The sequence below is a fragment of the Solanum dulcamara genome, chromosome 8 (genome assembly GCF_947179165.1).
Source record: "Solanum dulcamara chromosome 8, daSolDulc1.2, whole genome shotgun sequence".
Classification (NCBI taxonomy): domain Eukaryota; kingdom Viridiplantae; phylum Streptophyta; class Magnoliopsida; order Solanales; family Solanaceae; genus Solanum; species Solanum dulcamara.
The window spans coordinates 36,716,907-36,788,995 of NC_077244.1; the positions used below are offsets into that span (position 1 = coordinate 36,716,907).

The window sequence follows — 72,089 nt, forward strand, 5'->3', positions numbered from 1 at the left end:
GTACTCCTACCACTCAAATCGATCCTCCACAAATACAACCTTCACAAAACCAGCCCAACTTAATAGTTCACAATTTTTATAGCACACAACTCAACAACAACACTTAAACAATTACAGATCCTCAACAACAAGCACAATATTCATCAATCACAAGTTCCACATAAAGAAACTCACAAGTTCATAATGATAAGCATATGCAATACAATTCCAAGTATGGTGATGCATGTCTGACCTAATGATACACGCCCACTTATCTCAATTTCAGGACCCATGGGTGACTTATCTGTCCATGCATCCATCGTAGCATGTTACACAACCCTTAATAATAGAATTTATCACAGCATGCAATACGTCCCTCAAATCATAATATTCATTGCGGCGTGCGACACATCCCTCTAAATGCTATATCCTATTTAATTTCTTACTCTTCCTTAGTTCACATAGCACTTGTTTCAACCTTATCTCAGAACCAATGGAAATAGACATGTTCACACAAATACTGAGAAGATGACCCTTTTCATAATAATGCAAAATTCACAACAATACAATCGTGATACAAAATAAACAATGAATCAATAAACCTTTCAAATCATTCGCAACACTTCACACATCAATATATAAGAAGTTGTTTTTATTACCCTTTTTTCATCATTAAGTTTATTCAATATGAACAAATCAACCCATCACCAAGTCTCAGTACTCCCCAACACATACAACAAGGAATTAAGACATTCTATACACTTAACAAGGGTTAAGAAATCCACTTGCCTCAAATAATTGAACAATCACTCCGGAACTTGAGCTTTCCCTTTTTGTTAGGCTTCCAAATCAATAAAATATAATCAAATAAATAAACACAATAAGATTTTCAAACTAACAACACTCATTTTACTATATGTCTAGCCTAGATCCAAAAACTCACCCAAATCTATAATCAATTTCCTAATATTGATGCCAATTAACATATCAACTCTCATATTTTCCAAATTTTAAGCCTAGGGTTGGTGATAATTCCTCCAAATAACATAAATCTAATGATTTTCATATAATACAATACATTTAATGTTCAATTCTATATAATAATAATATCAACACTTGAATCATAAAGTGATATCTTACAATAAAATTTCAACCACAAAAGAATACACACATAGAACTAACTTGTATATATCCTAAATCGCAAATATAAAACATATATGCTAAAATAAAACCTCTAATCCAATCACACCTACCATCATCTATCAATCATCATACCATGACTATCATATAATCATTGAAATCCTCAACTATTGATTGGCTATTTTAATTTGGCTCAAAATTTGAACAACTCTACAACGCAGTAACAACAATTGAATGATTCAATTACTTATATATAATATTTCCTTTCTAAGATCAGTGCACCACTTTATTCATATACCTAGTAATTTAATTACGTACTCACTGGATTGATATTTTTAAAGTTCTTACTTGAATGGTTGTTGCTCGTATGTCGATACCGCAGGTAGGTTTTTTTTCTTCCCCTTTCTTTTCTTTCCTAAATTAATTAAGTATTCAAAGTGAAAAACTTCTACTAACTTATTCTAATATATAATCCAAGTGACATAAGGTATTAAATAAATTATGGAGTTCGCCCATTAACAACTTAGTAAAATAAATATTTAAAATTTACCCGCTAATAAAATAACCTTAGTTAATCGAGAAATTCAAAATTCTCATTTACAATTTATGAAAAGGATCCTTTATGAAAGAGAGAGGACTAATTCTCAAAATGACCTAATCAGTCATTACATTATCCACCACTAAAAACCATTTTCATCATCGAACATAAAGTAAAACAAAGTACCCGAATCTGAAAAAAGCTGAGGGTATCTGGAACGCATGTCAGACTTTATCTAACAAGTTGCCTCTCCAACTGAATGATGCTTCCACTGCACCTTCATTGAAGAAATCTCTTAGGTTCTAAGCTTCCAAACTTTCCTATCCAAAATAGCTGTAGGCTCCTTCTCAATGATAAGTTTGGACCCAATATTACTGAATCGAGTAAAAGCACATGCAGCTCATCCAGAACATACTTTTGAAGCATGGATACATGAAAAATAGGATGTACAACTGACAAACTATGTGGCAAGGTCAACTTATAGGCCACTTCTCCATCTCGTCCCAAAATATTTAATAGGCTAATGAACTGAGCCAAGTATGATTGCCCTCATAAATTCTAGGGCTCGAACCCTCCTATCTGTATAACTATTCTGTCAACTCTGAGCCATCAAATGTATACCTGAATCCTATGGACCTGCTCTATGGTATCTCTAAGCAAGTCTGTATCTAATGAGTCCATCTCAACTGAATCAAACCAACCAATCAGAGATGTACACTACCTGCCATACAACGCCTCGAATGGTGCCATCTGAATACTAGAGTGATAACTATTATTGTAGGTAAACTCTTCCATGGGAAAGCTCTGATACCAATGAGCACCAAAGTCAATCACAAATGCTCAGAGTATGTCTTCCAACACCTAAATCATCTGCTCAGACTATCCGTCTATCTCATGATGAGCACTTATATCCAATCGAGTACCCAAACCATGTTGTAGGGACCTACAAAAGTGAGAAGTGAATAATGAACCCTAATCAAAGACAAAAGAAACAAGCACCCCTTATAGCTAAACTATGTGATTGATATAGAGTCGATCTAATTTCTCCGTCGTGTACTTCACCTGAACTAGGATGAAATAGGCATACATGGTTAATTTGTCAACAACTACCTAAATAGAATCGTAACCACACATGGTGGTGGGTAATCCCACAAAAAAGTCCATGGTAATATATTCCCATTTCCAAGTAGGAATTGGCATCCTTTATGACACACCTCTAGGTTGTTGATGCTTACACTTGACCTGTTGACAAGTCAAACACCTAGACACAAACTCTGAAATATCCCTCTTCATACTGCACCACTAATAATGTTGACTCAGATCGTGATACATCTTAGCTGCTCCCTAATGGATGGAATATCAAGAATAGTGAGCCTCATCCAGAATTAGTCTAGTCAAATCACCCACCCTTGGCACACAAATCCTACCACCAATCCTCAATACTCCATTTGAATCAAGTACCGCCTCCTTAGATTCACCTCTCAAAACTTTGTCTCAAATAATACACAACTTTATGTCCTCAAACTGCCTCTCCCTAATCTTCTCAACTAAGAAAGAATGTGCCTTCACAAAGGCAAGCACACTATCGTCCTTTGAAATCTGCAATCGAACAAAGCTATTAGATAGCCTCTGAACATATCTAGCCAACTGTTTCTCCTCAACTCGAATTACAACAAGACTCCCCATACTAGAGCACTTTCTACTCTAGGCATTCGCCACCACATTGGCCTTCCCAAGGTGATACAAGATAGTCATTTTGTAGTCTTTCCGCAACTCAAGCCATTTACACTGCCTCAAGTTCAAATCCCTCTGACTGAATATATACTGAAGAATCCTATCATCATGAAGACCTCACAATGCATACTTATATGTAATGAAACCACAGACTAAGCATGAAGACAAGGACCGCTAACTCCAAATCATGAGTAGGGTAGTTTTTCTCATGGGTCTTCAACTGCCTAGAAGCATAGACAATCAACTTCTCCTTATGTATTAAGACACCACCCAAACCAACTCATAAAACATCATAATATGCACTAAAGCCCACACCCTTCCTGTATAACATCAAAATAAGAACTGAAGTCAATAAGATCTTGAGTTTCTGAAATCTAACTCACACTCATCAGACTAATAAAAACCCATACTCTTCTAAGTCAACTTGGTCAATAGGGCTGCAATAGAAGAGCAACCCTGTATGAACCTCTAGTAATAATTGGCTAGCCCCATAAAACTACGAACCTTAGTAGGATAAGTAGGCTTTTTCTAACCTCTAACTGCCTCAATCATTATCGGATCCACTTTAATCCACTCCTTGGACACTTCCAAGAATGCTACAAAATCGTGAGAAAACTCAAACTTGGAGAACTTTGCATACAACTTCTCCTCCCTCAATTTTGAAGTACCAACTTCAAATGGCGAACATGATCAGACTCAATCTTGGAATACACCAAGATGTCATCAATGAATACTATCAAAAATTAGTCCAAGTACGGGTAAAACACCATGTTCATCAACTCCATAAATGTTGTAGGGGGTTAGTCAACCCAAAGGATATCACCAAGAACTCCTAGTGGCCATAATGGATTTGAAAAGTTAACTTAGAGATATCAAATTCCCTAATCTTCAACTGATGATAATCGGAACTCAAGTCTATCTTAGAAAATAACATCGGTTCGTAAAGTTGATCAAATAATTCATCATTGCGGGGAAGAGGATACATGTTCTTGATAGTCACCTTGTTGAGCTGTTTATAATCTATACACATCTTCATAGACATATCCTTCTTCTTCACAAATAGGACCGGTGCACCACAAAGTGACCCACTAGGGCAAATGAACACCTTGCTCAACAAATCCTGTAACTGATCCTTCAACTCTACCGGAGTCATAGGATATGAAGCATAGAAATAAGCTTAGTGCCTGGCTCCATATCAATAAAAAAATTGATATCTCTATTCGAAGGAACTCCTGGAAGGTCAGAAGGGAATATATCCATAAACTCTTGAACTATGGGAACATACTCCATGGAAGGTAGATCAATACTAGTGTCCCGAATGAAATCTAAATTAGATAAGAAATCCGTATCAATCAATCTCTGAGCATGGATGAAGGAAATAATCTTTTTAAGGTAAGAACCAATAATACCCTTCCACTCAATCTTCTAAACACCCGACATCGCTAAAGTCACGGTCTTAGCATAACAATCAATAAAAGCATGATAAGGAGAATCTATACCCAAAATAACATCAAAATCTACCATTCCCAATATGATCATGTCTACCCAAGAGTCGTACCCCACCCAAGAAACAAGACAAGATTTATAAACTTGACCACCACTAAGGGCTCACACACAGCTTTAGAAACATGAATAGGCATAGGCATGCGATCACATATCAAATCAAATCAAGAAACAAAATAGGTAGACAAATAGGAGAATGTAGATCTTGGATCAAGCAAAATAAATACAGATTGATAGCAGATTGGGATGATACTTGTAATAACTACATCAAAAGCCTCTACCTCGGGTCTCCTCAAGAAAGAATAACTAGGCCCCTCTAACACCACCAGTATGAATGACACCTCTACCTCTTCCATACTAAACTGCAAAAACACTACCAGAAGCTCTAACGCCTCTACTTGACTAAAATCTTCCTTAGCCTCTGGCCTATGATGCCGGTAGTCTAGTCTGAATTGAAGAATTGGGCTTGATCCTCCCTAATCCCTCTGAAAAGGACACTATCTTATCATGTGATCTCTATCTCCACAACTAAAGAAAAATCTCTAACTCAAGGACTGTTGTGCTTGAAGAACCAGTACAACTGCCTTGCCCCGTAGGTTGTTGCTGTGAATTATAAGAATCCAGACCCAAATTATAAGACCCACGATATGTTTGAACACCCTCAAATATTGGCATAGATGCATGATTAGGTCCCTGATAGTGAAAGGAACTACTCTCTCTCTATGATCCCCTACCTCCAGATGAGGCACCAAAAACCTAACCTAATGTACGAGCCCTCTTCGAGTTCCATAACTCCTCTCTCTCCATCAAATCCACCTCCTTGGCCGCACTCATAATGGACTGGAAGGAATCTCCCTCTTGAGATTCCCTAAACATAGCTGATCTGATAGACAAAGTCAACCACCTTAAAAATCTATGGATCCTCTTTTTTTGTCTCGAATAATGGCCAAAGCATTCCTAGACAACTGGAAAATAGGTCTCAGACTCTGTAATGGATAAGTTGTTTTTTCTTAGACTCTCAAACCTCAAGTGGCTCTCCTTTCTCATGTTCCAAGGGATGAAGCGGTCATGAAAGGCACTAGGAAATATCTCCCAAGTCACTGGAGGAGATCTAACTGAAAAAGACCCTAAATAAACACTCCACTACTCCCTCATAGGCCTGCAAAGCTAGAGTGTAGTATACCAAACTCCATATATATTAGCCAAGCCACCTGTTTTTAGGAACTCTCGGCGTATGGTTAGAAACTCATCAGCGTCCTCACTCTTCCCACCATAAAACTGGGGTGGTTCTATCTTCAGAATCTCTCATACATACGCTACTCATCCTCTGCCAGAATAATCAAAGGTGCACCTTGACCCTCAACTACTAGTGTAAGGTTACTCCCAACCGCAGGACCCACTAGTGGCTAACCCGCCTAATCCTAAACAACGGGACCTATCATTGCTCTTGATACCATTTTAGTCACGCCCCAAACTGAAGGGGCACAACTGGCACCTATTACCAAAATATAGGATCCTACTCTACTTAACACTTGCTAATGGCGCGTGGAATCCATACAAAGTCAAGAAAACAAACAATTATATCTTGGCTTAACGATAAGCCTTTGACAAACAAGGCCCCTGACAACAACTCTTCAAAGAAAATAACTATTCCTAAAAGTTTATATAAAGTAATAACTAGTTAGCTCACAAGCCTCTTTGGGTCGTTGAGGCCACCATGATATCTAGGAAAGCATAAATGTATGTGGGCTGTTAAAGACACCATGATTTCTATAGAAAAGATGAAAATAGGTACATTATTCAAATAGTGTATCAAATAGCTACCAAAATACAACCAACTAGCACACAAGGCCAGCATGGCCAATAACGTGGCTATCCAACCCAACACACTAGTCTACAAGTCTCAATGAATAAAGTAATTAGATGGGAGAGAGCCCCGACCTACATAAAATATATAAAAAGTACAAAAAAACCAAACCTCAGAGACTCTAGCAACCCCTAAAAAAGGGAGTCAACCAATCATCTGGATAGGCGGCAGTGCTAGTCGAGAGGTCTATTTGGACGTTGCTTAGGACCTGCAGGAATGAATATAGTTCCCCCAAGAAATGGAGAGTTAATACAAAGTAATGCATCAAGTAAGTAAGGAAACTGAAAGATGAAACAAAAGTATAAGTACTGAAAAAAGGGCAGGGGTGAAACATAAGTACAATATCTTATCTCCCTATAACAAGGCGATATAAGCACATAACAAGCAATGAACTAACCTGGCCCCTATAAGCCAAACAGGTAAAAATAATAACAATCACTATAAGTCCTAACGAGTGTAAACAATCGCTAAATACCCATATTAGCCCCTTACCTGGATCCTAATAATAATCTGATCTAAACTATCTAAATGTACCCGTGCCATGATTCAATTTAGATTTGAGGCTTCGTGGTGCAATGCACATATGTTGCCCCGTAGGTATAGCCTGCTCATCCTGTAGGTACGGTCTATTTGACACATAGCTCAGTCTACCCGATGTATAGGCTCGATCTTCCCAGCCCTTAGGCTTGGTATAACACTCAATCTGTATTCTCAAGAACCTTGCAGTGTTAGTGTCTATTGAGGCCAAAACAATAGTAATAGGTGATCATAATTGATCATAACACAATCATAACATGCTTTTCTAGGCCACTAGGAAAGGAGTAGAGTATCGGTAATAGACATTAATCATATGGTGGTACCCAACTCAATAGGGTAAGGCTACAAGTCATATAACAACTATAAATAGGCCATGACAAGCTTAGAACATCAGGATCATGCCAGAAGATAAAAAATAGCCTTAACCTACTTTTCAACCAAATCCCAAAAGCTATCTTTGTGCAGCTTGGACAACCAAAAGAAATGCAACAATGCAAAAATCAGCACGACTGCAAAATAAGCTATAACTAATCAATAAGGTGCTCATGCCACACTCTTGACCAGACAAGTCCAAAACATTGAATGATTCCTATAACAACAACAACCAGTAGCAGATAAATCCCATGAATACATTTCAACAACATCTCAAAGGAGCAACAAGGTCCCGAGGCAACCTAACTAGGAATTTTTTACAATGTTCAACCTAATAACCATCAAATGAGACCCGAATAAGAATCACACCAATCCCCCCATTACCTCTAACACCTGAAAATCATTAATACAAACCAATAATACCTCAAATATATAATACAAAGGGGTACCCACATCCACAATATCAAAAACACCACCATGTGGCTCAAAAATCAATAAAATGGATACTTAAATATCAAATTACAAAGGAGGATTGTAATTATAAGATTACCTCAACCAAAATATTTAAAATAATAATCTTAAGATTCTTCCTCCTGAAGCAACAACACATGGAGCCTAAATCAACAAGAAATATATACCACAATGATGAGCTCGCGACGTAGAGCAATTTTTGTTAAACTTTCGAGTTGAGAATCTAAGCACCCAAGGAGTATTTGAAAGGTTGGTTAGGTTTTTTCTATGTTTTTATCTGTTTTAATGGAAGATATAACTAAGAATGCATTCTTTTATAAAGGCCACTGACTTAGAGATAGGGGGACCCACCTCGAGGTGTTTGCTTGTGTAGTCTCGCAGAAATGTTCATATCTCACTATTCTGAAGTTGTCTTGACAAAGGGTTTAGTTCGTTGGAAACTGGATTCGTAGACCTTTGATTTTATAGTTCATGGATATTCTAACTCTTTATATATTAGGATAAAAGTACTGAGATATTTGATCCAAATATTGGGTGTACTGCCACTAACTCTGGATGTAACTCTAGTTCATAGACTTCTTGGCCTATCCGTTGCAAGATGCGATAAGGACGAATATACCTAGGGATCCCTAATATATAACCCTACATAATCTTCAACTGAAAATATGGTCTTGAGTGACAAAAAATGGGCTGATTTCGTCAGCCTATCAATAATGACCTAAATAGAATCAAACTTCTACGAGTGAGCCAAACTTGTAACGAAGTCCATATTTACTGCCTCTCACTTCCATAATGGAATGAGTATCTCTTGAGTCATCCCACTGGGTTTCTGGTGCTTGACCTGGTTTGGGCCCCCACTATAGTCTGGGAGCCCTGTGGTATGCCAGTCGCACCACCACCTTTAACGCTCTTGAGCATACTCAACACCCATAATAAGGTATCCTAAAGCAAAGGTGTGGTTGCATGCTCTAGAGGAACCTTTTCCTCTCTAACATTAATCTGAGGTTTTAGAAAGACCACTCTAGCATGACCTCTCACTGGTGCCACTCCACAAGCACGACCTTTAGATCTGACTCTACCCCTACCCCTAGTTGGGACCTCAACAACTGCCACGGGAGATAACTTCCCTTTACCAACAAAAATACTAGTTGTAGTCCTTGCCATCTATCAAAAGAATATGTGGCAACTCAGTACTAATAAAGGTAACCACACACGATGAAAAGAATGAACAAAAGAAAGTTTCCTAATAGTCTTCATAGCGTCTCAAAGATAAGTACATATATCTCTGTGATGATCCTCGATACTCTACTTAGACTCGGCTTGTATACATGTGAGACCTATAAAACTAGCTCTGATACTGTTATGACCTAAAAAAGAATGTGATGGCACTCATCTTATTCCACCATGACAAGTTAGTCCAAAACCTAGTTATAACGATAAAGTACAGAAGTAAAATAAGAATGACATGTTTAATGACAATTAATAACACAGATAACAAAACCAATTTAGTTAAACCCCCTAAACCTAGTTGTCATGTGCACAAGCCTCTAATGTATTATAATAGATTTGAAAGAAAAACACAAGTCTCAGATGATATTGTCTCTAAAGTAGAACAACATTATAAAGAGAAGTGAGAAGGTCCGCTGAGATAATAAACAACTACCTCATAAATCTGCACAAGAAGCCTTGAGCAAAAAGAGAAGAGAGAGTATCACGAAGATCCGAGCTCGTAACCTACACAAATATAGAATCAAGAGGTGAGGACCAAACAACACAGTACTTAACAAGTAAACTCGTAAACACAAGTCAAGTAATATAGTATATGGGTACTCCTACCACTCCAACCGAACCTTCACAACTATAGCTTGCACAAAACAATCCCAACCAAACAGTTCACAATTTACATAGCACACAACTCAACAACAACACTCAAATAATTACAGATCCTCAACAATAGGCATAATATTCATCAATCATAAGTTCTGCAAAAATACACTTACAAGTTCACAATGATAAGAATATGCTATACAATGAAATACAATGCCAAGTATGATGATGCATGTTTGACCTAATGATACACACCCATTATCTATCCATCCGGGACTCATAAGGGACTTATCAATCGATACATCCATCACAGTGTGCGACATAACCCTCGAATATAGAATCCATCGCTGCATGCGACACATCCCTTGAATCAAAATATCTATCACAACATGTGACACGTTCCTCGAAATAGTACATCCTCTCTGATTTCTTATTCTTTCTTAGTTCATATAACACTTATCACAACCTTGTCTCAAAACCATCCAAATAAACATATTCACACAAATAATTAGAAGATGAATATTTTCATAACAATACACAATTCACAACAACAAAATCATGATACAATATCAACAATAAATGAATAAACCTTTCAAATCATTCTCAACACATCACACATCAATACATAAGCAAGTTATCTTTTATTATCCCTTTTTAATTATTAAGATTATTTAATATGAATAAGTCAACCCATCACCAATTCCCATTACTCCCAACATATACAACAAGGAAGTATGAGATTATATACACTTAACAACAATCGAGAAATCATTTGCCTCAATTAATTGAATAATCACTCTAGGACTTGAGTCTTCCCATTTCATTGGGCTTTCAAATCAATGCAATCCAACCAGATAAATAATCACAATAAAATTTCAAACTAACAATATTCATATTACTATATGTCTAGACTAAACCCAAAAACTCGCCCAAATCTATAATCAGGTTCTGAATCTTGATGTCAATTCATATTTTAATTCTCATGTTTTCCAAATTTCAAGTATAGGATTAATTCTTAATTCCTTCAAATAACATAAATCTAATGATTTTATATAATACAATATATCTAATATTCAATTCTATATGATAATAGTTTCAAAACATGAATCATAAAGTGATATCTTACAATGAAATTTCAACCACAAAAAAATACACATACAAAACTAACCTCTTTAAAGTAATCCAATCACACCTACAAACCCCTTTAAAGTAATCCAATCACACCTACCATTATCTCTCAATCTGTCACGACCTAACCCCATGGGCTGCGATTGGGGTCTAATCTGGGCCCCCGTATACGTATCTAGTGGACATAACAATCAATATAAGAACTATACATAAGAACCCTAGTGGGTCAAATCATTTTCATGCCTGTAGCCTCTTTCATTTGTATCTTATCATGAAAGGGCATGCAAGCCGACAAGGTTGCCATAGTATCTTAATATTTACAATACATCATATAGATATAACTGAATAGAACTTACATGTATAACCCACATATATGTCTATAGAGCTCTAAGAATATTAATAGTAACATATGGCGGGACAGGTCCCCCGTCGTACCCCTGAATAAACAAATATATACATAGAAGGTTTGGTACTACAACTCGGCTCAGAATCAATAGAGCTTCTTCCAAACAGGCTGAGTGGAATCCTAAGTTAGCAGACTCCCAAAACTTGTGTCTGTACCTACGAGCATAAAATGCAGCCCCCCAAAGAAAGAAGGATCAATAGGACATATGTACTGACTATATAAGCATAACGTAACTGAGATAACAACTGACATAGGCATGCAGGAAATCAAGTATAGCATTTAATAGGGTACTGTACCTGCACCTTATAAAGTAAGGTCATGTATATCATTATCACGTACCGTATCCAGCCCGCTTGGGGACCCGACGTTACAAATGCATCAGTTTATCATCGTGGGCATATGCATACTATTAGCACTATAGGACGTATAGCCCAATCTATATAGATATGATAGGTTAGTGCTGAGGAACGTCTGTCCCGATCCCTACACATATAATATGTTAGTGCCGAGGAGCGTTCGACTTGATCCATATATATAATACGTTAGTGCCGAGGAACGTCCGGCCCGATCCCTACACATATAACACGTTAGTGCCGAGGAACATAAGGCCCAATTCCCATAAATATAATATTGCATATATGTGCACATAAAACTTGGTAACGTAACAACCATATCCCGAATATCACCATAAGATGTGTCAAAGAGTCTCTAGGTATAAGAGTTTACACATCCAGTCGTTACTCAGCCAATAGAAGGGTCGAGGAATAAGAATTTTACCACTTTAAGAATCCTAACCTCAAGAAGTGAGTACAAGTCATGATTTATACCCGAAACCTATAAATGGGATCACCTCTAACTCATACCATATATCGATTCACTTACATCCTATTGTTTCAAAAGAAAAAAGGGATAGGTTTCACGTGTACTACTTTTTGTCAGGTAGAAGTCTTACAAGTCCATAACTCAACTATCGTAGGAGTTCTAATATCGAGAAGTGAATAAGATTGACGAACCATATTCAGGGATCTATGAATGGAATTATTCCAACATTACATACACAATCCACTTAGGACTGAGATATGCCAACAAAAAAGAAAGATAGACTTTACGTACTCCTCACTTCCTAACGTATGGAAGGCTTGAGAGGTCCTAGTTCAATTATTGTTAGAGTGCTTTCATTAAGAAGTAAATAAGGGTCATGAATTACGCTTGGAATTTATGAGTAGATTTATCCTCAACCTCATATCATTCACTACTTAACTTGAAAACATGCCAAAAGAATAGAAAGAATAGGCTTTACATACATTACCTTTTATCATATAAAAAAAAACTTAAAAAGGAAATAGCTTGACTATTACAGGAGTTCCACCATCATGAAGTGGATAAGAATTATGAATTGTACTCGGAGCTTTACGAATGGAATAACTCCCAATTTTACATACATAATAGTTACCTCTAAGACATGCCAAAAGAGAAGAAAGGGTAGCTTCACATACCTCTTATTAATTGCCTTGAACCCGGCTTGTCTCGTCGTCCTCTAAACCTATTTAACATGAAGGTAATACTAGTATTAATAATCTTTGACTTTCTAGATTTTAATTCTGTCACCAACTATCCATAGACCTTATTCGCCTTCCTCGACTAGTCTCGACTAGTCTATTAGTAATTTAAGAAGTTAATGGAATTCGGGTAGCATCTCCTCTATAACATGCCCTATCCAAATTTCCAATTACGTCCCTAATCACTACAGCCAACAAACAATAACACCCTACAACATATATACAAGCAATTCATATCAACAGTACAAAATACAAACTCCAAACGACTCGCTCAAAATTATGATATCCAAAATAGGGTTTCTAGTCTCTATTTCATAAAACCTTTAACCGTAAGAAACGGAGGGTCGTGTGGCTGCAACCAGAAGTACCTACATGTATTTTAGAACACTTTTAGGCCTTGCAACACATCACCATATCTCCTATAGCCGCAGCACCACAAGTGCAACACCTTACCCGACTTCAATTTAACTATAATGACTCTAATTTCAATTGTTCCAAACGTCAAGCATATTTATAGAATTTTCATATTTACAGCCACCTACACGACATGTAATATACTTAATAAAAACATCATAAACTCCAAATTAAAAGGAAATACCTTACCTTATGTTAAACTCATTAAACTCACCAAAACTATCAAAACGTGAATTCTGGACAGCCTACTGTCTTATGTTGTCGCTTAGTTTCAAAGGGATAATTGAGGGAAACAGGATTTGCGACCTGAAGGAAAGTTATAGAAATATGTCTTAAGGTCGCATACAATTTCAAATCACCCCTACCGCAATTTTTTACAAAAATATATGCCAAAAATACAAACAGCAATCCGTGTAGGATTTCCTAAACAAAATTTGGGCAGCACCTCCCCCATACTTCATCACCCTTTTTCGAGCAGAGACAATCAAAGATGGGTTTTAGAGGCTAAATGAAAGTTATATCCCTATGAAATAGATTTCCAAAACATCTTGAATCACTTGAAATAAAGCCTTACACAAGGAGTTATACTTATTTTACTAACAGTAGTATCATTCAAAAATGGGTCTGTTAACAAGAACAAAAACCTCCACTTTTCCCTAACAATAAATTTTATGTTGTTAAAAACCATCATATCATCGTAGGATACCTTAAATAATTAATTTACGGAAAGAAATTGGGAAACTTACCTTGGAAGAACCCTAGCCGTAGCTCCCGTATTCTTGCTCTGTAGCTTTCTCTCAACTTTTTCTAAGGCTAAGATGCTGAAAATGATGTTGATCAGCAATACACATGTATATATATGTGTCCTTAAAAGGGGACACATGGCATACCCCAGGGGTGACACGTGGAAGCCCTCTAGGGTGCCACCTCACGCCATACAACCAATTATATGCTGCCACATGGCAGCGTGGGGTCCACCCTAAGTAGGTGGGTCACCTACTTAGCTCAAGTAGGTATGTCACCTACTTGTCACCTGCTTGCTTCATTTTTGTGGGGTCGTAATCTCATCTTACTTTAAGAGCCTATGTATTCCTTGCTACGTAAGCTCAACACATACTCCAATAGCTTAAGTACGTAAAACATCCAAGTTGATAGCTTACACAAGTAAGTCGAGTCCTACGACTCATTACTTGACCTCCAACTCATTTCAAATCCTTATAGACCTATTTCCAACCTTCACTCTTAAGGGGCGTCACGTCCTCCCTTCCGTAGAGTTATTTAATCATTTTATAGATAATTTGGGTCACGGGACAACTTTTAAGAAGCTTAAGAAGACGTTTCGAAGCACAAAGTTATGGGGTATAACATCCTTCCCCCTTTAGAACATTCGTCCTCGAATGTTAAGTAGCCTCATAAGGTCTTACAAGTGCTTCAAGATTTCTCTATATTGGTTGTCATCTAAAGGCCTCTTATTAACCCATATAGTCAATTTAAGAGGGTATATTACCCGTAGGCATAGAGAACAGGTGATATTTCTTTTCCCTTTCTTCTTTCCAGTTCTCTTTCCACACATCATATTGTACCCTTTACAAGAACATGTGTAGGAGATTAAAGTGGCTCGGAAGATGCCTTAATATTTCCATACTAGTCTGTACGTAAACCTATATCGTTTCTTACTTCCTTCATCTGTTGTTAGGGCTCCACTATAGCTTTTCTCCTTAGTACTGATTGTACCTTAAAGGTTTTACTTCAAACCGTCTTATAACTTCTCTTAATGTATTCGAATATAATAGTTACATGGCTATTACCGACTTCGTTTATCGAGTAATCACCTGGTTTTACTCTTGGCATACCGCTATTCATAGGTTGCATCAGTTGTTTTTCAAAGCTACATCCCCTATCTCAAAGGGTCTTATCATCTTTCATGGTAGAGTCACATATACACAATACTTCTTTATACCAACAATGCCATGCAAGGCCAACGTATACATACATCCATATCATCTCATATCATAACCATATAGGGCTTTCCAGGGGGTTACCCATCCTAGTACTACTCTTGCCCAATCACGCTTAACTTCAGAGTTCTAATGGAATCCGGTGCGTTAGTGCTGGTATGATCGCATCCATCCCTTGTGGGGTCTCATTTGAAGTTTAAGCGTTCCTATTTACAAATGATAGTGTCAGTTGATTTTCTCTTATGCTTATATTTATCTTGTACACTTCCCCCTTTTAGGGTGTATCCATGTCATTATCTATTTATTTCTAACTTTCCAAATGCATAGGAGTCCTTTCTAACCTATTTAGTATACTGCGTTATTTCCATATCTTCCTTTACATCCCCTATACTTTGGGTTACCCATGTACGAAACCTTAATACCATAATAAGGTGCTTAGAACCCTCAATTTACAGTACCAACTCTAGTCTTAAACACTAGGACTCGAGTAATATCCTTAATGTAGCAGTGTATTCAAAGCCATATTCCATTCATCCCAATCAGTAATTAGCTCGAGCTCATAATTGGTTCAAATTCTCCACTCGGGAGCACTTATACTTTGATGATCCGTGTTTCAAGCTTCGTCATAATACTAGCTTTATTCCAGTGGATACCACTTGACCTTTTATTCTGAACATTCCCAATAAATCTGTGTAAAACTTTCTTATTCATTCACTATTTTCCTTTCTGTCTTCCACTTAACTTATTTTGCTTTACACATTTCATTATACTAGCATGCACTCACAGTCTAGTTTGTCACACTTGCTTTCGCTTCTCTTACTTACCCTCAAGTTTTCTCCTATTTCACTATAAAGGAGATTTCTTGTACTTTCCTTTTTTGTTACGTATATATCACAATATCAATTCAGTCGGTACCTTAATATATCATTCTATCCAGATCTATCAGTCTTTCTTAAATCATCTTCTTAAGGTCATAATTCTTTTCCAACTTCGGTTTACCATATCAATATCGACCTCTTAGTTTCTAATGCCATCAATTCAGTAATTAATTTATTTCTTGAGGTCAGCCATACTTGTAGTTTATCTAAATTTCATCATTATTGTGGACACGACCTTTCAAGACATACTATAGCCCTGTATCTCATTCTCTTTCTATTTCTTGGAAATTTTGGACAGAGTTTCCTCTTTATTTCTTACTATCTCAAACCTGCACACAGAAAATACCAAAAGTGCTTCACAGGACCAGCTCGCATAAATATACATATATACATATCATATCACATCATATTGCAGCTTCATAGGGCGCCCAATATCAATAATAGTATAAAATGAGGGACTTACCTCACATGTCCAACTCGAACTGCGCCTGTTAGACCTTCCATCCATATTTCCTTTCACTTTTCAACTTATCTACTTTTTCCTTTCAATTTCCGACTTTACATGTCATTTATATTTCCATACCTTACCTGGCACACATCTATCGTGCCTTGGCTTACCTGCGTGCTTTGTAACTTTCCATATCGTCAGTCATTTCCTTCTATCGACGTCGTCTTTCATCTGAAATCAGAGGTTAGTATAAGGAGTTCCATTTCCTATGACTTGGCTTTATTGCACGACCTTAAATATGAAAAAAAGGAAATATCCTAATTGTCTTGTAGCCTCCTATTTATAGATGTGGCACGCAATACATCGATAATCAAGACTTTACTAGACACGGACTGTAGACACTCCGAGGACAAACTGCTCTAATACCACTTTAGTCATGACCCAACCCCGTGGGCCACGACTGGGGTCCAACCTGGGCCCCGTTTATGTATCTAGCGGATGTAATGATCAATATAAGAACTATACATTAGAACCCCAGTGGGTCATAACATTTTCATGCCTGTAGCCTCTTTTATTTGTATCTTATCATGAAAGGGTGTGCAAGCCGACAAGGCTGCCATAGTATCTTAATATTTACAATACATCATGTAGACATAACTGAATAGAACTTACATGTATAACCTACACATATGTCTACAAACCTCTAAGAATATTAATAGTAATATATGACGGGATAGGGCCCCCGCTGTACCCCTAAATAAACAAATATATACATAGGAGGTTTGGTATTACAACTCGGGTCCAAATCAATGGAGCTTCTTCCAAACTGGCTGAGTGGAATCCTAAGCTGGCAGACTCCCAAAACCTGTGTTTGTACCTGCGGGCATAAAATAAAGCCCCCCAAAGAAAGAGGGGTCAGTACGACATATGTACTGAGTATATAAGCATAACGTAACTGCGATAACAACTGACATAGACATGCAGGAAATCAAGTATAGTATTTAATAGGGTACTGTACCTGCACCTTACAAAGTAAGGTCATGTATATCATTATCACGTACCGTATCCAGCCCATTTAGGGACCCGACATTACAAATGCATCAATTTATCATCGTGGGCATATGCATACTATAGTACTATGGGACATATAGCCCGATCCATATAAATATGATAGGTTAGTGCCGAGGAACGTCCGGCCCGATCCCTACACATATAACACGTTAGTGCCGAGGAACGTAAGGCCCAATTCCCATAAATATAATATTGCATATATGTGCACATAAAACTTGGTAATGTAACAACCATATCCCGAATATCACCATAAGATGTGTCAAAGAGTCTCTAGGTATAAGAGTTTACACATCCAGTCGTTACTCAGCCAATAGAAGGGTCGAGGAATAGGAATTTCACCACTTTAAGAATCCTAACCTCAGGAAGTGAGTACAAATCATGATTTATACCCGAAACCTATAAATGGGATCATCTCTAACTCATACCATATATCGCTTCAGTTACATCCTACTGTTTCAAAAGAAGAAAGGGATAGGTTTCACGTGTACTACTTTTTGTCAGATAGAAGACTTACAAGTCCATAACACAAATATCGCAAGAGTTCTAATATCGAGAAGTGAATAAGATTGATAAACCATATTCAGGGATCTATGATGGAATTATTCCAACATTACATACACAATCCACTTAGGACTGAGATATGCCAACAAAAAAGAAAGATAGACTTTACGTACTCCTAACTTCCTAACGTATGGAAGGCTTGAGAGTTCCTAGTTCAATTACTGTTAGAGTGCTTTCATTAAGAAGTAAATAAGGGTCATGAATTACGCTTGGCATTTATGAGTAGATTTATCCTCAACCTCATATCATTCACTACTTAACTTGAAAACATGCCAAAAGAATAGAAAGAATAGGCTTTACATACATTACCTTTTATCATATAAAAAAACCTTAAAAAGGCAATAGCTTGACTATTACAGGAGTTCCACCATCATGAAGTGGATAAGAATTATGAACTGTACTCGGAGCTTTACGAATGGAATAACTCCTAATTTTACATACATAATAGTTACGTCGTCCTCTGAACCTATTTAACATGAAGGTAATACTAGTATTAATAATATTTGACTTTCCAGCTTTTAATTCTGTTACCAACTATCCATAGGAACCAATTCCTTATTCGCCTTCGTCGACTAGTCTCGACTAGTCAATTAGTAATTTAAGAAGTTAACAGAATTCAGGCAGCATCTCCTCTATAACATGCCCTATCCAAATTTCCAATTATGTCCCTAATAACTACATCCAACCAACAACAACACCCTGCAACATATATACAAGCAATTCACATCAACAGTACACAATACAAACTCCAAATGACTCACTCAAAATTACGATATCCAAAATAGGGTTTCTAGTCTCTATTTCATAAAACCTTTAATCGTACGAAGCGGGGGATCATGTGGCTGCAACCAGCAGCACTTACATGTATTTTAGAACATTTTTAGGCCCTGCACAACATCACCACACCACCTACAGCCGTAGCACCACAAGCGCAACACCTTACCGGACTTCAATTTAACTATAACGACTCCAATTTAAATTATTCCTAACGTCAAGCATATTTATAGAATTTTCATATTTACATACGCCTACACGACGTGTAATACACTTAATAACAACATCATAAACTCCAAATTAAAATAAAAGACCTTACCTTACGTTAAACTCATCAAACTCACCAAAACTATCAAAACATAAATTCTGGACAGCCTACTGTCTTATATTGTCGCTTAGTTTCAAAGGGGTAATTGAGGGAAACAGGATTTGTGGCCTCAAGAAAACTTATAGAAATGTGTCTTAAGGTTGCATAAAATTTCAAATCACCCTTACCGCAATTTTGTACAAAAATATGTACCCAAAATACAAACAACAATCCGTGTAGGATTTCCAAAATAAAATCTGGGCAGCATCTCCCCCATACTTCATCACTCCTTTTCAACCAGAGACAATCAAAACTGGGTTTTAGAGGCTAAATGAAGGTTATATTCCTATGAAATATATTTCCAAAACATCTTGAATCACTTGAAATGAAGCCTTACACAAGGAGTTATACTTTCTTTACTAACATCAGTATCATTCATAAACAAGTCTGTTAACAAGAACAAAAACCTACTCTTTTTCCTAACGATAAATTTTATATTGTTAAACACCATCATATCATCGTAGGATACCTTAAATAATTAATTCACAGAAAGAAATCGATGAACTTACCCTGGAAGAACCCTAGCCATAGTTCTCTTATTCTTGCTCTCTAGCTTTTCTCTCAACTTTTTCTAAGGCTAAGATGCTGAAAATGATGTTGATCAGCAATACACATATATATATTTGTGTCCTTATAAGGGGACATGTTGAAGCCCCCTAGGGTGCCACCTCACGCCATGCAACCAATCATACGCTGCCACATGGCAACGTGGGGTCTACCATAAGTAGGTGGGTTACCTACTTAGCCCAAGTAGGTATGTCACCTACTTGTCACCTGCTTGCTTTATTTTTGTGGGTTCGTAATCTCGTCTTACTTTAAGAGCCTATGTATTCTTTGTTACGTAAGCTCAACACTTACTCCAATATCTTAATTACGTAAAACATCCAAGTTGATATCTTACACAAGTAAGTTGAGTCCTACGACTCATTACTTGGCCTCCAACTCATTTCAAATCCTTATAGACCTATTTCCAACCTTCACTCTTAAGGGGCGTCACGTCCTCCCTTCCTTAGAGTTATTTAATCATGTTACAGATAATCTGGGTCATAGGACAACTTTCAAGAAGCTTAAGAAAATGTTCTGAAGCACAAAGGTACGGGGTATAATATAATCATTATCCGATGACTATCATATAGTCATTGCAATCATCAATTAATAATTGGCTATTGAAATTTGTCTCAAAATTTGATCAACCCTACAACTTAGCAACAACTATTGAATGATGCAATTGCTTATATATAATATTTCCTTTTTAAGATTATTGCACCACTTTTTCTTATACCTAGTAATTTAATTACATACTCACTAGGTTGAGATTTTTAAAGTTCTCACTTGAATGGTTGTTGCTCGTATGTCGATGCCATATGTAAGTTTTGTTTTGCTTCCACTAACTTATTCTAATATACAGGCCAAGTAACATAGGGTATTTAATAAATTATGAACTTGGCCCATTAACCACTACTAAAATTAATTTTTTAAAATTTACCCATTAATAAATAATCATAGTTAACCGGGTAATTCAAAATTCCATTTCACTTGGCCCATAGACAAAGTCTTCAAAAGTCCTACAATGATGTTAGGCGGAGATATTTAGAGTTTAAAGTGAATAATTGGGTATATTTAAAGGTTTCACCCATGAAGAGTGTTGTGCGATTTGGGAAGAAAGGATAGCTTAGTCCCTATTACATTGGTCCCTACTAGATTTTGAAGAGATTTGGTAATATAGCTTATGAGTTAGAGCTACCATCAGAATTAACAGTTGTTCATCCAATATTTCACATTTTTATGCTCAAAAAGTTATTAGGAGATATTTCACTCATTTTTCCTATAGAAAGCATTGGTGTAAAAGATAGTTTGTCCTATGATTCTGGTTCAGATTCTTGTCATCTTTGCAAGTTGAGGACCAAAGAGGTTGCATCAATCAAGAAACTATGGAGGAATCAAAGCTGAAAAAGGTATGAAAGAAAAATACCCTCATCTATTTGTTCCTCCTAGTGTTGATGTTTAAGGTAATGCTTCTTCCCCCATTTTAGATTCCATTTCATTTTGTGTGTTGAGTGTTTAGTTCTTACATTATATTGGTGCCTTGTGCAAATGCTTAATTTGATCATCATTCGAGGATGAATGATCCCAAGGGAGAAGATATTGTAACACCTAAAATATTCTAACTCAGACCAGTCCAGAAAGCTATGCAAAAGACTTCAAATTTGCTGAAGGATGACTTGTACGGACACCACCTATCGGCCGTAGAAATTTCCAAGGATAGTAGATAATCTCGTAGAGTTGAACTTTAAGAACTAAAAATTTGATCATGAAATACGGACCAAGTTTGTGGACCGTAGAAATTTTCATGAGTCGTAGACCTGATCCATAGACCAAGTCTTGAGACTTAAAATTTTCCAAGTGTATAGGAAGAATCATTGTACTAGTCATAGCCTGGTCTACGGACCATAAACTAGTCCATAGACTAAAGTTGTAAAAGTTATTTTTCAGCATCTCTTCTATGATTGAACAAGATGATCTATAGAATCTTATACGAGTTGTAGAAAGGGTTTGTAGACCTAAATTTAGAATCCTTAGAAGTTCAGTTTGGCTTCTACGAGAAGGTCTACAGTCTATGGAATGATGTACGGACCATAGATTGCCATCTGTAGACAGCTTCTGTCAGTCTTTAAGAAAGGTTAGTTTGATCTTTTTCCATCCTTTTCGAGCTAAATCTGATGGTTTACACCTTGTTAAGTCTCTTTGCAGTACTACTCAACCATTTTTCTCTCATAATAACTTTCAATACTTAGAGAAAGGTTTCAAGAGGAGAAAAGATAGGGTTTTGAGCGTGTTCTTCAAGAATATTGTTCTTCCAGGAATGTAAGGCTAGTCATAGTGTTGGACTAAATTCGTCCTCACGCCCTATATCTAAATTCAGTCAGTAAGATTTAAACTTAGGGTTTCAACCCATTCTTTTCTTGAAATTTGATTTTTCTATTATTCTTTATTATTGAATTTGAATCCCTATCATTGAACTTATGATTCTAGTTCTTGATTATTGCTCATGCTTATTTTTCACATGAACCCTATTTAGTTAAGAGTTGTTGGAAGTTTTTACATTGCTATATACTATGCATTGCTTTCAGTTAAAGTAAAGTTCAGGTATTTCTAAGCTATTAGTTGAAGAAGGGTTTTAAGGGTACTTGAGTGTTCCAAATGGATTACTTAATTTTGAAAGTGTATGACTACTTTTGAATGAATCTTTATCAGTTTTGAGAAAACAATTTTAGTCTATTAAAGTTCAGTTCAGTTCAGTTTAAGAGAGTATTTTGAGCATAGACTCTAAGTATCAGATTTTTAGTTTCGCCTAAATTTGGACCTTTTTAAAGTTATTGAGCATAATGCGTGTTTTGAGAGACGTACTGAGCACTAATTTGGGTACAAGTTAACATAAATCAATCTACATGACATGCACTGCCAATATACATAGGATCATGTTGTTAGTTCGGCGGCTCCTCACTTCAGTCCCAAAAGAGGACTTTTTAGATGGATCCATAAGTTAAGTTATTGTGCTATGCTTGGTATATGATGGCTTTGGAAATGTGAGCTAGATGTTGTATCATCGCGAGGCTCATAGTGATGGTTTTCAATTAGAAAAACTCTCCAAAAAGTAAAGTAACTATTTTCACAAGATACATATATATTACATTGTCTCAGTTATTAAGGTTTATATGTTTTACCTTACATTCATGACTTACATTTTAGTTAGTTATTATCACTGTTTCCTTTCAGTTCAGTCATTATTTCATTCAGTTGTATTACATACCATACATTTTATGTGCTGACGTCTTTCAACACTGCATCATTTTATGATGTATACGCAAGTACTCATGATCATAAATAGATAAATTGTTAGGATCATACTTTGTCAGCCCTTGGTGAGACATCCTTGATTTAGATGGATCCCTTTTAGGTATTGCTTTCTAGTATTTAGTAATTCTTTAAGATAGTCGTGGGTCCTGTCCTGACACCTATCTTTAGTGATTAGAGGCTTCATAGACAAAGATAGAATTTGAGTCAGTTTAGTCTTTTAGATAATGTTTTAACATTTTTTTAATTCAAAGTTGGACTACCATCAATTTAATAAATGCAAATAAAAAGAACAAATGTATTGCTTGGCCCCAAAAAAGGGCACAAGCCCAAGTAAACAAAATGCAAAAATATCAAGGAAAGAAATATTCTAAAGAAATGTCTAGAATGACCGATACTAAAGGAGAGATGTTTGAAGCCTCTGCTGCTGCAAGTCAGCTCCAGCTCCGGTGATGCAACAACAACCAAGAACTTACCAAGAACAATTGTGCTGAAGCTAAAATCAGGAAGTTTGGTTGATATTCACCTTAGCATTTCACATGTCTCACCAATGCCATGAATTTAGAACCTTTGAAGACTTCTTCAGCTCCCAAATTGACTTTGTCCAATGCTATTCCAGTTATACCTTCCTCTAAACCATACAGGCCATGAAATAAAAGACTTATGTTGACCTTTTCCTTGATTTATGCACATTTATCTCCATAGAGCTAATAACACTGCATTAACTCTTGGCTAAGGTCAACACCAGCCTCTGAAAACAACAATCAACAGAACCCCCCAAGCATTAAAATTGATGGTAAATTCTCTAAACGTTAGTCACTAATTAGATTGGAATTTGATGTTATGACTTGAGCCCTAACAATTCTGCTCTAATTACGCTTATATGAAACTCTTTTTCTTCCCCTTCTTGATCTTGATGTTAGGTATTCCTTGTTTATCCAACTGTAAAATAGATCTTGCTTGAATTGAAAATTCATTTTCGTTGTTGAAATGTTTAGCATGTGTTCCTGCAAAATTAACAGTTATGTTAGTTAAAAAATTAGCTAGTTTGTTCCCTTCTCTAAAAGTATGAATCACTGTCATATCCATATTGGTTATTGCCTCCTTAATCTGTCTAAAGTCCATTGATACAGCCCAAGGACCTTCCCAAATACATTCTAATATCTTCTTGATAGATAGTGAATTTGTTTCCATTATTAGAGGTACAATATCATGACTAATGCAATGTAACAAACCAACTTTAAAGGCTTTCATTTTAGCCTCACGTGCATAATAGAGATCTATTTTTGCAATAGCATACACCAATTCTCCTTGTCCATCTCTTACGCAAAAGGCCATAGAGCTTAGTCCACAGTTAAGTTGGCTAGAACCATCAATATTACATTTGTAGATTACCCCATCAAGACACCTCCACCTTACCACTGTGTTGCAGATAAGTGGTGTGTTTTTTCCAAAAATTTTACCATGTTAGGCCAACAGTTAGGCATTGCAGCTAACTAAGGATATCTAGATTTTGCCATAATATAAATATTTCTATTAATCTACAACACCATAACATATCTAGAAATTTTTCCCCATGCTTGATAACATTTCTCCTTTTCCATATTTGCCAAACGATAAGAGCAAGCATAACCCTACTCAAAGGATCCACTTTAGGTTCACAATCTTCCCACCACTTGTAAATAAACTATTTCAATTGAATGAAAGGGCCCTTCATCCTAATAGCTCCTGCAAACAACTTCCAAAGATACATAACATCAGGGCAAAGTAAGAATAAGTGGTTAATAGATTCCTGAGAGTTACTATTACAGCAGCAACACTCCATATTCTCAACAATCCTATTATGAATTAAAACTTCCCCTATGGGGATCCTTTTAAACCATAATCTCCATATTAGAAATGAGATTTTGAATGGGATGCCTTTTTCCCAAATAAACATAATATTTTTAATAGGATCTCTTCTGCTTCTGATAGAGTCCCAAGCACTCCTTATAGAAAACTTTCTATTACTGTTAGGCATCCACCACTGTTTGTCCCTTTCTTCTGAAACCTACATATTACCCATGATATCATTCACATGAGAACAAATATCTCTGCCAAGTAATCATATCATCAGGTTGTCATCCCATTTTCCATCCACCCTAAGCTAATTCAATTCTTCAAATTTATTAGGTATACTGTAATTTACTAGCATGATAAATTATAGGGTCCAAGTTGATTCCAATTGTCATACCATAAGCTAGCATGACCACATCTAGGTTCCCACCATATTTCTTGATCAAAACTTTTTCTAGTCATTAACATCATCTTTCAGACCTGTGAACCTCCCCTTTATTCCATCACTTGAGGTCTCGGTCTCTTGCAGTACTTATTCCATAGGAAATTAGACCATCAAGAGTGTAAGACCTCAGAAGTTAGAAAGTTGGAAGCAAAGAAAAATTTCCCAAAATATAGACTGACTTCAAGATTGATGAGTCTTTCTACAACTCATAGAAATTTCTATGACTCATAAGGATGAGTCGTAGAGAGACCCTTGAGCCTGTTCGGGGAATTCTTAGTCCAATTGATAAGTCGTAAAGCAGACTCGCAGCAAAAGATCAAAGGCTCAGATTTACAAGTTCTCAGAACCTGCAGGACGATAAGGTTCTACGACTTGTAATCCTTTTTATGATTCATAAGGACAACTTGTAGACAAAGATCAAAGATAGGGTTTTTAGAGTTTTTGGGAAGCCTGCAGGATTAGTCATTTCTACAACTCATCAAAATGTTTACGAATCGTAGAGTACCTTTCACAGGGTTGTCCAACCAGGATTAATGAGGGGTAGTTTGATACTTTTCCCTATGTTTATCCATGTATATGGATAGTTTTGGGACTAGATTCATTATGTAATTATTCTAAATACTCCTAAGTTTATTCTTTTTCCTCATTAACTCTAAGATCACTTCTAAGACTTCTCTTCCAAGGTTCCTCAAGAGATCTTCACCTTTCTCAAATTTTGGCTCGGGTTTCTTGAAGAACAAGTCTTCTTTCTCAATTTCAAGTTTGAATTCACTCAAGGTATATGTGGATTCATCCATGGGAGCTTCCACCCATGAAGTCCAAGGTTCTTCTCCAATTTATTTTTATGACTTCCAATTCAAAAGCCTTAATTTCTATGACTATGCACTGAGTTTTCTTACTTTTGATGAATTACATGATATTTGATTAAATTACCTATCTAATTGATGTTATTTTCATGAATTGTGTATGGGTTGATATTAGTATTATTATCATGTATGTTTTCAATCCTATTTCTATGTTTTTTAATTGAATTGACTATGTATTGAAGTTTTACCCTAAATTCAAGTATGAATTATGATTATGTATTTCAATTATGATCAAAATATGAATTTCATGTAAGCTATGTAAAAGGGTGACATGGGACGTTATGTTGGTGACCAAGGAACCTAATATCATGTATTATGCAAGTATGATTTATAATGTTGAAAGGCTATTACTCATATTGAAATTATGATATGAAAATGAGCCACTCTATGAGTTTTAAACCTATGAACAAGTTTATGATATATGTTAAGTATGATTACTATGTTAAGTATTCCATAGGATTTGACTTAGCAGCGAATGATGACTTGAGGTGGGGGATCGACCTACTGGTCCTCATATAAAGTCTTTTGTCTTATAACAATGTGCCACCGTAGGTTTGCAAATATGGTCTAGCTCATGGATCCACAAATAACATATGTTCATGACACCCACCTAGCGGGGTAGAGTCTACCATGGAAAATAGATTCCCCTTCTTCCATTGTAAGGAAAGACATCGGGATTCCATGTTATACCTTGCATGGTCTTATTGTCAGTTAAGGTTATATCCCATATATGTATATTCTCTTTATGTTTGTTTACAATTTCAACTATGTCTCCTAAATGCTTTGATCACTACAGTTTCTCATGACTTTACTTATCCTTTTTATTATTAATGTTAATTGATCATTGCATCCTAAAATTATATTTCATATCATGACCACATACTTAGTAAATTTAAATGTACTAAAGCATATTATTTCCTACATTTTCAAATAATATAGGGGTTGTGGCTCACATTCCTCCTACACGTGGCTAGTAGATTTCCCATCCAGTGAAGTTTTGGTGAGTCCTAATCTATCGAGGGTGAGTTATGGGTTATATTCATATTTAGGGTGATCTAGAGATATGTATTAACCCCCTCCTGTCTACATTAGTAGAGGCATTTGTTAGACAAAATGTTATAGAGTCTATGTAGTCGAGTTTACAATCTCCTTAATAATTCTTGTTTTAGACTCTTTCTTATGCTATATTCTGCTTTACTTTACCTTATATATGCTTACAATATGTCAAGAGGATTGGTTGGAGCCCTGGGGGGTTTTTATCACCGTGTTATGACTAGGCCCTAGGTCAAGTCGTGACAGAGAGTTTTTGGTTCTAAAATTTCACCAAAGCTTAGCAAAAACAGCTTTGGATACATCAAACAGGGACCTAAAATCAAGTCCCCCTTCATCATTCGATAGACAACAGTGCTTTTCCCTACCATCTTTTTTGAAATTCCATAGAAATTTTGCAAATATCCTATGAATATACTATATCACATAGTTTGGAGGGACTAAAAATGATAGCAAGTATACAAGCATACTTTGTAATACATGATTGATTAACACTACCTTCCCACCAAAACACAATAACTTACCCTTCCAGATTTACGTCTTATTTTGAATTTTCTTAGAAAGCTCATTAAAGTGTGATTCTTCATTTTTTTCATGACCAATAGGACACCCTAAATACATCATTGGAAAACTACCTTGCACAAAACCAGTGACCTCTATCACCCCCTTTATGCATCACCAACATTTCTGACCATGTAGAAATAACTCTTATCTTTGTTGATCTTCTGTCTTGACTGGTTTTCATACCTCCATAGTGTATTCATTATAAGTGTAAGTGACTTCTTCTCAGCAATAGCAAAGATTATTGTGTCATCTGCATAAACCAGATGGTTTGACCTCTCACTCCACTTAGGCATACCAAAGACCTTAAAGTCAGTATTGTCAAACAACTAATTTAGAGCCCTAGTAAGCACTTCAACAATAATGATGAAATGAGCAGGGGATAGTGGTTCCCCCTGCTTCACCCCTCGAGTAGAGTAAAAGAATGCATGAGTCTTCCCATTCACTAGAATAGAGTACCAGTTGTTGGCAATAAGTCTCCTTATCATATCAACCACTTCAGAATTGAATCCCATTTATTCCAACACTTTTATTGAGAAATTTCAGTCCTCTCTGTCATAAGCTTTAGTCGTGTCTAATTTAATAACAACATTGGCTAACTTTCCCTTCTTCCTAATATTTGTAATAATTTTCTAGGCCAATAATATATTTTCAGAAATACTTCTTTCCTTGAGAAAATCAGACTGATTCCTTGAAATAACTCCTGGTAAGAGACCTTCTAGTCTATTATGCATAGTTCTAGAAATTACCTTACTAATGAAGTTACTCAAACTAATAGGCCTTAAGTAAGAGAAGGTCTGAATCACTTCTTTTTAAGCAGTAAGACCAAAGTAGTATGAGTGATAAATTTGGGAAGAGAGTTACCCAAAAAGAAAGCTTGAATAATACTCACATTATCAGATCCTATAATGTCCCAGCAACTCTGAAAAAAAGTGTCCTTTAAAATCATCAGGACCGCAAACACTGTATTCATTAAGCTTAAATACCACTTTTTAAATTTCAGCTTCCTCAGATATTGCAGTCAAGTATTCATTATCTTCTACAGTCACCAATGTCTGAATATTCTGTAACAAAGAAAAATCACTATTTAGGTTATCCCTAGAGAATTGCTTTTGACAAAAAACTTATTGCTTTTGCTGCCACTTTATCTTCTCCGCCCATTGACCATATTCCTTCAATATTCTCTTCAGGCTCAATCTCCTCCTACTACATTTTACCAAGCCGTGAAAGTACTTAGTGTTCTTATATCCTTCCGAGTACCACTAAATACTAGCTTTTTGTCTCCAAAACTCTTCTTCATAGTGAAGATAAAGTTTATATTCAGCATGAGCTTGATTCATAACTGCTCTGTTAAAAGCATTTGGATTTTTCTCAACAGTTACTCCTTCATCTTACTATTTCTTCACTAATTAGCAGTTATTTGAAAATATCACCAAACTATTCCCTGCTCCATCTGGCCAAAGTCAACTTTATCTTCTTTAATTTCATCTTTAATTATACAAACACATCACCATTAAAACCTATCTTCCAGTAGTCCTTCACCACATCTCTAAAGTCTGCATGTAAGTCCAAAATTTCAAAAACCTAAATGGCTTTATAAAATTCTTTGCCTGGCCTCCACAGGTTAATAATAAAGTGCATGGGTCTTATCAAGTCCTTGCTAAATGTTGAAGATCTATGTTGCCCAGCAAATCCTGTAACTTCTGATTAATCATATTACTCTGTCTAAACTTTTAAATATATATTCTACATTAGTTCTTCCATTCCACCAAGTAATAGGGCTCCCTAAGAAGTTTATATCAAGTATATCACAACAGTTACTACATAATGCAAACTCCTCATATTCTTGAGTGAATACATGAAAACCTCCTATTTTCTCATCCTCCCCATTTGTTACATTAAAATCCCCACCCACCATCCAGGAATTTGGAAAGTTATCCCTAATGGAGTATAAATCATTCCAAAGCTCTATTCTCTCAACTGTAGAACATTTGGCATAAACAACAATAGCAAGAATTTGTTTTCCATCTTTTAATGTAAGTTGTAGTAATATGCTGATCAGAATCAGATACCACTCCCACTTGAATATGCTCCTTTACAAACACCCAAATATGATCATTAGAATTATAGTTCACATACCTCATTCCTAATCTTCTCTTGTATTTTTGTATTTTCCTAGTATCTTAAAATGGTTCCAACAAAGCATTAAGGCAAAATTTATGATGTTTGTGTAACATTTGAACTCTGTGAAATGCATTTTGAGTTCTCATAGATCTTATGTTCCAAAATATTGCTTTCATCATTATTTAACAATTGACTTCACCATTCTCTTAGCCTGAGTTCTTATTGGTTGTACATCAACCTCCTTTTTAGTTTTACCTGTTTAGCTTTCGATAAAACCATAGGAGACATTTCAGCCCATTTACATGTCTCCTCTGCATTATGAACATTATCCTCCTCCCCTTTATCTTCTACAAATTCAGCAGTACTAGACTCATTACTTTCCACCGCCTTCTCTTTAATAACTTGGTGTGTTATAATTGTATGTAAATTCTCCATAGGTACAGACTTTCCACTATATGCCACAACTGTTGATTGTGTTTTTGGGACTGATGTATCAGGACATAGTGCTACTACAAGATTTGGACCTGCAATTTGAACAGGGATTTGATATTCTGCTACTGCAAGTTCCTGCATGAGTACTCTTTAATCTTCTTCTTTTTGTGTTTTTTTAACCAAATTATTGATTTTTATTTCAAGTTGTTTTCTCCTGTATGTTACTGATTTCTGATCTCTTTTCTATAGGTACTATAATCAGCTGTTGATTCTCTTCATCTCTATCTTTCATTACTAGTTGTGCATTCTCCTCTTTGTGGTACAACATATCCTCCCCTATTTCCCCATTGTGTTATATTATATCTTTATTAGTGCTTGTTGTATCTGTAATATTGGTATCACTGTTTTATGCCCCTCTTATTTCTTCATGATGATTAACAAATGCATGCTTTATCTATTCTTTGGTAGATGAATACTGATGACCATTTTTTATTATGTCATGTTCCCTTTCCTCATTAGACTCATTGTTAACATCAGTAAGCTTCTCTGATTTCTCCTCTCCATTTTCAGGCAAAGCAGCAAAAGTATTAGTTGTAGTAATACTTTGTTCAGATTTGTTAACTTCTCTACTAGCTGGATCATGATTAAAATTTTTGACTCTCTTCCAGCTGATGGGATTCCAATAGCTTCTAACTATTCTTCTTCTTCTTCTTGTCTCTTCCTTGCATAATGTTTTAACATTTACTTCATATTATATTCAGTTATGTCCAGACATATGCTTGACATGTATTTAAAGTATTTACATGCTGATCTTTTAAAGTTTTTGCATTTTAGTTTAGTCTTCCTCTTAGTAGTCAACCAGACAAAAGATTCGCTTGGAATCAGTAATAATTTTCGAATGCCGACCATGTCTAGGGTGTAGACTTGGGGAGTGACATTCTCATTCAACCCAGTCTATTTAAAATATTTTTCATTATTTTTTTAAGTGTAAAATAATATGAATTTTGATCAAAATTTATTTCTCAACATATTGATATAAATAAAATTGTAATTTATTTAGTCTTTCTATAACTTTTAAATATTTAAACTAAAATTTTAAAATATTAGATTAATTTACTTTAAAAATTATTTAAATTGATTCTTGAGATGGAAAATATGACAAACTATTTCAATAGAGAGGGAGTAGCACAAGTATGTACAATTCTTTCATACGGAGATTGAGATATCCCTCAAAGTGAAGAAAAACCATGATTTTGTAACTACGGATGCATCGGTATGCCGTCGATAAACTCATTGAATCCTAGCAAAGCCTTAATGAATACACATTTCTTCGACCTCAAACCCTCACTCTCTGCACCAGTTTTGGAAGCCTTAAACAATTTTGGCTTCGAGTTTCGTACTCCTATTCAGGCCGCCACTATACCCTTATTCTATATATACAAGATGTCATTGTTGATATCATTACTGGCTCTCATAAAATACTAGCCTTTATCTTACCTCTAGTTGAGATACTCCGTCGCTCTTCCTCTAATCCCACACCTCGCAAGGTAAGCTTCCTTTTTCTTTTCCTCCATGTTAATATAACTGTGCTTATTCTCCTTTTGATTGAATTGATATGTGCAACCATAAATTTGATGGCTTCTACTGGAAATTTAGTTGGGATCTTTAGAGACATGTTTCGGTTCTTTCTTTTGTGAAAAGTATACAAGCAATAGTGTCGGCATTAGAGTTTAGATTTGTTAGGTAGGCAAATTTTGGGTTCAGAAGCAAGGCTTTGTCGTAACATATTTATTACATACAGAGAATGGAAACTAAGACGGATTTAGTTCATAAAGAATAGTGGAATTTAGTACTCCCAGTTAGAAGTCAGTTAGAAGTTTGCTAGCTGAATATAATATGGATGCTGGAGACCTAAAATGTTAAATATTTAGTGTCCTGTCATGAAAGAGTTGTTGTGCTGACATATATAAGCTGAAAGCAAGCAGTTGTGCTTATTTATATCAAGTTTCATATTAGTTCAAGAGGACATTCAAATTTGACTACAGAAGAAGTTACTTATACAAATATAAATTGTTCTGGGAATAAAAAGCCGCATGTCAATGGAACTGTTATCTACTTCACATGTTTAGAGAAGTGTAAAATATGCTGATTGACTATGTGAAAATGAGTCACTTAGTCGTTGTTGTCTTAAAAGACAACTATCTAACCTGGTTAGTACCAGCACGTTGGTTCATTTAGCGTATTTCTGTCTTGGAAAATTTCCAACTTAAAGGCTCTTAGGTATACCTTCTTGAACTTGATTCAGTAATAGTTGCCAGTTGGATGGTGCTATAAGATTAGTAAAAATGGATGTTGCTCTCTAATACTTTTATCCTATCGTGATTCAAATATAGAAAGACAACACTAATAGTTCTCGATGCTCCCCCTACCTCCCTGCATTTTTTTCCTTTTAAATAAAGCAATGTAACCTGATGAGGAATAGTATAGTAGGAAGGACCAGTTGCCTTCAACTCTAATAATAGTTACAATAGATAAGTAATGTCCTCCAATCTAGTTAAAGATCGAATAAGGTGTCCTGAAGATAGTTAATCGTCGAACACTTGATAACTAAAATAACACTAATTGCCTAACATGTTATACTTTATAAAAACAAATCTTTCATGCTTATGGCATGATTTTCTATCCAAATATACCCATTTGACAACCAATAAAGATCCTTGTGATATGCTTTTATTATCCTTTATGTTTTTCTCTTTAATTCTATTTTGTCCTCTCTTGTGTTTTGTAGTCTCGTTGGTGCCCTTGTAGGTAATGGGTATAATTATATCACCCACCCAGGAGTTATCATCACAAATATTTCACGTTGCTCAACCATTCATTTCCACATTAGCAAATGTCAGGCCTATGCTTCTTGTTGGGGGACTAGAATTAAAGGAAGATATCAGAAAGATAGAGGAGTAAGGAGAAATATTTTTGACCGAGACACCTGGGATGCTATATGACATAATGAAGCGCATGGATATACTGGATTTTTGGATCTTGAGGTTTCTACTTTCATGCTTCATTTAGTGGAAAATAAAGAGGTTTGTGCTCAAGTGATACAGGGATTTTTAAGTTGTTAACTATTTGTTTATTTTTAAATATAAACTTTGCTTGCAAATTTAGGAGTATCAGATTCTTTTGCTCGGGTGCTGCAGTATCTTTTTAGCTGCTAATATTTATTTACTCTTAAAATAAGGTTTGCTCGAGAATTACAAGTGTCAATTTTGAAAGATGATATTTATGTTTTAGTTATGATACTTTAAAAAAGAAAACAAAGTGACATACGCCCTATGTTAAAACAATTTAGTTGTACACTTTTGTACAAGATTTATGTAAAGCTTTCCACTTGTGCACTGGAGAAATGCTAAGTTCAACCTTATAAAAAGTTTAGTTTTATCTCCATAGTAGATCGTAAGTTTGTACTCAAGGTTGACCTTCATTATTGCCTATAATCACATTCTAACCTAAGTGGTGTCTGATTTCCTACATTTTTTAAAGAAAATTGTCTTTAATTTTCTACATGTTCCTACAAATAATCTATTTGTTGTCAATAAATGGAACACTGATATTGAATCCTCCCCCTTTCCCCAACCTTTCTTTTGCCCATGGTGTTTGGAATTTGATGATGATATTTGACATACTACATCTTAATCTTCACTCAGCAACAACAGTATCATTTGTACAGATCCTGATATTAGATGAGGCTGATAGGATATTAAGCATGGTATTCTAGAAGCAGATAAATTCAATCATTTCTCATTTACCTAATTTTGTAGAATGGGTCTCTTCTCTTCTACTCAAACTAAGGTAGTTGAAGAAATTTCAATGGTAGGATTGAGAAATTATGTCAGGGTTGAAGTTCGGACAGAAGAAAAACAGTGAAGCGGTTCTGCGTCTGGAAATTTGACTCCATCAAAAACTCCTTCAGGACTTCATATTGAGGTATGCTTCCAGTGTTCAGGGTGTTCATTTATTCCAGTTGAATTATTTATGTCAAGATGCATTTTACCATATTCTAGCATCTCTTTAATTTTTCAGTATATTGAATACGAAGCGAACAAGAAATTATCGCAGCTTGTACATCTCCGAATGAAGAACAAGTCAAAAAAACTATAACGTGAGTGAGCTAACTTTTCCAGATTCCTAAATTGTATATATATATATATATATATATATGCTCTTTTTTCTGTATACCTGCATATCTTGTAGGAATTTATTTTGATTTTCGGTATCTGATATTTTTTTACTTTTCCAGCTATTTCATAACTTGTGCTTGTGTTATTTATTGGGGAACTGTTCTTCCACATCTCTCTTGTCTGAAAAGTTTTTCGTTAATCTCTTTTCATGAAAAGATGAAGTAGGTACGTTTTTTGACATTTTAATAAAAAAGGCGTATTGTTTTATGAAATTTTTTTAAAACTTTCTATTATTTTATGAAGATTCTCTAGTAGCTCAATAAATTTACTGACTTAAAACTTATGTAAATTGCAAGGGAGAAAGCACTAGCATCATTTACATCTCTTTCCAGTGGTATTCTTTTATGCACAAATATAGCAGCATCCGGACTTGATATTACAGGTATTGATTATATAATACAGGTACTTTTTGGGGGTGGAGTGGGGGGTGGAGAGACTAGGGTGGGATTATTTCTATGTTACTATAGTATGTTCATCACTTTGCTTTACATCACTCCTTTATCAGCTGAATTTAAAAAAACAGAGACTGTACAACAGAATTAACAACTCTCGTAGCAGTCAAGTCAGTACTATGCATTGTTGACTGTTGCCTTCCACTATTCAATAGCATGATATTGTTACAAGCAAAAGTTACTTGGAGTATTTAAAGAATATGTTCATACAAAGGCACTATGTAGAGGAACGATCTAGTTGACATTTGTTTTCAAGAAGTGTTGAAAATTCATTTTGAGAAACTTCTTTAATTTTTCTGGAAATTTGATTTGGTCAAACACCAGAGAAGAGTTGTTTAGTGTTTGCAAAATTTGAAAATAATTTAGGTAATATTTTTCACTTGAATTTGAAATAAATGCCACCTTAAAATGCTTAGGTCTTTTGTGCACTCCCAGCTAGCCACACCAAAGACACTCAATTCTTTATGAATAAGTATACAGCTGGACGTTTGTGGTAGAAATATGGACCACCACTCTCCTAATAAATATGAACCGCCACTCTCCTAATAAAATATAGTTTTATAGTCAATTGTGCATGTAATTATGAGCATGATAATAAGCATCTGAAACTTGTATGGATGTATTATATTTTTATTTTGTTTCTTGTGCAGTACGACCCTTCTTAAGATGATAAAATATTTATACATAGAGTAGACCGCACAGCTAGCTTGGGCCGACAAAGAAGTGTTGTTGCTTTTCTATTGCCAAAGGTCAAGTCTTGCACCCCTATAGTGTATCAAATTTTTGGATGATGTTTTACCCAACCTACTTATTAATTATGATCTATCTTGATCTTTTTAGGAGGAGGCTTGTGTGGAGTTCTTACGTATAAAAAAACATATTCTTAGAAGAGGGAGAATGTGCCTATGAGGCTCCCTATATTATCGATGAAGTAAGAATTAAACCATGCCATCGTGCTATATTTATGTTTACCCTTGCTTACTAGTGGAAATGTTTTTATTTCTCTAGTTTGTTTAGTTTCCACTTTTTATATTGAGAAAAGTGTGTGTAAGTATTATAAATGCAACACAAATTGTGCTTGAATATTTCCAATAAAGTGCTCCCAGGCACATTTACCAATGACACTCTCTCTTCTACTTTCTAGGATTGCAGAACTTCTCTTTTTTCGGTAGACTTGCCGAAAATTGGTCATTATTCTTTCAACCTACTCAGTTTTTACATCCCATGATAACTGTTTAATTAAGTCAGAATGGGGTTGATTGGAAGATGCAAATAACCCTCCATATATAAGGAGATTCTCCACCTTCAGTCTTGAAGGCTCTTCAAATTCTTTAACATAAGTCTCTTCAAAGTCAGAATGATGGAAAACAAAATATACTTCAATTGCGGGGTTTTAAGACCTTTGATGTTACAAGGTGGTTCTCCGGAAACACAATATGGTACGAGTGGGTTGAGAGAAACTGGAAGATGATGAGAAGAACTACTATGAGTAGCAAATTCTTAGGATGGGTAAGTTTCATTCTCAATGAGGCATCAAGTTATAAAGATAGAAGGATAAGGAGATGGAGACTCACTAAACAAGATGTGAAGAACATTTGCAATAGAAAACAAAACTGATATGGAAGGTTTCTAAGCACTAAATCTATTAATAGTAGTGGAAGGTCATTCAGGGTGGAAGGAGTTAGCATTTAAGATTGATAGCTTTAGTAAAAGCTCCAAAAAGTTGTATGTGGAGGCTCCCCCGAGATTAACTGAAGCCAACTACCCCTATACTAAGGCTTTACGCAAAAATAGATGGCAGTCTGAGAGTCTGTATAAAGCAGATGTCACCATAAGGAAGAACAACATTATAATTTTTGATGTTGTCGAAGCTCAGGACAGCGAATTACTGAAAAGACGCTTAGTTGATCAAAGATATACCTACTCTCGTTGACCTAAGAAGGTGGTCGTCTTCAACCTGGAAATAGGTCTTTGGGATGAACATCTATGAGATATATGAGGGAGCATTTCTATTTGAATTCCTGAATAGATTCATGGCAGAAAAGACCCTTTAAGACTAGTGGTTCTGGAAAGAGAAAAGGCTACCACTTCAATGGTGGAATCCAAGTGTGGATTATTCTTCAAACTCGCATACTACTAGTAATACTTGGATTAAAGCGGTGGGAATCCCCATTCACATGTCGTCGCAAAAATATTTCCAAGAAATTGGAGATTTTTGGGGTGTATGGGAGGCCATAAAAGAAGAGTCTAGGCTTAAGAATCATCTCAAATGGGATGGAATCCTAGGTTAAAAATGATGGCAGGAACATACCAAAGGAGGTTACTATTGCTCATAGAGGTTTCATCGACCACATCCCTATTTGGCCAGAAAGTAAGCCTAGGGTTGAAGTCTTACTAGAAGTAGAGGAAGATCCAACCATTGCTACAGGTTCTGCAAAAAACCTAGACAAAGTCTTTAACTAGTGGACAAAAGAACCCATCCCTTGTGAAGTAGGTTAGAAAAGTCTACTCCTAAAAAGGGATAAACAACAAGTGGGGTGTTACACCCTACACTCTCAAGCTCGGAATGTCTCTTAAGTTCTTTAGACATTATCATGTAAGCCGGATAAGCTACGACACTATCAAATGACTCCAAGAAAAGGAGAATGTGTTACCCCATAGTAGAGAAGGTTGGAAATAGAGTCATAAGAATCCGGAAGGAATTGGAGGCCAAATAATGAGTCGTAGGACTCGATTTACCTATGTAAGCTACCAACTTAGACGTCTTATATACTTGAGTTTCTTAAGGACATACCAAGCTTACGTAGCATGGATTACATAGGCTCCTAAAATAAGACGAGATTACGAACCCACGAGGAAGGGGAAAAGATGACATGTGGAAGCCAATGGAAGAGCGACAAGTGGAAGCACCTCAAGCAAGCAGGTGACCCACCTACTTAGGGTCAAGTAGGTGACCCACCTACTTGGGAGGTGGGGCCCACAAGGACACGTGGCAGCCTAGGGGTAAGGCATGGATCCGTGGCCCAATAGGGGCTGGACACATGTCACCATATGGGGATGACACATGTCACCTCCTAGGACCACATATATACATGTATATGTGTCTTATACTTCAGTTCTGATCCATTAAACTTCAGCAAAAACTCAAGAACAAACCCTAGAACAAGAGAGAAAAACATGACGGCTTGGAGGAGAAAAATAGGTATGTTCCAATTTTGCTCCGTAAATTAATTAGATAAGGTATTATTATATCAATTGGAGGTGTTTAACAACGTATCTTACCTATTTGGGGTAGCAAAAACGAGTAACAAGCAGCCACAGTATTTCAGCCGCGTCAAGGAGGTTCCGAAGTTAATTTTCAGCGTGTTTGGAAGGCCATTTGATAAACTATGGCTTGATTCTCTTCTCCCACATTTTGTTAAGGGTTTTTAAATGTTATGAGGGTGTAAATAATGTAAAGTTAAGGTTTGGATCAGCACCAAACGGACAACAAACAGTCCACTCTGTTTCAGCACATCAAGAGATTTTCCGAGGCGGGTTTTGGCGTGTTTTGGCCAATTTTAGGAAAGGTAAGGTTTTACCTTCTAATTTGAAGTTTATGGGGTTGTTATGTAGTGTGTTTTACACCTTTTATACTGCTGGAAGTATAAAAAAAGTCCTGGAAATGCTCGACGATAGAAACAATCGAAATTAAAGTCGTCGTAGTTAAATTGTAGTCGAAATGGGGTGTTGTACGTGTGGGGTGATGCTTAAGGGGTGTGATGTGTTGTTGCAGGGCCTAAATATGTTCTAATGTGGGTTAGGGTGCTGCTTTTTGAAGCCAAATGACCCCTCGTAGCGTATAATTAAAGGCGTTATAAAATAAGGGCTAGACGCCCTATTGTGATATCGTATTTTTGAATAAGTCGTTTGGAGTTTATGTTGTATATTGTTGGTGGGAATTGCTTAAACATATGCTGCAGGTTGTTGTTGTTGGTTGTCTGTAGGTCTTAGGTACCTAATCGAAAATTTGGATAGGGCACATTAGAAGGGAGGTGCTGCCCAATTTTTATTAAAGCCTTAGCAAACTAAAGAACTAGTCAAGGAAACGACTAAGGAAATATATTCCATTAATACTAAGGTGTAACCTAAGATGCAACCGAAGACGCTGAAAAGTTTAAGGTTGTTTATACTTGCCTTTCTTCCATGTTAAATAGGTTTGGAGGACGACGACGTGGACGTGATTACGAGAAGTCCATACGAGGTATGTGAAGCTTTCTTTTGGCATGTTTTTGGAATAAGTATGTAAAGCTTTCTCTTGGCATGTTTTGATATAAGTTCGTACAAGTATCTTTCTTTCCTTTTGGCAAATTTTAGCCTTAAGTGAATTGTGTGTGGAATGTGGGGATAATTTCATTCCCAAAACTCCAAGTACGCCTCATAACCCCTATCCACTACTTAGTATTGGAATTTCTGTAAGGATAGAGTATTGCCTAGTAAGGCTTCTGCGTGTTAAACAGTAGTGTGTGGAAAGCTATCTCTCATTTCCCTTGATACGTATTTGGTACGAAAATGAGATTATGATGCCACAATGGTTCACCGAACCCCATAATAGGCCAGGTGCGACATATGTATATGCAGATCACCTGGGGGAAAATACACACTATATAGAGCTTATTCTCTTTCTTCTTTTGGGCATGTCCTTGTCTTAGTTGTAAGTTGAATATGATCTGAGCTCCGGGGTAACTCTATTCTTAGCATCTCCTGTTTACTTTTGAATATCGAACTCGGATAGTCACTGAACTATTTTCCTGGAAACTTCTATACGTTAAGGAGGTGCCAAATGTACAAGCTCTGAGTCGTAAAGACTACACGAGACTATGTGCTTTGATTCCTTAAATGATTTGGCCCTACGTTAAATCATGTCTAGGGTCCTCGAGATTACTTTTGAGATAACCCATAATGGCATTTATAGGACGCTCGAGATGACTACTTCGTTACTCGGGTCCTCAAACAAAAGCTCAACTTTCTTGTTCTATCAGGTCTCTAATAATTATTTAAATTGCGTATAGTTACTCACTAGTCTACTTGTGTATACTGTAACACTTCTTTTACCGAGTCCCCTAATGGGCCGGGTATGGTATATGGTGATATGATTATAACACCGAGTCCCCTAATAGGACGGGTACGGTATATGATGCTATGATTATAACACTGAGTCCCTTAATGGGCCGAGTACAGTATATGATGATATGATTATAACACCGAGTCCCCTAATGGGCCGGGTACGGTATATGATGCTATGATTATAACACCAAGTCCCTTAAAGGGCCAGGTATGGTATATGATGATATGATGATAACACCGAGTCCCCTAATGGGCCAGGTACGGTATGTGATGATATGATTATAACACCGAGACCCATACTGGGCCAGATACGGTATGATATGTAATGATAGATAGGCATGCATGTGAAAATATAATAATGTAATCGTAACCTATAACACGATGCCGTATGCGATGACCTGGTAACTCCGAGTCCCCTAACGGGCCGGATATGGTATGTGAAGATGGTATACATGCCCTTATGTTATAAGATGCAGGTATAGTGCCTTATTAACTGTTATACTTATTTCCTGCATCCCCATTTCAGTTGTTCTCTTAGTTGTGATGTGTTATGCTTTATATACTCAGTACATATATCGTACTGACCCCCCATTCCCCGGAGGGCTGCATTTTATGCCCGCAGGTACAGATATTCATTCTGGAGATCCGTCAGCTTAGGAGTTTCTCTCAGCTATGTCGGAAGTGCTTCACTATTCTGGAGCCTAATTTTTTATACTGGTCACTTAATGTATATATTTGTATATTCAGGGGTACGGCGGGGGCCCTGTCCCGCCATATGTTGCTGTTACTATTCCTAGAGGTCTGTAGACATATGGATGTGGGTTGTTTATAAGTTTGTTTCGACTGTGCATATATGGCATGTTGTAAATATTTTTGTGTTATGGCAGCCTCGTCGGCGTGTGTCCTTTTATGATATGATACGAATGAAAGAGGCTACAGGTACATGAAAAAGTTTTAAATTATTGAGGTTTTTGTGTATAGTATCACATCACACACGGTTCAACTTAAGTGTAGCTGATAAATACCCATAAGAGGGTCCAGGTTGGACCCCAGTTGCAGCCTACGGGGTTGGGTCATGACAGAAGTGGTATCAGAGCAGTTCATCCTTGGGATGTCTACTAGACCGTGTCTAGTAGAGTCTTTTTTATTGGTGTGTTGTGCACCACATCTATAGACAAGAGGCTACAAGACATTTAGGATGTTACCTTTCTTTCATATCTACGATCGTACGATAGAGCCGAGTCATAAGGAATGAAATTCCTCATACTAACTTGTGATTTCAGCAGAAGGACAACGCCGATAGAAGAAAGTAACTGATAATATTGAATGTTACGAAGCACGCAGGTAAGCAAAGGCATGAAGGACCTATGTCAGGTAAGGTGTTGCAATACGATTGATATATAAAGTTGAAAAATGAAAAGGAAAGTATATAGGAAAGTGCAATAGGTGCAATTCGAGGGGACATACGAGGTAAGTCCATGTTCATACTGCTAATATGGGCGCCCTGTGTGGCTGCGATATGAGATGATATGAATATATATGTGTGCCCTGGGTGGCTGCGATATGATACGATACGAATATATATCTGTGTGCCCTGTGAGGCATTGTTGGTATTTTCTGTGTGCAGCTGTTGAGATAGTAAGAAATATAGAGGAAACTTTGCCCAAATTTTCCTAGAAATAAAAGGAGAATGAGATACAGGGTCGTAGTATGTCTTGAAAGGTTGTTCTCGCAACAATGATGAGATTTGACTAAACGAGTATGGCTGACCTCGAGAAATAAGTTAATTGCTGAGTTAATGGCAATAGAAACTAGGAGGTCGATGACGGTATAGTAGAACGAAGTTAGAAAGGACCAATAAGACAAAGAAGATGACTCAAAGAGGATTGATAGATCAGGATAAAACAATATAGTAAGGCATCGCCTAAATTGATACACAAGGATAAACTTTGACAAGTTATAGTTGAAAGATTTGCAGAACAACTGCTACATTACGAGGTTATTAGAAGAAGAAGTGGTATCCACTAGAATTAGGCTAGTGTTATGATAAAGCTCGAAACACGGATCATCAAAGTATAAGTACTCTCGAGTGGAGAGTTTGAACCGATCATGGGCACGAGCCAATTACTGATTGGCATGAATGGAATATGGCTTTGAATGCACTACTACATTACGGATGTTACTCGAGTACCAACAGTTAGATGAGATTTTATATGATATATTGCGAATACCAAAGCACCCTATGGTTGTGCTAGGGGTTCTTATAAGAGCAATCAAACGTATAGACGATCTAACAAAAGATGTGGACATGGTGCAGCATGTTAAAAATGTTGGAGTAGAATCATTCGCGTGTGAATAGCTGAAAATAAACGGAGGATGACATAGGTACACCCTAAAAGGGGGGAAGTGGACAAGAGAAGTACAAGCGTAAGAGAAAAATCAACCGACGCTATCGTATGTAAATGGGAACGCTTAAACTTTAAATGAGACCCCATAAGGGATGGACGCGATCATACCCGCACTAATGCATCGGATTTTGTCAAAATTCCGAAGTTAAGTGTGCTTGGGTGAGAGTAGCATTGGGATGGGTGACCCCTCTGGGAAGTGCAAAAGGGAACGAAACCAGTATGACAAAAAGAGATTGTAAGTGCGTGTTAGTGCAATGGCACATATGGAACAGAGTAAGCCAAGAGCAAAAAAAAAAGATTATGACTAAAATGGAATGCACTTCATGCAAATAGCACAAGAATAGTTGTGCGGCCTACGAACATTGGCATATTAAGAGTAAGGTCAAGGGATTACTCGATAAAAAGAAGTCGGTAATAGCAGTGTGATGGCCACATTTAGAATCGATTAAGGAAAAGTGTAAGATGGTTCGAGGCAGAACTAGTAAGATATAATCGATATTAAGGGCAGAAGCCATAGTGGAGCCTTGACCTCGACTGAAGGAGGTAAGCCTCTAGTATAGCGATGCTAAGGCATTTTCTGAATTTCTCTAAGTACCTACACACATTTGTGTAAGAATTACAACATAATGTTTGGTAGTAAAACTGGAAAGAAGATCTGAGTAAAAGAGCAAGATAGCATACCTAAGGTGTTATAAGTTGAATTAAGAGGAATTGTATAATAGCTTAAACGAAGTGGAGCATCAGAGGCTTGATAAATTGTTACGGGGGATGGGAATCCCGACTCGGGAATGGAAGGCAATTAAGGTAGGTTATAGTCCAAGCTGACCTCACACTCTACAGAAGTATAAGTTTATATGGGTTATGATGGGTAAAGCTGCCTATGAGTGGGACCTACTGTCCGATTTGAAGCAATACATTCAGTTTTCACAGATCAATACTCCGCAAGTATATAAACGACCCTCCTAGAATATTTCCCGGGGAGGAGGTCTATGTAACAGGGAGTTATCCTACGAGGGGCAACTTATTGCCATCCTAGATCAGCAGAATAAAAGGGGTGCGAACTAAATGACGCAGCTTTTGTCAAGGCGCCGAGGCGGAATAAGAATCATAAAGAAATAACTTGGAAAACTGAAGAGGACATGAAACACAGGTATCTGTACCTATTTCCAAATGTCTACGGGTAAACCACTCTTGGAACTCATATATTAATTACTTGGATGAAAATGAATGTTATTGCAATAAAAGGGAATCTCCCTACAGTTTGTATAAATTCTTAAGGGAAGTTTTATTCGACATTCAGGGATGAATGTTCTAAAGGGGAAAGGATGTTACACCCCACACTCTTGAACTCAGAATGTCTCTTAAGTTCTGTAGACATTATCATGTGAGCCGGATAAGCTACGACACTATCAAACGACTCCAAGGAAAGAAGAATATGTTACTCCATAGTAGAGAAGGTTGGAAATAGAGTCATAAGAATCCGAAAGGAATTGGAGGCCAAATAATGAGTCGTAGAACTCAATTTACCTACATAAGCTACCAACCTAAACGTCTTACATACTTGAGTTTCTTAAGGACATACCAAGCTTACGTAGCATGAATTACATGGGCTCCTAAAATAAGACGAGATTACGAACCCACGAGGAAAGAGAAAAGACGACACATGGCAGCATCTCAAGCAAGAAGGTGACCCACCTACTTAGGGTCAAGTAGGTGACCCACCTACTTGGGAGGTGGGGCCCACATGGACATGTGGCAGCCCAGGTGTAAGGCATGGATCCATGGCCCAATAGGGGCTGGACACGTGTCACCATATGGGGATGACATGTGTCACCTCCTAGGACCACATATATACATGTATATGTGTCTTATACTTCAGTTCTGATCCATTAAACTTTAGCAAAAACTCAAGAACAAACCCTAGAACAAAAGAGAAAAACATGACGGCTTGGAGGAGAAAAATAGGTACGTTCTGATTTTGCTCCGTAAATTAATTAGATAAGGTATTATTATATCAATTGGAGGTGGTTAACAATGTATCTTACCTATTTGGGTCAGCAAAAATGAGTAACAAGCAGCCACAACATTTCAGCCGCGTCAAGGAGGTTCTGAAGTTAATTTTCAGCGTGTTTGGAAGACCACTTGATAAGCTATGGCTTGATTCTCTTCTCCCACATTTTTTTAAGGGTTTTTCCATGTTATGAGGTTGTAAATAATGTGAAGTTAAGGTTTGGAGCAGTATCAAACAGTCCACTCCGTTTCAGCACATCAAGAGATTTTCCGAGGCGGTTTTTGGCGTGTTTTGGCCAATTTCGGGAAAGGTAAGGTTTTACCTTCTAATTTGAAGTTTATGGGGTTGTTATGTAGTGTGTTTTACACCTTTTATACTTCTGTAAGTATAAAAAAATTCATGGAAATGCTCGACGATAGAAACAATTGAAATTAAAGTCGTCGTAGTTAAATTGTAGTCGAAATGGGGTGTTGTACGTGTGGGGTGATGCTTCAGGGGTTTAATGTATTGTTTCAGGGCCTAAATATGTTCTAATGTGGGTTAGGGTGCTGATGGTTGAACCCAAATGACCCCTCATTGCGTATAATTAAAGGCGTTATAAAATAAGGGCTAGACGGCGTATTGTGATATAGTATTTTTGAATAAGTCGTTTGGAGTTTATGTTGTATATTGTTGGTGGGAATTGCTTAAACATATGCTGCAGGTTGTTGTTGTTGGTTGGATGTAGGTCTTAGGGACCTAATCAGAAATTCGGATAGGGAACATTAGAAGGGAGGTGCTGCTCAATTTTCGTTAACGCCTTAGCAAACTAAAGAACTAGTCGAGGAAACGATTAAGGAAATAGATTCCATTAATACTAAGGTGTAACTTAAGATGCAACTAAAGACGCTGAAAAATTTAAGGTTGTTGATACTTGCCTTTCTTCCATGTTAAATAGGTTTGGAGGACGACGACGTGGACGTGATTAAGAGAAGTCCATACGAGGTATGTGAAGCTTTCTTTTGGCATGTTTTTGGAATAAGTATGTAAAGTTTTCTCTTGGCATGTTTTGATATAAGTTCGTACAACTATTTTTCTTTCCTTTTGGAAAGTTTTAGCCTTAAGTGAATTGTGTGTGGAATGTGGGGATAATTTCATTCCCAAAACTCCAAGTACGCCTCATAACCCTTATCCACTGCTTAGTATTGGAATTTCTGTAAGGATTGAGTATTGCCTAGTAAGGCTTCTGCGTGTTAAACAGTAGTGTGTGGAAAGCTATATCTCATTTCCCTTGATACGTATTTGGTATGAAAATGAGATTATGATGCCACAATGGTTCACCGAGCCCCATAATAGGCCAGGTGCGACATATGTATATGCAGATCACCTGGGGGAAAATACACACTATATAGAGCTTATTCTCTTTCTTCTTTTGGGCATGTCCTTGTCTTAGTTGTAAGTTGAATATGATCTGAGCTCCGGGGTAACTCTATTCTTAGCATCTCCTGTTTACTTTTGAATATCGAACTCGGATAGTCACTGAACTATTTTCCTGGAAACTTCTATACGTTAAGGAGGTGCCAAATGTACAAGCTCCAAGTCGTAAAGACTATATGAGACTATGTGCTTTGATTCCATAAATGATTTAGCGCTATGTTAATACATGTCTAGGGTCTCTGAGATTACATTTGAGACAGCCCATTATAGCATTTAAAGGACGCTCGAGATGACTACTTCGTTACTCGGGTCCTCAAACAAAAGCTCAACTTTCTTGTTCTATCGGGTCTCTAATAATGATTTAAATTGCATATAGTTACTCACTACTCTACTCGTGTATACTGTAACACTTCTTTCACTGAGTCCCCTAATGGGCCGGGTAGGGTATATGGTGATATGATTATAACACCGAATCCCCTAATGGGCCGGGTATGGTATATGATGCTATGATTATAACACCGAGTCCCCTAATGGGTTGGGTATGGTATATGATGATATGATTATAACACCGAGTCCCCTAATGGGCCGGGTACGGTATATGATGCTATGATTATAACACCGAGTCCCTTAAAGGGCCGGGTATGGTATATGATGATATGATGATAACACCGAGTCCCCTAATGGACCAGGTACGATATGTGATGATATGATTATAACACCGAGACTCATACTGGGCCGGGTATGGTATGATATGTAATGATAGATGGACATGCATGTGAAAACATAATAATGTAATCATAACCTATGACACGACGCCATGTGCGATGACCTGGTAACTCCGAGTCCCCCAATGGGCCGGATACGGTATGTGAAGATGGTATACATGCCCTTATGTTATAAGATGCAGGTATAGTGCCTTATTAATTGTTATACTTGTTTCCTGCATCCCCATTTCAGTTGTTCTCTTAGTTGTGATACGTTATGCTTTATATACTCAGTACATATATTGTACTGACCCCCCATTCCCCAGGGGGCTGTATTTCATGCCCGCAGGTACAGATGTTCATTCTGGATATCCGTCAACTTAGGAGTTCCTCTCAGCTATGTCGGAAGTTCTTCACTATTCTGGAGCCTAATTGTTGATACTGGTCACTTAATGTATATATTTGTACATTTAGGGGTATGGCGGGGGCCCTATTCCGCCATATGTTGCTGTTACTATTCCTAGAGGTCTGTAGATATATGGATGTGGGTTGTTTATAAGTTTGTTTCGACTGTACCTATACGACATGTTGTAAATATTTTTGTGTTATGGCAGCCTCATCGGCGCGTGCCCTTTCATGATATGATACGAATAAAAGAGGCTATAGGTACATAAAAAAGTTTTAAATTATTGAGGTTTTTGTGTATAGTATCACATCACATACGGTTCAACTCAAGTGTAGTTGATAAATACATATAAGAGGGTCTAGGTTGGACCCCAATCGCGGCCTACGGGGTTGGGTCGTGACACGGGCGACCAGTGAAGACAACTGGAAAGAAGACAAATGGAGGAGACTTCAGTAATTTTACATATGAGGTGCACATGTGCCCCTTTAATGAAAGACTGTATATAACCCAACAGTCTAGGCCCGATTCATGGGGTTTGGGATTGAAGATTGTGGCCCTGATTTAGCAACCTAAGTCATTTTAAATGACTTTCAAGGAGATAAGGCTAGCTCTCAGTCCTTTGATTATTTTTCCAAGACTTCAAAGTCTTTTACAAAAGAGAATCAATCATATGCAGAGATAGAGATAGAAAAGTTGCCTACCAGGAATATAGTTATTGTGAACATAGAGCCCGTTTGGATGGGCTTAAAAAAAGTAACTTTTAGGTATGAAGTGCTTTTAGAACTTTGAAGTGCTGAAAGTTATTTTTATAAATAAGCAGTTGAGTGTTTGGATAAAAGTGTATATGTTGAAAATAAGTGTTTGAATTTTAGGGTTAAAAGAATAAAAAGGGTAGTTTGGGAATTTAGTTAAAATATAAGGGATATAAAAGTAACTTCCATGGTCAAACAAAATGGCTTTAAGCACTAGAAAAAAAAAGTTAGAAATCCTAACTTTTCAGTTTTGACTGACTTTAAAAACTTTATGGCTTAAAGTTAGCATTAGGCAAACACGTCCAAAAGCTAAAAAGGGGCTTTAAGTTGGTTTTGACCAACTTAAAGCCAATCCAAACGGGCTCATAGTGGATTATGTGGATGTGGGTTTCTCTCAAAATCATTTGGTAACAAAGAAAATGCAAGAGGGCATTATTGAGGGAAATTCAAATGATGGAGATAATTCTTTAGAAGTAGATAATCAGAAAAATAATTAACATTGTAGATAACTGGGAGGTCGAAGATGTCGTACCCCTACTCACTCAAGAGGACCAAACTGCAGTGGAAATGGAGAGGGAGAATTCAGTTTGGGTTCAACAAAATCTAGTCAAGTTGAGCAAATTATTGGGAGTGGATTTTCAGGGCCATGAAGAAGAAGCCTTAAACTACTTTTACAAGTCGATAGTAGTAGACATGCCAGAAGGATGGAAACAGACAGTATATGTAAGAAAAGTAGGTTCAAAGGCACATGAGCTCAAAATATTAGTTACATTTGATGTTATGTTTAAGATTAATGGAAATAGAAACAAAGGGAGGAAGATGCTAGCATTCGAACCATGCAATTCAAATTAGTATCTTGGAATGTAAGGGGGTTGAATGATAGGGATAAAATGAGAATTGTACAGAGTATGGTGGTGGACTAGAAGGTTGACATAATTTGCCTCTAGGAAACTGAATTAGAGGAGGATATATCTGATGTAGTAAAGCAAATTTGGGGGGAAGGATAGATGGATTAAGTATGCACAACTAGAGGGGGCATATTAATGTGTTGGGATAGTAGATCCTGAAAGGGGTGAACCTAGAAATAGGATCCTACACTCTGACTTGTAAATTTGAAGCTCAGCATCAATCGTTCTCTTGTCAGATTGTTGGAGTCTATGCTCCAAATTGTTGTGTTGATAGAAGAAGGGTGTGGGAAGAAATTATTGATTTAAGGGGATTGATGGATGGACCTTAGATTTTATGTGAGAATTTCAATACCACTAGGTTCATATCAGAAAAAAAAAATGCTAGTAGGAGAACAAAGTAGAATATGGAGTTTTTAAATTTTATTGAAGATCTGAATTGATTAACTTACAATTACAAATGGAAAGTTCACTTGGTTCAAAGGGGACAATCTGGACATAGCTTCAAGAATTGACAGGTTTTTGATCTCAGAAGATTTGGATGGCAGTTTTAATAACATGAAATAATTCACACTTTAAAGGATGGCTTCAGATCACTCTCAAGTGGCATTACTGCATCACAAGGGGGAGTTTGGAACAATAGCAGGAGATATTTCAAACTTGAAAATTGGTTGTTGCATACTCCAGGTTTTAGAGATAGAATCAAAGATTGGTGGAGCTCTTTCAACTTCTCTAGGAAGCCAGACTATGTTCTTGCCTGCAAGCTGAAAGCTCTTAAATGCTAACTTAAGGAGTGGAGCAGGATTATGAAGGGAAATCTGAAAATTCAAAGGCAAAGTCTTCTAGAGAAATTGGCAAGTATGGATAAAATACTGGAAGACAAACCTTTAATAGTAGTAGAATCAGATGAAAAGGCAGCCTTAAACTTAGAATTTGAGGAATTGATCAAAAAGAAAGAAATCTCCTACAGACAGAAATCAGGAGCTCTATGGATGGAAAAAACAAGATAAAAATACAAAGTTCTTCTATAGAGCAGACAATTCCCACAACAGATTCAACAACATTGATCAATTGATTATACAAGAGGAAATTACCAAAGAATCAACTAGAATAGAAGAGGTTATCATTGAGTTCTATCAGAACCTTTATACTAAAAACATCAAATGGAAACCTACCAGTTTATGTCCTGACTGTCCAGTCTTGAATAGGGAAGAAAAAGAGTTTTTACAGAGAAGATTTAAAGGAGAAGAGGTCCTAAGGTGTTTGAAGTTATGTGCTACTAATAAGGCTCCTGGCCAGATGGATATACTATTGTAAGACCCAGGAAATTTAAAAAGTCCTGAAATAAGGAATAAAAGATAAAATTTCAGAGAAATACAAAAAATAGAAACAGTGATGACCATAGAAGGCCATCATGGGCCTTGGTGAGCACCATGGACCGTGGTGATTTAGAGGCTCAGGCCTTCATGAAAAGGACTATGATTATGGACCACGAACCGTGGTGTGCACTATGAGTGGTGAAGCCCTCCATGGTGACAACAGACCGTGGTGAGAACCATGAGTGGTGAAGCCCTCTATGGTGACCCTTCTCAAAAGCCCTCAGGAAATATTCAAAGGCAAGGACCACGAGTGACCACCACGAGCCATGGATCTCTTCACAGACTGTGGCATGTTTCTGTAGTGATCAATCTACAGGCCTCCTGACAGACCTGCACCACGGGCATGTTTCATGGGACGTGATAACCTTCATGGACCATGAAGAAAGTTCAAAGACCCTCCCTACAATCTCCCAAAACCTTTTCCTAAGCCAATCATCACGGGACCTTACCACGGGCCGTGTTAGGCACCACAAACCGTAAAGGTTCCCTGTGAAGCTAGTTTCGACCAGTTTTAAAGGGACATTTTGGTCTTTTCCTGCATTTTAACTCAAAATGAGGTCATTTTAAAGGAAAACAATCCACCCATCTAAAGGACCCTTAGTCTTTCTACACTTATTCACTCTCACTCTCATTCTAAGAACTCAAACTCTACCTTTCTAAGTGCTCTCAAAGTCCCCTCCAATTTCAAGCAAGGTTCTAGGGCTTCACTCCAAGAAGATCAAACCTTCATTTCTTTTTAAGTTTTACACTAAGGGTTTCATTCCTCAAGGTATGTGGGTCTCATTCATGGGTTCTTCCACCCATGGATCCCAAATATTTTCTCAACTAAATAGTTTGATTTTAAATGTTGAAATCTTATAGGTTTTTATATGATAATTTCAAATGCATAGATTATTATCTATTTGAAGTTTATTTATCTAAATTGATATTTACTAACTCTCAATTTCATGAAATGGATGAGTTATCAAATTTCTTATATGAAGGCGTGAAAGTGGCTTTAAAGTATTTTGGTGGGTTGTATTAAGATATTTCAATTGATGCATTTCCATCACTCTCATGCATGCTACCATTGTTTTAAATGTATTAGAAGGCTGAATGAAATAAATCCACCTAGCTTCATTATGTTGAAATGAAGTTGAAAAAGCTTGACTCAAAATGAAGGTTTTATGAAAGAAAATTTTTATGTCTAAGGGAGTCGTGTGAAATGATTGAATGGTGATGAAAGGGCTTCTTAGCCAAAGGATGGATTCAATGTGAAAAGAACAATTCTCACATTTTTGAAATAAATGAAATTTTTTAATGAGCTATTTCATCAAATGATGATTTGATGTCTAAAGTTATAGGAATGCTTATGTTATTACGATATTTAAATATTATTCCATGGGATTGACCTAGCACCGAATGTAGCACATAGATGGGGACTCAAACTAAGGGGTCCTTAAGTAATGTCTTATGTTGCATTAACTATGTTCCATCATAGAAGCCCTTGTAGGATACTAAGGCTAGTGGATCCAGAAATAGCCCTTAAAGTTAATGTTAAAGAAATGATTAAAGTTGATGGAGTTCTACCCGGCAAGTAGTCTCCCCGTGCCAACGTAGAGGGTTATGTTGGATTCCATATAATATCTCGCATAGTCTTAGATGTCGGTTACAGTTACCTTACTAAAAATAAATGTTTTAATGTTATATACATGATGGTTACTCATGCATGCATTCACTTATGCATTTTGTTCATAAACGTCTTAACGTTTCTTTTTTTTATGATGTTGTATACTCATATACTTAGTACATTCAAAGTACTAGCACATATTCTTTGTCTATATGATATCACCATATAGGGACCGGCGTTGCTCCAAATTCTCCTCCCCATAGCTAATTCGATCATTGAAGGCTACTACTACTTTGGTGAGTTCCCATGTTTCGTGAACAATATCCCTTTTACCCTTTCTAGTTTATGATTTGTATAGATGCTTGAATTCCTTTTGAGTACTTGTTTTATTTGCTATGAGGGAGAGCTAGGGACATGCCTTATCCTCGCCAAGTCTTTAGTAGATGTATGCTTGGACACAAATGTATGATGCTTGAATTGACTTTTGACTTCCATTATATGTTGAATCCCTTAGTCCCATTATCTCATTTATTTGTGCTTGTTGTTATTGAATGTCATTACCTATGAAAAGCTAAATGAATGCTAAGAGCCTTGGGTGAGGTACCTCTAGGTGTCTTATTCATCGTGTCACGTCTAGGCCTTAGACTTGGGTCATAACAAACTTGGTATCAGAGTTCGAAGTTTTAAAATGGTCCTTGGAGTCCAATATACCACATCAACTAGGGTCTTGTTCATAGTTGTGAAGTGTGCCACAATTATGAATAGAAGACTGTGGGATGTTTAGGAAAGTTTTCAGTTCTTTCGAATTCATGTCATGCCCTAGAGTATCCTAAGACTTCCTCTAAGTAACAAACCATTTTATGTTCTCTAGATAATGCCTCGAGGAAGACCACCTCCAAGAGCAAGGGTTGATGATGAGGACCAAGCTCCTCCGGTCCCCAATACTCTATATCATGAGGAAGGGGTAACCCATGTGGAATTTTACAATATCTTCACATTGTTGTCTCAAGCCGTAGCCAACCAATGAAATCAAGGCGTTCCTCCTCCTTCTCAAATGAAACCAGCTTCTAGGATTCGGGACTTCAAAAGGATGAATCCACCCAAGTTTGTTGGTTCTAAAGTACATGAGGACCCTATGGAGTTCATTGATAAGGTTTACTGGATTGTAGCTATCATGGGTGTGACTCCAAATGAAAAGGTTAAGCTAGTGTCCTATAAACTAAAGGGTGAGGCCAGAGTTTGGAACAAGTAATGGGTCATTGAGAGAAGTGAAGACATGGGGCCGATAGCATGAGAAGAGTTCAAAGGTGCCTTCCTAGACTGCTTATTTTCCTTTGGAGCTAAGGGACGACAAGATCCAAGAGTTCATCAACTTTCATCAAGGGAATATGAGTGTGAGAGAATATGCCCTTAAATTCGCTAATTGTCCAAGTATGCTCCTTTTATGGTCTCCGACCCAAGGGCAAGGATGAGCAAGTTTATTTTCGATGTCTCTAGATTGGTATCCAAAAAATGCAAAATGGCCATGTTGGTAAAAGAGATGGACATCTCCTAACTTATGACATTTGCAGAACAAATTGAGGAATAGAAGTTGAGGGAGAGGTCAAGAGGGTTCAAGAAGGCTAGAATGGATAGTGGAGGGTTCAATCCTCAAAGATCCGGTTATGGTGGAAATGGAAAGGGACAAGGTAGGCAACAACTTATGGGACAAGGTTTCACCAATGCTCATCTTCCAAAGTTCAACAAGGACAAGGGTTATAACCCAGCGGCTGCAAGAGAGAATATGGATTCTCAAGCTTTCCCCGCTTGCAAAAAGTATGGGAGGACTCACAAAGGAGAGTACTTAGCCGGCTCTAATTCATGCTTCAAGTGTGGTAAAATGGATCACCATGCTTGAGATTGTAGAGGTGGTGATGGTAGGCCTCAAGTACAAATGTCTCATGGTCAACAATCTTAGGTAGGTGGCTAACGCACCAACCTCTTTTATTCTTTGCATGGAAGACAAGAGGTTGAGGAAGCACTCAATATTGTTATCGGTATATTAAAGGTCTTTGCTTTTGATGTGTATGCATTGTTAGATCCGGGTACAAATTTGTTGTTTGTTACCTCATTCTTAGCTAATAGACTTGATGTGTTACTCAAAATATTAGTAGGTTGGTGTCTACCCCCGTGGGTGAGTCAGTTGTTGCTAAAAAAGTCTATAAGGGTTTTTCTGTGTCTATTAAGCATAAAGTTGTTCCTTATGACCTCATAGAGCTTGACGTAGTAGATTTTGATGTTATAGTTGGGATGGATTGGTTTCATGCATCTTATGTCTCCATAGATTATAGGACTCATCGAGTCAACTTTCAATTCCTAACTGACTTTATTCTTGAATAGAAGGGTCATGATTTGGTAGTAAAGGGTAGGCTCATTTCTCGTCTTAAGGCCCGAAAGTTGATTGCTATGGGTTTCATTTAACACATTGTGAGGGTTATGGATATTGACTCCAAAAGTCCTTCTCCTGAGTCAATTCTCGTAGTAAATGAGTTTCCCGATGACCTTCTCAGTATCCCTCCCGAAAGGGAAGTTGATTTTGGTATCGATCTCCTCTACAATACTCAACCTATCTCTATTGCTCCCTACCTAATTGCCCCATCGGAACTAAAGGAGTTGAGGGAATAATTGAAAGACTTGTAAGAAAAAGGTTTCATAAGGCCAAGTATTTCACCATGGGGTGCTCCCATGTTATTTGTGAGAAAAAAGGATGAGTCACTTTGGATATACATAGATTACCGTCAATTGAACAAGGTGCTTATTAAGAATAAGTACCCAATTCCTAAGATAGATGATTTGTTCGACCAATTGCAAGGGAAAAGTTATTTCTCTAAGATTGATATTTGGTCCAACTATTACCAATGAAGGGTGAAAGAGTGTGACATTCCCAAGACAGCATTCTGAATAAGGTATGGTCATTTTGAGTTCGTAGTGATGTCTTTTGGGTTGACCAATGCACCGGTGATGTTCATGGACTTAATGAATAGGGTGTTCAAACCCTACCTTGATACTTTTGTTGTGGTTTTCATTGATGACATCTTGATTTACTCTAGGCGTAAGGAAGAACATAAGAACCATTTGAGGGTTGTGCTCCAAACCTTGAGAGATAGGCAATTATTTGTAAAATTTAGTAAATGTGAGTTTTGGTTGAAAGAGGTGGCATTTTTTGACCACATAGTGTCTGGTGATGGAATCAAAGTTGACCCTAAGAAAATGGAGGTGGCCAAGAATTATCCTAGACCATTGTCTTCTTTGGACATTAGGAGTTTTTTGGGTCTAGCCAGTTATTACAAAAGGTTCGTTGAAGGGTTCTCCACTATCTCATCCCCTATGACAAAGTTGACTCAAAAGAAGGCAAATTTTATATTGATGGATGAGTGCGGAAAGAGTTTCCAAATCTTGAAGGACTGACTTACCTCTGCTCTTATTTTGACTGTGTCGGAAGGCTTAGAAGTATTTGTGGTCTATTACGATGCTTCAAAGAATGGTTTGGGTTATGTCTTGATGAAAAAAGGCAAAGTTATAGCTTATGCTTCTAGACAATTGAAAGTGCTTGAGCGTAACTACCCTAACCATGATCTTGAGTTAGCGTCCATTGTATTTGCTCTAAAAATTTAGCAGCATTACCTCTAAAGAGTGCATGTGGATGTTCTCACCAACCACAAAAGTCTCAAATATGTGTTTATTCAAAAGGAATTCAACCTAAGGCAAAAGAGGTGGCTAGAAATCCTTAAAAATTATGACATGAGTGTGCATTACCATTCAGGTAAGGACAATGTGGTTGTGATGCACTTAATAGAGTGTATGTGGGGAGTACGACTCATGTGAAGGAAGGGAAGAGAGAGTTGGTGAAGGATGTTCATCAGTTGACTAGATTAGGGTGAAATTGAGTGGTTTCAATAATGGTGGTATGTTTGTTCATAACGGGTCTAAATCATCCTTGATGGTAGATGTTAAGTCAAAACAAGACCTTGACCCAACTTTTGTAGAGTTGAAGAGATTGGTGAAAGAAAAAAATGTAGAAGTCTTTTCACAAGGATGGATTTTGTAGTGGGTTTTCCTGATACTCTGAAATGTCATGATTCGATATGGGTAATTGTTGATAGAATGGATAAATCGGCACACTTCCTACCATTCAAGACTTCTTATAGTGCCGAAGATTATGCTAACTTGTTGTTATACCCCACACTCTTAAACTCAGAATGTCTCTTAAGCTTCTTAGAAATTATCATGTGAGCCGGATAATCTACGACACTATCAAACAACTCTAAGGAAGGGAGAATGTGATACCCCATAGTGGGGAAGGTTGGAAATAGAGTCATGAGAAGTCAGAAGGCGTTGGAGGCCAAGTGATGAGTCATAAGACTCGACTTACGTATGAAAGCTACCAACTTAAATATCTTACCTTCTTAAGCTACTTGAGTTCATACCAAGCTTACGTAGCAAGGAGTACACGGGTTCTTAAAATAAGACGAGATTACGAACCCACGAAGAAGAAGTAAGAAAGTTATGCACCTACTTAGACTAAGTAGGTGATGCACCTACTTGACACATGGCAGCACGTGAGAGGTACACATGGCAGCACATGGGAGTGACACATGGCAGCGAGAGGGGGCGACAAGTGGCAGCAAGAGAAGGCGACATGTGGCAGCAGGTGATGCACCTACTTAGGGTCAAGTAGGTGATCCACCTGCTTGGAGGTGGGCCCCACCCCGCCACATGGCAGCCCCTTATTGGTTGCATGATTGAGGTGGCCCAATATGGGCTTAACACGTGTCACCCTTAGTGGATGACATGTGTCACATCCTAAGGGAAAGTATATCTATTTCATTTGATGACTAAGTCATCATATTGATCCTTTTTCAACTTAGAAAGTGAGAGAGAAAGAGATAAAACGCTAGGGGCAAGGAGAGGAACCTACGGGTTTGAGCAAAGGAAAAGATAAGGCCCGATTTTGTTCTGTGAATTAATTATTTAAGGTATCCTACGGTGATATAGGGGTGTTTAATAATATAAAATTTCATTTTAGGGCATCAAGGAAGAGATATAAATAGTCCGCTAATTTTCATCATATTAAGGGAACTTCCAAGATAAGTTTTAGCAAGTTCTAGCAAGGTATGGCTTGGTTCTCTTCTCCCACATTTTGGTAAGGGTTTGGACATGTTATGAGGGTATTAAGGATGTAAATTTATGGTTTGGAGAAGCACCAAACAGATAGCAAACAGCCACGACATTTCAGTCGCAATTAGAGAACTTCTGAGGCAAATTTTGGCAAGCTTTGGCCAATTTCGGGTAAGGTAAGGTCATTTCTTCCAATTTGAAGTTTATGATGTTGTTATAGGGTGTATTATACACATTGTATTATGCTAGAAATGTAATAATGTCATAGAAATGCTCGATGTTAGAAACAAACTAAATTGAAGTCGAGTTGGGTATTGTGCTTGTGGTGCTGCAGTTGTAGGTGGTGTGGTGAATGGTTTGTATATAAAATGTGGGGATAATTACACTCATTGAACTCTAAATTTAATTCATAGACTTTACTCACTTTGTGATGTTAAGACTCCTGTAATAATTGAGTTATTGCCTTTTAAGGCTGCTAGATCATGAACAGTAGTATATGTAAGGCCGGCCTCTTCTTTCTTTTGGAATGTCTTAAGTATAAATGCAATGGCATATGATATGATTTGGAGGTAGTTCCAGTTATAAGCTCTGGGTATAACTTGTGACTTTTATTCATTACTTGATATTAGAATGCTTTAAGTAGTTGAACTACTACCCTCGAGTCTCTTATCTGATGAATAATAATTGAATGCATCAGCTTCTATTCCTATGGTCTCTGCGACGACAAATATCTCTACTTCCATAAGATGTTTAACCCTGTCTCAATACACATCTACGGTCCCTAAAACTCCAGCTAATATGATCCCGAATGGTGTTTAGTAGGTACTCAAGACGATTACTACTCTGGTCTTCAGGTGATGGTTCACTTGACTGTTTCATCGAGTCTCTGATAATGATGTAAACTGCATATGGTTTCTCACTACTCTACTCGGGCATACTGTAACCCATCTTCTTCTGATTCCCATAAGGGGGCTAGAAATACGGTCATGTCGAGCTTTACTCTTGGCTCATCGAGTCCCGGGCTGATTATATATATATGTAGAAGTATACGATGATGAAATGTTATATATGATGAAGTGAAGCATACAATGACACTGTATGTGATGATGCTCGTTACTGCGTCCCCGGCCGAATATGTACATGATGATATGATGGAAAATATGGATCGGGTCGTACATTCCTCGACATTGTTTTAAAATATGGATTGGTCTGTACGTTCCTCGGAACTATTTTAAAGTTTGGATAGGGCCAAACATTCCTTGGTATATTTTACTATATGATAATGGAACCGAGTTTCATAGCGGGTTAGGTGCGGTATGACATGTTCACCACTCTTTCACTGAGACCCTCACTAAAGGGTCAGATATGATGGATATGCATACATATGAAAATATAGTGAGGTACTTGTAATGTATGAAATGATACCGTATACGAAGGTATGATGTCGTATACGATGATATGGTAACACCGAGTCTCACAGCGGGCCAGGAGTGATATGTGAGGATGATATGCATGCCCTCTTTTCATAAAGTGCAGGTATAGTGAATTGTTAACTGTCATACTTGTTTCCTGCATCTCCATTTCAGTTGTTATTTCAGTTATAATATGTTATGCTTTATATACTCAGTACATATATCGTACTGACCCTAGTTCTCTGGGAGGCTGTGTTTCATGCCCACAGGTACAGATGTTCATTTTGGAGAACCGCCAGCTTCGGGTTTCCACTCAGCGATGTTGGAAGTGCTCCACTGTACCAGAGCCTAACTTTTGATGCTAGTAATTTGATGTATATATTCATTTATTCAGAGGTACGGCGGGAGCCTTGTCCCGCCATATGATATAGTTAATTCTTTTAGAGATCTGTAGACATGTGTATATGGGTTATTTATGAGTATGTCATGTTATACATATTATTGTGTTATGGCAACCTTGTCGGCTTGCGTGCCCTTTCATGTCGTGATACAGGTGAAAGAGGCAACAGGTATATGAAAAAGTTTTTGACCCATTGGGACTTTTATGTTTAGTACCACATCACATAAGGTTCAACTTGAGTATAGCTAATAGATACACATAAGAGGGTCCAGGTCGGACTCCAATCGCGGCCTACGGGGTTGGGTCGTGACACTTGTATATTCGGGAGTTGGTGAGGTTGCATGGTATGCCATTGTTAATTATTTTGGATCATGGTACCCAATTCACTTCTCACTTTTTAAAATTATTTCAAAGGGGTTTTGGTACTAAGGTGAAGTTAAGCACCGCATTCCATCCTCAAACAGATGGGCAAGCCATAAGGATAATTCAAGCACTAGAAGATATATTAAGGGCTTGTGAGTTGGAATTCAAAGGGAGTTGGGATGATCATCTACCACTCAAGCATTGAGATGGGTATAGGAGACGATGTAGATCTCCGGTTGGTTGGTTCGAAGTAGGTGATATGACCTTTTTGGTTCTGATTTGGTGTTTGATGCTTTAGACAAGATGAGAGTCATTAGAGAAAGGTTGAGCACAGCTTGAAATCACCAAAAGTCCTATTTTGATACTATGAGAAGAGATCTTGAGTTTAATGTGAATAATTCGGTATATTTAAAGATTTCACCCATGAAGGGTGTAATTTTATTTGGTAAGAAAGGGAAATTAAGCCCTAGGTATGTAGGGCCTTATAGAATCTTGAAACGTGTTGGCAAGGTTGCCTATGAGTTGGAGTTGCCCTTGGAAATGACTATGGTTCATCTAGTATTTCATGTGTCAATGTTGAGAAAATGTGTGGGTGATCCAAGTTCCATTGTACCTCTAGAAATATTGAATGTTGAAGAGAACTTGACCTATGAAGAGGTCCCAGCTGAGATTTTGGACCGGCAAGTTAAGAGATTAAGGAACAAAGAAGTTGCATCCATCAAAACCCTTTGGAGGATCAGCAAATCGAAAGTGCTACTTGGGAAGTGGAAGCGGATATGATGAAACGTTACTCTTATCTCTTTCATTCTACTCAATCATAAGGTACTAAGTTATTCATGCTCAAATGTTTTAAGACTCCCATATTTCAGATTTTTCTAAGTCTTCATATACATGCATGTTTCATGAAGTTAAAATTTAAAGTTATTTTTTATGCTAAGTTTAAAGATCTCATGTTTTATGCATTTCAAGTGCATTGTATTCATGTTGGGTTGCTAGTCCTCATGCCATGTTCTTTTCTATGCTAATGATTCTCATTCGAGGACAAGTTTTCCCAAAGGGGAGATATTGTAAGACCCCAAAAATTTAAAAAGTCCTAAAATAAGGTACAAAGGATGAAATTTCAGAGAAATGCAGAAAATGGCACCAGTGATGACCACAGAAGGACATCATGAGTTGTGATGTGCAACACGAACCGTAGTGAGCTACCGCAGTGGTGATTCAGGCTTAGACTTGCAAGGAAGGGACCACAGTGAGGGACCATAGACCGTTGTGAGCAATACGGCCTGTGAAGCCCTCCGTGGTGACCCCTCTCCAAAGCCCTCGGGAAACACTCAAAGGCACGGACCACGCACGACCACCACGAGCCATGGAGCTATTCACGAACCGTGGTGTGTTTCCGTGGTGGTTACTCTATAGGCCTCCTACACGACCTGCACCACAGCTAGGGGTGGCAAATGGTTGGATTTGATCGGATTTGGTTGGATTGAATATGGATTGATCCAAAATAGATTGGATAATAATCCACTCATATAAAATATGGGTAAATATAGATTTAGTCAAATATAGTTTGGATGAAAACCATCTAACCCACTTTAATCTCCTAAATCTAAAACAATATTGAATCAAACAAAATTGCTAATGCTCTAAGCCCTACAACCTCCAATCCACCCCTAAATTATTATTTTTAAGCAATTAACTTTTCATACACAAAAAGAAATTTAATTTTTCTTCTATCCCGTAACCCCCACACCCCATCCCTCATCAACCTACCTATCAACCAAATTTTTCTCCCTCTCCCCTATCTCCATCACCTCAATGTTTTTATAAAAAAATCAAAATTTTGCCCACCCTAACCCCCTTACCGCCTACTCCCCACACAGACCCCCTACCACCCCCACCACAAAATTCTTTTTTTAAAAAGTTAAAATAATTTCAATAAAAAAATAAATTTTTCGACCCTCTCTCCACCCCACCCCCTACTGGACCCCCTACCCCAACCCAACCCAAATTTTAAATAAAATTAATTTTTAAGAAAATCATTTTTTTAAAAACTATTTTTTTGCCCCACCCCCTCACCCTACCCCAAACCCCTACCCCCACCCACCCGACCCCCACCTGAACCCCGTACCCACAACCCCCCATCCACCCCCACTCGAAATGTTTTAAAAATATTTCTTAAAATTTCAAAAACAAAAGTTTTTGCCTCTACCTATTTCAATTTTGTTTTTTAAGAAAAATAAAAAATTCTTTTAGTGCTTATTTGATTTTACTGAGCTGAGGGTGTCTCGGAAACAGCCGTCCTATCTTGGTGGGAGTCAGGTCTGCGTACACTATACCCTCTCCAGACCCCATGTTGTGGAATTTCACTGGATCGTTGTTGTTGTATTACAAGTGGGTGATCTAAGTGTTTATATGGATATCCATATTTTATCCATTTTTTCCATATTTTTATGAACTGTTCAAATAGAGCAATCCATATTTACTAATTTAAAAAATATGAGTGATCCTTTTAAATAAACATGGGCTAAATGGATACATTTTACTTAAATGAGCTGAAATTGTCACCCTTAACCACGACCATGATTCATGGGCCTTCATGACCTTCATGGTCCATCACCCAAAAACTTTTTCCAAGTTAATCATCAAGGGACCTTACCACGAGCCGTGGTGGGCCCCACAGACCGTGAAGGTTCCCCATGAAGCCAATTCTAGATAGTTTTTAAAAGAGATATTTTGGTCTTTTCCACATTTTAAATCAAAGTGAGGTCATTTTAAAGGAAACATCCACCCATCTAAAGGACCCTAAGTCTTTCTACAGTCACTCTCACTCTCATTCTAAGAACTCAAACCCAACCTTCCCTAAGTGCTCTCAAAGTCACCCTCATTTTCAAGAAAGTTTTTAGGGTTTCACTCCAAGAAAATCAAGCCTCCATTTCTTTTCAAGTTTTGCACTAAGGGTTTCATTTCTCAAGGTATGTGGGTCTCATTCATGGATTCTTCCACCCATGAAGCCCAAATGTTTTCTCTACTAAATAGTTCAATTTTAAATGTTGAAATCTTATGGATTTTATATGATGATTTCAAATGCATAGATTATTGTCTATTTGGAGTTTATTTATCTATATTGATATATATTGACTCTCAATTTCATGAAATGGATGAGTTATCAAATTTCTTATATAAAGGCATGAAAATAGCTTTAAAGTATTTTGGTGGGTTGTTTTAAGATGTTTCAATTGATGCATTTCCATCATTCTCATGCATGCTAGCATTGTTTTAAATGTATTTCAAGGTTGAATGAAATGAGCTCACCTAGCTTCATTATGTTGAAATGAAGTTGAATTAATAGCTTGACTGCAAATGAAGCTTTTATGAAAGCAAATATTTATGTCTAAGGAAGTCTTGTGAAATGATTGAATGATGATAAAAGGGCTTCTTAGCCAAAGGATTGATTCAATGTGATAAGGAAAATTCTCACATTTTTGAATCAAATGAAAGGTTTTAATGAGCTATTCCACCGGATGATGATTTGATGTCTAAAGTTATACAAATTCTTATGTTATTATGATATTTAAGTGTTATTCCATGAGATTGACCTAGCACCGAATGTAGCATATTGATAGGGACTCGACCTAAGGTGTCCTTAAGTAAAGTATCATATTGCATTAACTATGGGTCTATATAGGAGCCCTTGTAGGCTATTTAGGCTAGCGGAACCACAAATAGCCTTAAAGTTAAAGTTAAAGAAATGATTAAAGTTGACAGAGTTCTACCCGATAAGTAGTCTACCCGTGCCAACGTAGGGGGTTATGCAGAATTTCATGTAATAGCTTGCAAGGTCTTAAATGTCGGTTATGATTACCTCCCCATAAAATGAATGTTTAAATGTTTTAATGTTATATATGTGATGATTTCTCATGCATGCATTCACCTATGCATTTTTTTCATAAATGTCTTAATGTTTCTTTTTTCATTATGTTGTATACTCACATACTTAGTACATTCAAAGTACTAATGCATACTCTTTTCCTACATGATATCACCATGTAGGGACCGGCGTTGCTCCACACTCTCCTCCCTGTGTCTAGTTCGATCATTAAAGGCTACTACTACTTTGGTGAGATCCCATGTTTTGGGAACAATACCCCTATTACCCATTCTAGTTCATGATTTGTATAGAAGTTTGAATTCCTTTTGAGTTCTTGTTCTATTTGCTACGAGGGTGAGCTAGGGACATGTCTTAATCCCTACCAAGTCTTTAGTAGAGGTATGCTTGGACACAAATGTATGAGGCTTAAATTGACTTTTGACTTTTATTCTTTATTGAACCCCTTAGTCCCATTATCCCCTCTATTTCTACTTGTTGTTATTAAATGTTATTACCTATGAAAATCTAAACGAATGCTAAGAGATTTTGGTGGGGTACCCCCGGGTGTCTCATTTACCGTGCCACATCTAGACCCTAGGCTTGGGTTGTAACAACTATGGGATTCTTTATCAATTGTTAGGAAGTAGTTAAGCAGGACATCATGGAATCTTTCCACAATTTCCATAAGCATGGTTTCTTTGAAAAATGCTTCAATGCTACTTTCATTGCTCTTATCCCAAAGAAGAAAGGTGCCTAAGAGCTTAGATATTTTAGGCCTATCATCTTAATTGGTAGTGTCTATAAACGTTTTTCCAAAATACTCACTGAAAGGCTGAAGGGGGTATTCTCCAAATTGGTAAATGGTCATCAGATGGCCTTCATTAAAGGCAGACATATTATGGATGTCGTGCTAGTGGCTAATGAAGAGGTGGATTCCAGGATAAAAGATAGGAACTCAGGGATCCTGCGTAAACTATATATAGAAAGGCCTATGACCATGTGAATTGGAACTTCTTACTCAACTTGAGGAGAAGGTGGGATTTGAACACAAATGGCTTCACTGGATCAATTTTTGTATTTCCACTGTCAGATTTTCCATTCTTATAAATGGTGCTCCAGGTGGATACTTTGAATCTCAAAGAGGTCTTAGGCAAGGGGATCCTTTGTCATCCTTCCTCTTTGTGATTGCCATGGAAGGCTTTAACAACATGCTTAAGGCAGACAAGGTGAATGGATGGATAAGAGGATTTGAAGTAGCTAAGAATGTTTCTGAGAGTATGGAGGTGTCTCATCCATAATATGTTGATGACACATTTATTTTTTGTGATGCTGATAGGGATCATCTAAGACATCTCAATTTATTCTTTTCCTCTTTGAAGGTAATTCAAGACTGCACATCAACTGTAGGAAGAGTATGTTATATCTAATTAATGAAGTGGCTAATATGGAGATCCTTGCTACTATTTTAGGTAGAGAGGTGGGGGAGCTTCCTTCTGTGTACTTGGGTATGCGCCTTGGAGCTAAATCACAATCAACTAAAATATGGAACAATGTCATTAAAGGATTTGAGAAGAAGCTAGCCAGATGAAAGTCACAATATTTATCTTAGGGGGAAATTGACTCTCATCAACTCCATTTTTGATGCCCTTCAAACATATATGATATATTTGTTCCTTGTTCCTATAGGGGTCATCGATAGGTTGGATATCATCAGAAGGAATATCTTATGGAATGGGAACTCATAATGGAAAAGGGTCAATTTGGTAAAGTAGAAAGCAAATATATGTGATAAAAAGTCTATTGGTTTAGGAATCAAGAATCTAAAAGCTCACAGTAAAGCCCTAAGGATGAAGTGGTTGTGGAGGTATACCTTAGAACAACATCAGCTTTGGGGAGAGTAGGCAAAGCCAAATATGAGCATGAGGATAATTAGATGACTAAGGAGGTCATTTGTCAGAACCCAATTTCTCGAGTCATGATGGCACCTACTATCACCCACTAGTAGGTAAGCCTAACTCCACAGTCCGAAATCATAGACAACGGCGGACCACCACAAGTGGAAGGAAGAAAGCGAATAATAATGATAATAAAAAAAGAATTAGAACAATACAATAAGATAACCCCCAAGACCTGATATCAGTTGATAGTCGAGGTACTAAACTAAATAAGAAAGTACAAGGTTTATATAATACCATAATAGTAATAGTAATACAAACTGTCTCTGGATACAAAGTAAAGACTACTCCAAGTCCAAAATAGAAGGAGATAGGCAACTCTGAATGCCAAGATCTCACCCAAGTCTCCAAAATCCAAAATCTGCTACGCACGATATCCAAATCAGTAGTGAAAACATGCACTATGATCTGCATGGTGCAGAAATGTAGTTTGAGTACCAATAAGTGGTACTTAGTACGCATCAGCCAAATGATCTCCAAAGATAAAGAAAGTACAAAGAACATGTAAGCAAGGAATATATATCACAAGTAACTAACAAAAATAATACAAAAACCTGTAATAAGAAGCAGCAGATATACAAATGTGAGAGAAGATAGGAAACAAGCAAGGACGAACATAGTGGCGCCAACCCAAGACCTAAACAGGATGAAATACTACAAAACGGAGAACCACTAAGTGACAACCTACTAATCGAAGTAAACACAGATATCACAAAAAGGACCAAAGGACAGCATCAACTAAATCCCTGCACAAAAAGTTAGATAAACAAGAACAAGGGCAATAACTACCTCCAAACAACAGACCACCCTTTATAATGCCACAAATTTGTAAATAGTAAGACAATACATCCCGAGCCCATGTGTACCTAGGAATTTCACACACAAATAGGTTAAGCCGCACGGCATCCCATTTTATTGATAGATATTAAAAAACTGTGTTGGTGATAGGCGATTCATATATGAATGAGGGTCATACAATAAAACCAGTAGTACCATCAATTCCAAGTGCCTCATACCAAGATATATATATATCTACTTCTAGTCCCAGCCAGGAAGTAGGACCTATGCCCCTCTCTGGGATCACTATGAGGGGCTCGAAAATGCCCCTACATACCTGTCTGGTCCCGATCTAGGTCTTATATCAATATAGTTATCAATTTGTATGTCCAATCAACAAATATCCTCTCCATCACGGTGACCAAAGATAAAATTCAAATCAGTATAGAAATGGTTCAAAATCTCTATGGCTGGGCCAGTATCATAAAATAAGTGCATCCTCGATACCTTAAATCAATATCATAAAATGATTGTATTCTCGATGCCTCTATTCCACTAAGAAAGTACTAATAAAAGAATTACGACCCCCCATTCGAAAATTAGTATAAAATAGTTTGGGTTACAACCTAGCTTTCACAAATCAATGCCAAAAACCAATACATGCACCAGGTCGACTACCTCTGTGAGAATACAATGATCCAATGCAATGCATGCCATCACCAACACCCAAATAACACACAAAAATCACATACAATAATGATGTCACAAGCACCTTGCCCTCTAGAGCATGAAAACTGGGCTAACAAATGTGACTGACCTCTAATCAAGGCCTAAAGCTCAACTCTATTCCTCTAACTCAATCACAAGGCCCAAAAGGGAACTCAACCCTAACTGGGTAACAAGGAGAGGGAAATGAGGAAACAGGTGCTCAGCTAGACAATCAATACCTCTAGATCCAACTGGGAATACATCCCCGAGAATAGAACCATAGTTAGCCCCGCCAAACGGCAATAAGAAAGCATAGGAAATTCTATCTCTAAGTTCACAAACGGGTTTCGACAGCAATTTACAAGCCTAAATGGTGAAAACCACTACACTAAGGCTCCAGAATAGGTGCTACAATAGAGAAGGATACTAAGGTCAAAATATTCCTCCCAACAACGGCTACATCATCTAATGGCCAACCCAAACCTAATTCTAAGGAACGATTTCAACAAGCGCCATAAACTTCAATTAAATCACCTAAAATAAGTTGATCAAGGCCACACTAAGGCATTATCAATGACCTTACCAACTAGAATGGAAGTCACATTAAGGCAACCTAGCCTAACGCTCACATCGGGACAAAGAACCAATAAATTATGAATCGAGCCTAACACATCACATACAATCCAAACCACATGTGATTTATACTATACACTACCTCATAAATCTCAATCAATAGAACAAAGACTGTAGCTTACCTCGAAGTCGAACACACACGCTCCAAGTCCACTTCCCGGTAGCTTTTCTCTCCAAATGCCTCCACGCTATCAAAATATTGATCACCTCATCAATATGAATGTTTTGACACTAAAATTATATTTTTCAGAGATGGACCTAAAATTGGGTCAAACACAAGATTGTGGGACTCGCAATAAGAATCCCAAAAGTGACTCTATGAAAGGTTCTAAACGCATTATTGAGCTTGTACCCCAAAATGGGGCACAAATTGATGCCCAAAATGGCCTAAATCAGCCCAACATTTAAAAATACCATTAAAGCTTAAACTAAGCTAGGGCAGCCTCTTTGGGGTGGAAATTACCTCAAACTAATGCCTTGCACGCTTCCCCCGAACCTACCAACACGTAGCCACGACTCCCACAAACTCAATACACTTGGAATCAAATCGGAGTTCCCTAGTTCCCAAAATTAAAGAATAAATATGGGAGTCGGGCCTAAGTTCGCGTCTGTCTTTTAACTTAAAGACTAGAAAAACAATGCATTGCGATCGCAGAGAACTATGCTAGCGATCGCGAGCTTCAAGGAAAATGCACATAATGATTGCGATAGTGACCTCACGAATGTGAAGGCCTAAATAGAGAGTTCTTTATGATCGTGACAAAAGGTATCGCGATCGTGAAGGCCAAGGTTAGCCTGCACCAGTAAGGTGCTGCAATAGCATTTTGGCTAAGTCCAAATTCTCCAATGAGGTGCTCGGGATTCGTTCAAAATTCCGTGTGCACAAATGGATTATGCTACCCCACCATATTTGATGAACTCAATGGCATAGTCAAAATTTCCATCCGAGGTCGTCTCGACAAAATATAGGTCCCACACACAATCATAATTTTTGCTAATTCAATAAGAAGGCATGTTATGAGACTAAAAGACACGGGACACAAATGAAAGGTTGTTCTAGACCAAACTTGACATGCTGGAACTAACCGCACTAACAAAATTTCAATTCGAGGGCATTTACTAATAATGTTGACCAAAGTCAACCTTAAGCCAAATTTTAAAGACCAAAGCACCAAATGGCCTTAAACTTACACTGATTACCTTGATATTCGTATCGACTATGCTATTAGCCTAATTTCACCATTCCAGAGCTGATGAAACCGTTAGAATTTCGTTCTGAGGTCATTTTTCTAGAGTTTTGACTGAAGTCAATCATTCAAACTCTAAAAGCTCCAAAATAGGAAATCGGGCATAAAACCCAAATGAACGACCAGGCAACTGAACTTTCAGTGCTAGAAAGTCATGAATGACTTGGGGTTGCTATAGAAAGGCTCTAAACACTGAAAAGATTGGAAAAGATGAAAATGACCTGGATGGTTATTACAATATCCACTACTAAAAAGACTTTCGTCCTCGAAAGTCAAAGGATAGAAAGGAACCCAAGGGCACAAAAAGATTAGAAATCTAGGCCCGCAAGCTTCGCCAGACCTATACGTACCTTCTCAGGTCAGACAACACCAACCCAGAACTCAAGCTAAGAGAAAACTCCCAAATTCAGTTTTCTTCTTTATAACTCAACCCAACTTCCAATTTCTCTCTTTTGATACTGACTTCCACTCAACAAGAAAAAATTCACTAAACACAATAGACTAACCCAAAGATAAACCAAAGCCACACAAATACCTCAAAATTAGGCAACCAACAGATAAGAGAAGATGTTAAATAACTCCCAAGTCGAATCCTTTGCTATATAGTCCATGCTCAATACTCTTTAGTCATCATGGGTATCATACCCATCCTAAGACACAGTAACAATTCCCTGCACCATCTGAATACTGCCCAAATAAATACAAAGGAAATATAAGCACCACCTGAGCATCGAAGAGCGATAATAACTCAAAGTAAGTAACTCAGCCTGGGGTAAAAACCTAAAGTTCTAACTCAATGACTCCCAACACCAACAACTTGAGTCTGAGATATATCTTTCAAAACTAAAATGGATGTTTCAAGGGCAACCAAATCCACAAGAGAAAACCGCGCTGAGAGTAACTCCAATGTCACTCTGCTGCCAATGAAACTTCTAAAAAATCTAACCATTAGGTGAAACTAACTCAAAAGAAATCAAAACTAATGCGATGATTCCATGTACCACTTCCCGAGTGCAAATCTAAGTAAGCCACCATAATCAAACAAAAATTGAGCCACTAAATAGTGAACAAGTGTATAAACCCTTTTTCAAGAGTGACCACCAGTAAAACTGAACCACCACAAGAAACACCACAAGGAACATTACCAGGTAACCATAATGACACAAGTGAACCTTCTACCCTTAACAAGAAACAAAGAGATGATCCCACAAATTACTTTGACTCCATCCCAAAGCTGAGCTTTCTAAGAGAAACTCCATTCGCACATGGGAGCCAAAGTCTGAATTAGCCAAAACACACCACGATAGAAGACCCAAATCAACAATCTGACTCTTTGAACCATCGACACACCCACTGTAGATTATCGATAGTACCAAGAAATAATACGGAATCACTGAGATTGAAAGTAGTCCTACTTGTAAGGTTAAACAAGCCTGTGACTAAATTTTTTGAGGTGTAGTGATTAACCACCTAAAAGTCCAATAGTCATAAGTACACACCAAGGCAATTCTAATAAATCACAACTCATTAATATGAATGCTCACTCCATATTCACCCTTTTTTAACTAACCGATGGTTGATCATAACTGTATTACTCTACCTCTCCTATGAATCCCAATAAACCCTTTTTATATAACACTTCAAGATAAAACACTTCCATATTTAGAATAAACAAACGCAATTCTGATTCCAACCTTCCCAAATCATATATAGCCATCTGACACCACAACACACAATCAGTTAAACCAATAACTTAACCATCAAACTTACCATGAAAAGACAACCCAACCAAATCTGAAGGGCAAACCTTAACTTTGCGACCTTAGGAACTAAGAACACAAATCCAACAAAGGAAAAATCACGAATGAAATCTACAGTAGACCACAAGGGCCACAACTACTAACATACCCTTCTCTCGGCAATAGCCTTACACCAGCTAAGCACACTAGGAGGGGCAAGCTAGGAAAGGGAAAGGACCAACTCAAGAAAATTCTAGGATAGCTAAATAGGAATCCCCAAAGCAATCAACTAAGCTCAAGTTTTACAAGGTATAACTCTACCACTACTACCACATATAGTACTACCAATATGATCCACTACTAAAAGAAATCACCTAGGAAAGATAGACACATATACATAGTTTTAAATAAAGCTATCATAGCAAACAATAGGCAAGTAATCAGGCTAACTAAGCATGCCCACATAAGTCCAAGTAAGGTAATTACCAAAATAGTAAGATGAATCTAACAAGCCAAATAATCACTGATGGGTATGAAGACCCCAACACCCAAATACTATAAGAAAAGAAGGTCCTAGAAATAAATTTTACAGAAATCTGATTGATACCTACAGCCTCGTCCTCGGTCTGACCTGCAAAAGCATAGAATGGAATGCGTCTAGACCCGAACTGAATATTTGTACAACTAACTACAACACTCGGGGCACCACCTCTAACTGACTATCCCTAAGCCCTATAAATCTGATCCTGTCGAGCTTGTCTCTTGCGATGCATGACTATAGGACACTCTCTATCTGGATGCCCTAACTCACCACACATATAGCACTTTCCACCAAAGGCATCTCACATAGATGAACCAACTAAATTAGTATAAGCCCCAAAACTTGAATGCTCAGATGTCAAACCCTGAAATGTTTGTCGCGAACTCTGTACATGGTGGGTACCATAACCTACCATAGGACTTTTTGAAACTAGAGATTCTCCCTCCATGGTTCCTGTAGGTCTAGAGGGAGGTTGACCCTCACTAGGATAATGCCTACCTCGAGGCGAGATACTACCTCTGTTATGCTAATGGCAGGATTTCCTATCTCTACCTCTATAAGTCTCCATACATGCATGCTCTATAGATATTACATAATTGACCACCTGGGGAAAAGTAGACTCCACCGCTACCAAGTGTTGTGATGCTAGGCAGAGTGGCAAAATCAATCCCTTAATAAATTGTTGAGTCATGTCTCGCTCATTAGGGAATAATGTAGGAGCATGTCCTATCTATACTTGAAACCTCATCACATGCTCAGATACCGATAAAGAATCTTGTTGAGTACCTACAAGTCCAACCCTAGGTTGTGAACCACTTAGTGCACCCAAAACCACTAATGCCGATAGGGTATGCCCATTAAGAGGCTGAATCTCTAATGCTAAATCCAAAGGAGCCGAGGTGGTCACAGATATGTCGATGCCTGAGTAGTATGTGTTGATGTTCTAGTCATGCCCATCAAAAAGCGCGTACTATCCATCTAAGGGGGAATGAGTTCCAAGAAAATATTTAGAGATTGATCACAGAAATTACACACAATAAGGAATCAAGAATGGAGTTTCCTTAAAATACCTTATAGCCTCCCGAAGATAGGATACAGACGTCTCCGTACTTATTCGTATACCGATGATACCGGCAAATGTAATATCTGATACTACTCTATCATAATTCAATTTCTCGAGTCATGACGGCATCTACTATCAC

The 72,089-nt window shown here is 37.3% G+C and overlaps 1 long non-coding RNA gene and 1 pseudogene across 14 annotated transcripts; one reads left to right on the forward strand and one right to left on the reverse strand.

Annotated features, from left to right (window-relative positions):
* Positions 1-15,485: 15,485 nt before the first annotated feature.
* Positions 15,486-15,603, reverse strand: LOC129901849 (5S ribosomal RNA; annotated as a pseudogene).
* An 8,102-nt stretch (positions 15,604-23,705) lies between these two features.
* Positions 23,706-59,129, forward strand: LOC129901194 (uncharacterized). 14 transcript variants are annotated; one of them, XR_008769777.1, is made up of 10 exons: positions 23,706-24,183; positions 27,474-27,555; positions 30,767-30,844; positions 30,951-32,248; positions 33,490-34,685; positions 34,782-34,860; positions 34,999-35,104; positions 35,236-35,321; positions 36,042-36,140; positions 36,232-36,513. It is a non-coding gene; the product is annotated as an uncharacterized LOC129901194 (long non-coding RNA). The 14 variants fall into 14 exon arrangements; XR_008769776.1 differs by having other exon boundaries at positions 27,474-27,534; XR_008769785.1 differs by having other exon boundaries at positions 27,474-27,534; positions 30,951-31,020.
* Positions 59,130-72,089: the final 12,960 nt, after the last annotated feature.